General features: G+C 36.9%; 2 protein-coding genes across 7 annotated transcripts in view; both read right to left on the reverse strand.

Annotated features, from left to right (window-relative positions):
* Nucleotides 1–15076: 15076 nt before the first annotated feature.
* On the reverse strand, nt 15077–57271 carry uggt1 (UDP-glucose glycoprotein glucosyltransferase 1). Of its 6 annotated transcripts, XM_067452471.1 has the most exons (41): nt 57209–57271; nt 56252–56390; nt 56093–56172; nt 54928–55058; nt 54732–54844; nt 53376–53550; nt 53173–53269; nt 53004–53082; nt 52808–52908; nt 52087–52186; nt 49983–50043; nt 49052–49143; nt 45943–46093; nt 45737–45856; nt 45525–45610; nt 45075–45210; nt 44231–44362; nt 43841–44005; nt 41878–41998; nt 41268–41366; nt 37860–37883; nt 36825–36919; nt 34927–35130; nt 34639–34770; nt 34420–34550; nt 32807–32902; nt 32617–32719; nt 31397–31476; nt 30986–31175; nt 27629–27787; nt 27453–27538; nt 27275–27359; nt 26244–26332; nt 26052–26156; nt 24148–24232; nt 23595–23777; nt 23041–23201; nt 20792–20906; nt 20571–20687; nt 17424–17589; nt 15077–16152 (listed from the first exon to the last, which is right to left on the reverse strand). In XM_067452471.1, exons 1-41 carry the CDS (start codon nt 57267–57269, stop codon nt 16127–16129), a joined length of 4671 nt encoding a protein of 1556 aa, XP_067308572.1. In that variant the 5' UTR covers nt 57270–57271; the 3' UTR covers nt 15077–16126. The 6 variants fall into 6 exon arrangements, with proteins under 6 accessions (XP_067308572.1, XP_067308573.1, XP_067308568.1 ...); XM_067452472.1 differs by lacking the exon at nt 37860–37883; XM_067452467.1 differs by having other exon boundaries at nt 26052–26332.
* An 8038-nt stretch (nt 57272–65309) lies between these two features.
* hs6st1a (heparan sulfate 6-O-sulfotransferase 1a) overlaps nt 65310–72089 on the reverse strand; it is a 203799-nt gene continuing 197019 nt past the window's right edge. Inside the window, exon 2 of the mRNA XM_067452473.1 lies at nt 65310–68875. Within this exon, the coding sequence (XP_067308574.1) occupies nt 68152–68875 (724 nt within the window). The 3' untranslated portion in view covers nt 65310–68151. The remainder of the gene's footprint in view (nt 68876–72089) is intronic.

Genomic DNA, 72089 nt, shown 5'->3' on the forward strand with positions numbered 1-72089 from the left:
TGGCCACTCCATAACATTAATTTTGTTGGTTTGGAACCAAGACTTTGCCCGTTTACTAGTGTGTTTTGGGTCATTGTCTTGTTGAAACAACCGTTTCAAGGGCATGTCCTCTTCAGCATAGGGCAACATGACCTCTTCAAGTATTTTAACATATGCAAACTGATCCATGATCCCTGGTATGCGATAAATAGGCCCAACACCATAGTAGGAGAAACATGCCCATATCATGATGCTTGCACCTCCATGCTTCACTGTCTTCACTGTGTACTGTGGCTTGAATTCAGAGTTTGGGGGTCGTCTCACAAACTGCCTGTGGCCCTTGGACCCAAAAAGAACAATTTTACTCTCATCAGTCCACAAAATGTTCCTCCATTTCTCTTTAGGCCAGTTGATGTGTTCTTTGGCAAATTGTAACCTCTTCTGCACCTGCCTTTTTGTTAACAGAGGGACTTTGCGGGGGATTCTTGAAAATAGATTAGCTTCACACAGACGTCTTCTAACTGTCACAGTACTTACAGGTAACTCCAGACTGTCTTTGATCATCCTGGAGGTGATCATTGGCTGAGCCTTTGCCATTCTGGTTATTCTTCTATCCATTTTGATGGTTGTCTTCCGTTTTCTTCCATGTCTCTCTGGTTTTGCTCTCCATTTTAAGGCATTGGAGATCATTTTAGCTGAACAGCCTATCATTTTTTGCACCTCTTTATAGGTTTTCCCCTCTCTAATCAACTTTTTAATCAAAGTACGCTGTTCTTCTGAACAATGTCTTGAACAACCCATTTTCCTCAGCTTTCAAATGCATGTTCAACAAGTGTTGGCTTCATCTTTAAATAGGGGCCACCTGATTCACACCTGTTTCTTCAAAAAATTGATGACCTCAGTTATTGAATGCCACACTGCTATTTTTTTGAACACACCCCTTTCAACTAATTCAACTAATTGCCCAATTGCACAGCCTTAAGAGCGTGCATATCATGAATGCTGGGTCTCATTTGTTTTCTGAGAATCTACTGAACCTACTGGTAACTTGTTTGCCACGTAGCAATAAAAAATATACTAAAAACCTTGATTATTCTGGTGAGTCACATTGTACTGCTATTATTTTGAACAAGACTGTATATATATATATATATATATATATATATATATATATATATATATATATATATATATATATATATATATATATATATATGGGATTATATATAATTCCTACAGTATGTGATTTTCAAACTAAACAAAATATTGTTTTTTTCTTTGCTAGAGTCAGGCCCATGGAAACCTGTTTACACCTCAGAGTAAAAATAAATAATTGTGAGATAAAGTTCAAATGAGTAAATAAAGGTACATTGTGATATAGCAATGTCAAAATCAAATTTGAGAAAATTATGAGAAATAGAATTATAATGACAATTAACAACAAAATAATACATTTGATATAAAATCACATTGTGAGATATGAAGTTATGATAATAAGAAACAAACGCACAATTGGGATATATAAACAGGGCTTGACATTAAGCTTTTTGCTCACCAGCCAATATGGCTAGTGTTTTTCCAAAGTTACAAGCCACTTTTTACTGTCATTTTTTTTCAATTTTTACTAGCCAAAATTTTGACATCAATACCATATGGGAAAACTGCCATATAAACATTTTTATATTATCTCTCAATTTGGAAGCAGTTAACTCACAATCCCTAACTCACTCACAATCCCACGTACACCAACAACATTCATCCGGAGCAAATTAATTAATAAGTGAGTGTGGAGAGGCGGGTTTGTGTGTCAACTCGCTGTTGAAGAGATAAGGGAGCAAGAAAGCACAGCTGATATTGTATAACTATACTGCAGAAAATGTGCAGGTCCTATTGGAAGAGTTTCAGATATTACATTACTGACAACACTACACTGCACTTAATTTATTATTACAGATGCATTTTTAAATGACTACAATTGAGAAATCTAGCCAAAGTGGCTAGTAGGAGTGACTGCGTTACACGCCACAGCTGAAATCTTTTGGTTGGCGGGTGTTAATATTAAGCTCTGGAAATAAGGTCACACTCTGATGCAGAACAGGTTTCAAAACATGCTTGTGTGGGAATGCTGGACTGAATCTCTGTGTAGCTGCTTTCACAGTTTCTGTCGAGTGCGAGTATGGATAACCGCATTGATTGGTTGGCGCTTGTGGACATCTCTTAGCATGATGAAGAAAGAGGTGTTACTGCTAGGGAACACTCCTCTAATCACATTTTCATTTTGTTTTACCTAATGGATATTTCCAGCGCACGCTTTTTTTGGTGCGGCATTACGATGATTTAAGCGTTTTCTCTCCACTTCAAAGTGTCTGCTTAGCATTTGCTTTCACCACTGGATTTATTTATCTCCCTGTTTTCAAAAGTAATTTCAAGTCTTAATGAAATGCATTGGGTTGTCTAAATCCCTTTTTAAAGGGGAGTGATGGATGGATTGATGGGCGCTTGAAAGAGTGTGGCCATACGGAGGGGTGTCAATAACTCTATTAGCCTGATCACGTTGCACTGGCCAACGTCTGCACGCATATAGTAATAAATCCTTCTCTAATGCATAAAAGCAACCCTAAAGTGCCAATGACTCTGTTAAAAGGCATTGCGAAAGGCGTCTCCACCTTGACAAGAGCCATGACGAAATATCCATATGCTCATTTCCATTTCAAAACGATTCTTTGCGCTGGCAAGGACAGAGTGTTAGTCCTCTTAACAGGGATTTTAGATTTATGTTTTGCGAAAAAACACTGGTATTATTATTGTCATCATTGCAACATAAATCATAAGTGGACCAGCACTGAACTAAAGGCTTTTTGTACACTAAATCCTATAAAAATGGCCTTTTAATCCATCAAGCTTGTGAAGTTATTAGCAGTACAACCTGTGACAGAAGAAATTGAGAGATTTCAGAGGGAGGAATAAACCGTCGGCTTCACAGAACAGATGGAACAGTCCCGTCTTCACAGCCTCCCACAACTTTCAGCCTCACCTCCACCTTCTGATTCCTGTGCTCCTTCCAAAGAATTTCTCAAAGCTGCGATGGACATTAAAGCTGGAAGTGTGTCTGTGGAGGTAGCGGACCCCCCTCTGATAGCCATAGATTGTGTCTGGTTGATCTAAGGGACGGCTGAGGTCTTCTGACATGTCTTGTCCTCTGTGAGAAGGGGGAACAGCATTAGATTCATACCTGAATTCAACCTGGTAAATAATACTGAGATAAATAATACTGTAAATAACATTTAAGTGCCTGATGTTCCAGATATATTTACATAATGTTTAGTACAACATACAAAAGGCATTGTGATGCTATAAGCTTTAGAAATGACTATCATACGGACTATCATATGCAATAACAATGGTTGTGCATGGCAGCAACTGTTCTCTTTTTATGACTGAAACACAGTCTCATGCCTGGAATGACTTACAGACAAATGCAGGCTGAGAAAAACCTGTGAAATAAGCCATTAGTACTGATTTTCCATCTTTATATGAGTCGTGTGCTTTCATTTAGCATCTAAGGGTAGGCAAGAAATGCATGTTTCATGCCCTCTTACACTTCCTCCTCTGTCTGCCACTGCATCACCAGTCTGATTCCCTTTTCCTTTTCATGTCTTGCCAAGTTTCACTTTTTCCCTCCACACACCTGTCAACCGGCAGCTCTTCAGCAGAAGCCCTTTATGATTCTGAGTTAAGTTAAGAGGACACAAATGATCTCAATTGTGGTGATATCTCAGTTAAGAATAAATGGAGACATTAAAAAAACTTGCCCCTCAGGTGCGCTGCAATACAAGTTTTAGATGAGATCTCAATGTCTCAAACTGCGCTCAGATATTTTCCTACTCAAATATCAAAACCTTAAAATAAAAAAATAAAAACTTACAAACTAAGGCCACTACAAATAATGCCTACTTAAAATAATCCACAAAATACTTTGAGTCTTGCTACAAGTTACACAAGTCATATCTTACTTTAAATCAATGACTCCAATCCAATTTTGTCCCTCCTAAGAAATTTAAGGTGAAATTAATAGCTTCTGTCCATAAACTTTTCTGGTAAAAAAACAAAAACAAAAAACATGTCCACAATCTCTTTTTAATCATGTAGTACATAACCAGGCAGTGTTCAAAACTATTTCCTTACCTTAGTCCGATTCACAATGGTAAGTTTGTTATAATGTGTTATAATTAAAGTGGTACTGATAATTTTCCGCACAAAATTTAAGCATATCGCATTCGTCTTTGCGTCATTACATCACGCCTGTAGAAGGAGTCCTGCTGCAGGTGGCGGATCATTTATAGCCTTTTCTCACCTCACAGCAGCTGGAATAATTAAACATATCATTTTAATGGCGGATTGTAATCCAGAAAGGCCTGAACGACAATCATCAGTGACAACTGGAGATTCACCCGTAGTCAAAAGCAAAGGATTATAGAGAAATGTAAGGTGACGCGAATACACACTAAATACACGTGGTAACCAAGCAGCAACCTCCCGCGATCTCTCGAAGCCAATACGGAAGTAATGTAAACTGCAATTCCTCAACTGGCTCCAGAAGGGAGTAGAATCTAATTGAGCCCCATGTTAAAATTCCCAACTTTACAGCAGAAAAAAAACATAATTACAGTCTGGTACAAATTGTGGTTTTGGCCTATACGGCTAATTTTGCCCTTCATGACAACTGTGAGGGGGGTGAATTTTTTTATAACTCATTCGTTTACATTATATAAAGCCTTTAAGTTCTGCATAATTAAGGGCGTGATTACTTTAAATGACAGGTGGATAGCCATTTATCCGCCGTCTATAGCCATTGCGTCACCTAAGCTCCGCCCACATCCCGCCGTTTTGCCCATTTTCGCTGGCAAGATGGCAACGCCCAGCTCGCCCCTACTTTAAGCTTCAGAACGGGTTATCGGAATCCTATGGGTGACGTCACGGACGCTACGTCCATATTTTTTTAGTCTATGGTAGTAACGAAATGCTGATGTTGTAAACATTAAAAGGTTAGTTCACCTAAAAATGAAAATTCTGTCAATAATTACTTACCTTTCTGTCATCCGACAACCCGTAAGACCTCCGTTCATCTTCGGAACACGGTTAAGGATATTTTATATTTAGACTGAGAGCTTTCTGTTCCTCCATTGAATGTATGTATGGTATACGGTCCCTTTCCAGAAAAGGAATAAAAACATAATCAAAGTAGTCCATATTTGACATCAGTTAGTTAGTTAGAATCTCTTGAAGCATCGGAAATACATTTTGGTCCAAAAATAACAAAAACTACGACTTTATTCAGCATTGTCTTCTCTTCCGTGTTTGTTTTCAATCTGCAAACAAATATTCTAATGGTTATGAATCAGCATATCGATTCAGAATTCGGATTGCCAATGTCGCGTGATTTGACACGCTATCCGAATCATGACTAAAATGTGTTTAAACTGTTTTAGCTGAAATCAACTTGCACTGACATATCTTAAAATATGTCAGTGCCATTGTTTTGTCTCAAGATGCACACCAGTAATGTTATTTCATGTTTATATGTTTGGTCATGTTTATAAAAGCTATAAAAAACCTAAACCTGGCTTAATCTAAATGCTGTCTGTAAAACAAGGCCAAATATACTTAACATCCTTTCCTCAGCCTAATTCAGTGCTTTTTTTATTTCACAACATTGCACTGACCAGAACCACCTTTCCACAAGATACTGATAATACGATTTTCATTGCAGACATGATTAATTCATCCAAACCTCCTGTTTAACCCTCTCTGCACAGTGGTGGGGAAATAAAAGATATTTCAATTCAACTCTCCTCAGAGTTGGGATGTCATCCAACATAAAAAAAAAAATCCATATTTCATTTGAGTACTTAAAAAGCTGTTGTGCCGACAAGGCTAGATGGAGTCATTAGGCCTCTGGTTCCTTCGTTCTAGAGAAAGAGCAGGACAGCTAGTACACACACCAGGGAGGACACAGGGGATCAAGGGCAGGGAAAGCGTGCAAACACAAGCTCAGGGCTGAGTTATCAGTATTGACTGTGCTTCAAGCAGGACGCCGGAGGATAGAGGAGGCTGTGTGTGTGTGTGGTAGACGTGTTCGTGAAAACCTCTTTATTCTTTCAACACCTGCTGAAGGTCAGTCGGATGCAGTGTTGCCAATCACCTGCTGGGCGTGAGGTTGCAAAACACATCCCACGCCACAGCCTCCTTACCCACTGTTAATTGACGGTTGTCACTTCTTAGAGGATGTCAATCAATGTTAATCAGATTTTCTCTCTAATTTTAATCTGGTTTTTACGGAAGATGCATTTACAATGTCCTTTTGTGTACCTTCATAACAGATTGACAAAAGGAATCACGCCGAGGAACCCCGCCATGCCTTCGATTTTTCTGAATATACTGTGAACACACACACACACACACACACACACACACACACACACACAAAATACACACTTATTGAATGAAAGTGACATGTATCATTTCAAATGATCAATATTTAATTGTACCTTTTTTTGTTTGTAGACTTTGTATTCATTAAATAAATTGTTCTCCTGGGTAGCCTGAAATGAGCTCATATTCAGTCATATTATGATTCTTATTTCATACACGTTTGATTACATCTGATCAGGCCTAAAATATTTATATAGTGGCCCTCAACTTAATTTACACTAGTTCACCCAAAAAGCACTTTAGTTCAAAGGTTTTAGATCATCTTAGAAAAATAAATTACGATATTCTGTTATGAAACCCAAGAGATTTCAGTCGCTTTAAAAAGTGCATAAAGATATATTAAAAGAAATCCATAATGCCTATTAATTGCGCATTTTAATCCAAGTCTTCTGAAGAAACATGATCACTTTATATGATAAACAGGTTTAATTGAGGCTTTTATTAACATGTGAACTATATTCTTGCATACACACTGATATATTAATAAATCATTGAATCAAACTGCAAACAGTTGATGCTCCGAATTTTTGAACCATTATTTTCCCCTTGAAAATTGTATTTGTGCTATCTTTCGTAAAATAAATGCCATTTGTTTTGACATTTTGTTATCGAATGCAAAGACATGAAAACATTGTAAATACTTTTTGGAGCCACTGTATGGCAAATAACAGAGGAGTTATATAATATCTAGTAAATCTTATTGAGCAAGGACGAAATAGGGTGCCTTACCTTTGAGTCTGTGGAACCGGTCTGTGTATTTTCTCAATGTTACTTCAGTGAAACATCACATGCAGGCTCTGAATAAAAAAGTAATTTAAGGTCATTTACGATAATGCATAACAACTGAACTTACTGGCTTTGCAGGAAAATGTGAACATGCATGGCAGTTATGGTGAGCAAACAAGTAATCATCTCTTAACAATATGCCCGGATTATCAATGAGGAAGATCTAGATTTCTGGAAGGGTTCACAGACCTGGTTAATCAGCAGAGAGATCCTGAAGTCATCAGTCGAGTTGTGTTCTAACTTCTGACGGCGAATGCTTCATGATGATCATAATGAGACCTCTGGCACCAAAACCTATTCGTCTTGGCTAATCAAGTGAAAACTCATGGACTATATGGCCTATCTAATCAACTGTGAGCACATATATTTACTGGCTGACACACGCATCACTAACTAAAAGTGTGAACCAAGGAAACAGGGTTTGGCTGTTATCCGCTACTGGAAAATGTGGTTATAAAAAAACATCTTTCTCTGACATTCAAATTAGCCATTGTCATATATTGACAACTTTTACAAGCAACACACAAATAGTTGAAATTTAAGTATAGATGGGAATGCTAACAGGTAGATTTAAAGACTATTTATAGGTTTTCTCGGTGTGAACACATTTTCACTGACCTCAGGCTAATGATCCAAACATAGAACAGAGTGTGTGCTGGTTAATAGCCAAAGGCTAATTCAGACTCCTACAATGCCCACTAACCTTTTAGGTTTTGTCAGATTGTGTTTGTTATGCATGTAAAAATTATTTTTAAAAAGGTAAAAAATGTTAGCGTTTGCTAGTGCATGTGCGTGTTAACCACTCACAAACCAAAAAGAGATGTCAGTGTACAGCAGTGAACTCCTAAAAGCCATTGAATGGATGTTCTCAGAATAAAAGTACACTAAAACAATAGCTTTGTTCCCTCCGCCGTCATCTTTATATCTGAGTCACTTCGAACAATTAACTATTAAAACCTGGCATGCTCTTTATGTTCACATGCTAATGGCTTGTTTGCTGTCTGTCAGTGGCTCATAGAGTAAGAGCGCCACCCAATGGCTCACCACATTACTGCAGCATGAACATGGTTGCATGCTAAACTAGCAAAACAAATGTCTGAGGATGTTGTTTGTTCACCCACTATACAAAAATGCCACTATAAACCCAAATAAGATGCCCAAAAAAAGTTACAATATTTTAAGTTTAAGCAGAACGTGCATATTTTTATTTTGTAATCATAGGTTTTAAATGTTCTGAACTTGAAGTATTTAAATAAGCTAATTTAAATTTGGCTTAAAACTATAGTGTAATCTCAAACAGTGGAAACTTGACTAGCATCAACTAGCTAATTCAATAAATGTCACCTTGTTAATTGGTTACACAATGATTCAGCACAGTATAGCACTTCCTAAATGAGAATAGTAATGTAGAACATTTAAGATAGGTCTACCTGTTCACAAACTAAGCTCGTGCTCCACTTGTCACCATATGATTGTCACCGAAAAACCAACATAACAGAACATCTTCTAAACTAGAAAAACAAAACATTAAAGACTACAATATCTGCACATTAATTTTGTGTGCACACACACACGTTAGGCATAATGAATTTTACACTGTACAAACTGCACATTATATCCCCCTTACACTGCCCCTGCCCCTAAACCGACCCATCACAGGAAACATGCTGCATTTTTACATTTAAAAAAAAAAAAAAAAAAAAAAACATAATTTAGCAAGTTTATGAATCCGTTTACATTATAGGGACTGCTGTCCTGGTCCCCATAATGTAGGTGATTTCAGGTTAATATTACATTGTGGGGTCCCCACAATGTAATATAAACCCGTACACACAAACATAATATAAATCATTTTGGCATTTACGGTGTCATGGCAAGCATATGTTGTACAAATCCTAGCACAATTTTAGTTACATTTAAGTTAGCCTTACTTAAAAGAAACAAGTTCATAAAAGTCAAAACTCTGAAACAAATTCATATAACTTAAAATGTGTCAGTTGAGAACTAAAAAGAAAAAAAGTTCTAAATACTCAATATAAATTAATTAGTTTGAACTGATTTGAGTTAGCACAAACCAATTAATTATTTTTTAGTTATTTGAGCGCTAGGGTTTAATAGTGAATCAATTTTGAGACAGGTATATATGAATATTTCAGAATGAAGGGATAAAACAACTTTAACAGTTTTTAGGCCACTACAGAGAAAATTGACCAGCACATAATGTCTATAGAAAAGACAATAGGACACACAGAGCCAAACTGTGAAGTCAGAATGACAGAAAGGTTGTGGAGGAGTACAGCAAGGACGTACCATCACCCGCTGACCCAACCAGGTAGAAGATGAAGGCTAGAAACAGAGGTCAAGGCACCTGTATGGATGAGAGACTTAACAGAAAGGCTGGGTCAGAACAGTCATGACATGAAAGGCAATCAGAGGAGACATTTTGCTCCTCAACATTTACCACAATGGACAGTCATCAGCTCAGAACAGCTCTTTATATTAGCATGACAACTCATCGACTTAATGGATGTGTCTGAAACCTGAAAAACAGTGCCTTCCCATGCAGTACTAAGAGGTAGAAAGATATCAAGTAAATTCAACATTTACACATCCTTTCTAGTGAACAGTTTTGTTACTAAATAACAATACAATAAACAAAATATTATACAATAAAGAAATATTACACACACACACACACACACAAAATATACAGGTGCTGGTCATATAATTAGAATTTAATCAAAAAGTTGATTTATTTCACTAATTCCATTACAAAAAAGTGAAACCTTATGCTGTTCACAGAGCTCTTTGTCCAAGCACGTTAATAGAGAGGTCAAGGAAAGGAAAAGATGTGGTAGAAAAAAGTGTACAAGCAATAGGTCTGGAGAGTATTGTGAAACAAAACCCATTCGAAAATGGGAGGGGGGAGTTCCCACAAAGAGTGGACTGCAGCTAAAGCCAGGGTTCCAAGAACCACTATGCACAGACGCATGCAAGACATGGGCTTTAGCTGTCGCATTCCTTATGTCAAGCCACTCTTGAACAACAGACACCGTCAGAAGCATGTCGCCTGGGCTAAAGACAAAAACGACTGGACTGTTGCTGAGTGGTCCAAAATTATGTTCTCTGATGAAAGTAAGTTTTGCATTTCCTTTGAAAATCAGGGTCTCCAAGAGTCTGGAGGAAGAGAGGAGAGGCACACAATCCACGTTGCTTGAGGTCCAGTGTAAAGTTTCCACATTCAGTGATGGTTTGGGGTGCCATGTCATCTGCTGGTGTTGGTCCACTGTGTTTTCTGAGGTCCAAGGTCAGTGCAGCCGTATACCAGGACTTTATGCTTCCATGTTCCTGCTGCTGAACAACTTTATGGAGATGCAGATTTCATTTTCCAACAGGACTTGGCACCGGAACAGTGCCAAAGCAACAAGTACCTGGTTTAAGGACCATGGCATCCCTGTTCTTAATTGGCCATTAAATTCGCCTGACCTTAACCCCATAGAAAATGTATGGGGCATTGTGAAGAGGAAGATGCAATATGCAGTAATTCAGGCAAAAGTAGCCCCAGCTAAGTATTGAGTGCTGTACATGCTCATACTTTTCATGTTCATACTTTTCAGTTGGCCAAGATTTCTACAAATTCTTTCTTTGTAATGGTCTTAAGTAATATTCTAATTTTCTGAGATGCTGAATTTAGGATTTTCCTTAGTTGTCAGTTATAATCATCAAAATTAAAAGAAACAAACATTTGAAATATATCAGTCTGTTTGCAATGAATAAATATACAAGTTTCACTTTTTGAATGAATTGGTGAAATAAATTAACTTTTTCATGATATTCTAATTATATGACCAGCATCTGTTCATATTAGATAAAAACTTAAGACCGAAACATTTTTTAAACATTTTTTTTAGAAATGCTATCTTGCTATCTCAGATGTTGAAGTGATAAAATGACAAACTAAAAATAAAGTATTTAAATATTTAAATAAAAAAATAAAAATAAAATGTTTGGGAGGGAGCATGAAGAATAATTTTCACACATGAAATGGCACCTCTGAGTCCAGACCTTAAATTCATTAAAAGTCTTTGGGGTGTGCTGGAGGAGACTTTACGGAGTGCTCGACGCTTGCATTGTCAAAATGAAATCCTGACCTCTTTGATGGAAATATAATTGATTTTTGGTCAAGATCTCGACAATTACATTGACAATGCAAGAGTCAAGTACTCTGGGCAGTGTATTTTATTTCAGCTGGAACTTTTTAATATCATAGTGTAAGGAAGACAAAACCAACTGGTTCAGTTATTGTTAACCAAAACTATGACAGATCAAATCTGCACAATGGCATAAAACCTGCCAATCAGATCTTGCAATTTGTCCAAATCTCTTTCCATGTGTGCGTGCCACATGAGCTCAGCAGACTACTTGGCTGTTGAACATTTATCAATAAACTCTGAATTCACGGCAGCAAACGAGATAAAGCCCAATCCTTAGTAAAAGCTGGCAAAAGGCTACTAAAACTGTTCTCCTGCTGGGCTGGGGATGACATGGGTACAGGCGGCACACGGACAGCCTCCTGGCCCAGACCGACAGCCGTTAGCAAGATCAAAGTGTAGCCGGCACCGAGGGCAGAAGGCATCAAGATGCCTGTATACCCAGACAAGGGACGTGGCTTAACAGATGTGGGTGTTGGTCATTACTATCAGTGATCCGTTTTAATGTGCCCGCTGAGTAGGGACGGCTGACCAGTGCCATCTGGATAGAGACGGAGAGACACTGTCTCCCTCCCTCTGTCTCGGCTCTGGAGCCACGGAGTCTCCCCCAGCAACAGGAGGGCTGCCCATTTTCTGTCCTTTTCCGTCTCTATCGTCCAATATGACGCCTCTCTCTCTCTCTCTCTAGGCCTGAGATCACCATGACCAGCGAGCAGAGAGGAACGAGGCAGCAGTGAGACTCGACTAACCGACAGAGTAAAGGCCACAAAAGAAGGGAAGACAGACAGGAAATATAAAACCATGGAGGGAGGGAGGGAGGGAGAGAGAGAGAGAGAGAGAGAGAGAGAGAGAGAGAGAGAGAGAGAGAGAGAGAGAGAGAGAGAGAGAGAGAGAGAGAGAGAGAGAGAGAGAGAGAGAGAGAGAGAGAGAGAGAGAGAGAGAGAGAGAGAGAGAGAGAGAGAGAGAGGAGAGAGGGAGAGAGGAGGAGGGAGAGAGAGGGAGTGGGTAAGGGCAGACAGCACAAACTCATCTAGATGCAAATTCATCCTCCTAAAAAGAGGTCTGGAGAAAAAAGCGGCCAAAGCAGAGGACGAGCAGTCTGCGCCTAATGTACAGAAATAAATGGCATGCGCGTTGTCATGGTAACTATGAACTGACAGAGAGAAAGAGTGGATCCAGGCTAAAACTATCATCTACATGTAAATGATCCTCTTTCTGGCTCCACTGCTCCGCTCTCAATTGATATTGACAGACTTTTGGGTTTTTTCTTCGTCTGTAAATAGAAACAGTAACTCTTTATGCTCCTTGTCAGATTTCACAATCGAAATGACTGAAAACTTCTCACACACTTCCAAAACAGAATGACGCGATAATAGAAGATCACTGGCATTATAATTAAACCCACTGAAAAAAAAATACAGTACAGTTCACACGTTTGGTTCTTTGATTTTTGATTTGATCAAAAAATATATACATATACATTGCGCAATATTATTACAATTTAAAATAACAGTTTTCTATTTTAATATATATTTATAACCATTCTAATATGCTGGTTTTCTGGTCAATTCTTCTTCTTATTATTATCAATTGTGCTGCTTAATATTTTTGTGTAAGCCGAGATTCTTTACAAACTTACAATTTCACTATTTATGAACATTTATACATGTTTGTACTGTCACTTCTGATTTAATGAATCATTCCCGAATAAAACCTTTAAGAGAACTTTTAACTTTTTTTTTCTTTAAATCTTATGAACCTTAAACTTTGGACTACTTGTATAACATGGTACTAATAATAACATGACTATACACTAGCATTTTTACTGTACATGATTCTTCAAAAGTATTTCAAAACAATATCATGCACATTTCCCAAAAACATGGTATTACTATGTCCAAACAATCCAAATAACAGCAATGCCGTGTTACTTCTTGAATGCGTCAGAGCTGAAAATCTACCCATCTGCACCATTCACAAGTCATTAAACAATTGAATGGAGTCAATGATACTTTTGTAGTGCAATAACAAGGGTTTGAGGAGTTTAACTGACTTCATCACTCAGGAGAAATGAGCTCTTATTTGCCTACATATCTGCGTTGTTAAAGATCATTTGTGAGTTTATTATAATGTCAAAACATGTAAAAATGTTCTGAAAAAAACATTAATGATCAAGGATAGATCACTGCCCTTCAGATGTGAGACATAATGTCTAAATTAGACAACACATCGCATCACAAACAGGAAAAATCCACAAGAGTAAGAAAAGTAAAGATTTAAATATGAACAGTTTGGTATGAACTTTTCAAAAGTTTCCGTGGCATATTTGACACCGAATGCGAAATAAGATGTTGAGAAGGCACAGATGGGAACAATCTTCCATTTCTTTAAATCCAAGCAAAGGCTGAAAAAAATGGTTTTGCTTGTGCTTAAAGGTTTTATACCAGTTCCATAACATACAGTTCCATAAAACTTAGGATATGTTTAGTCATTTACTCACCCTCAGTTTGTTCTAAACTGGCATGAAGTTTATTCTTCTGTTGAACATAATGGAAGATATTTTTTAAGAATGCTGAAAATCAAACAGTCGCTGGTCCCCAGCTGACATCCATAGCATAGACAAAAACACTACAGAATGGGGAGCAGAAACTGTTTAGTTATCATTCTTGAAAATATACTTTGTGTTTAGCAGATTTATATAGGTTTACAACAACTCTCTCTCTCTCTCTCTCTCTCTCTCTCTCTCTCTCTCTCTCTCTCTCTCTCTCTCTCTCTCTCTCTCTCTCTCTCTCTCTCTCTCTCTCTCTCTCTCTCTCTCTCTCTCTCTCTCTCAGTTTTAATACTGGACTGTGCTGCCATCACTTGGTAGAATAATGCATTGCAATGATTGGATTTGTTCTCTCTTTCTAAGAGTTCAAAAGTGGAAAGAAAAAATATATATATATTTTATATAATATTTTTTTCTTTCATTCATATATATATATATATATATATATATATATATATATATATATATATATATATATATATATATATATATATATATATATATATATATATATATATATATATATAATATTATATTTGAAATAACTGAATTAATAGCAACAGACTGTATCCATTTGGTAAATCTTTTATTACAAAACATTGTCATCCCACGATTAATCTTACAGTAATTCCAAAGGATCATAGTTTCGACTGAATCAGTCCCTTTCCCCCATATTGAGTGTACTCAGTAAAAGAACAGTAGATAAACCACAAGACACTGTAATGTACCTCTCAAACAGAACGAAGCACAAGGCACTGTACAAGCCCTGTATTTCACTTTAAAATCTGTCAGACTATGGTATCTAATGGCGATTTCCAGGTAATAACCGGAGATGAAAAAGTCTGCACACATCTATATTACCTAAATGCAGGAGAGAGACAAAAATCGCAGCCCATGGATTATGATCAAATGTATGAATCTAGTGGTCATTTCCAAACCTACAAGACCATTCCCACAGAAAAAGATGTACCCCCCCCCCCCCCCCCAAAAAAAAAAGAAAAAAAAGAAAAGCTAACCGCATCAATAACAGAGATATTGAAATCCAGTGATATTTAAAAAAAAAAAAAAAAAAAAAAAATCACATCAGCCTGTAATTACCGGCTAGCAGCGTCTCTAGAGCAAGTTGGTGTTGCTTTGCCCTCTCGTGATCTTCTAAAAACATCAGTTTAATCCAGTAGGGCTAAAAGGACCATTGACTGACTTTCATTAACAGAATGACATTATGAATCATTTTAATGTGGAGTAACCATGAACAAACATTACGCTGTGGCAACACTACTGGAGCTTTTCAATGCCCACAGAGATTTATCAGTAAATTAACATTTCCTTCCGCAGAACAGAAAACAGAAAAAAAATTCTTTAGCTGTGATTAAATCGACGGAATAGCTTGTTCCTGAGTTAAAAGGTCTTTTTATGCGTCTCTTTAAAGACTGATGCGATTTTAACATGGAAAGGCCAGAATCACAAAAACAGGGCAGAGATGGCTTGTTTAGCAAAAGATGAATCTGGATTTTTTTTACATAGTCTCAAACTGAACTGTGATGTGTCGCAAATGTGCTGTGCTTTAAAGTCTAACTATTATGACACCGCTTTGTTGCCGTGGCATTCCGACACCATGGGTGGCTTTTAAATGAACAGTCTGCATTTCATATTTCATGATTTAATAATCATTTTCACGAGATCGAGTCAGTGCCTGATATTACAGCTAAGAGGGACGTTTATCAAATCTGTTTTAATGTTAAAATTGCACACATGCAGTTTCTTGTTCAATTAAGTTATTCCCTATGGTACTTACTTTAACCAATCAGAGACTGTGTTGGTTTTTTTCTTTTGCTCTAGTGGAACTGGTATTGTTTATGACAATTGCAAGGGTTTCAGGCCCAGAGGGGGGTTAAACATCAAAAGTGCCTGGAGAGGGGAGATGTCCTCGGTTTGTGTCGTTTACCCAAAACATTCAGGTACAAAAGAGAGAATTTTGCATTAATTCTGTTCAAGTCAAGTTCAGCACGAATGTCAACCCATTCCTGGAGGATAGGCTTGGTTTAAAAAGGATGAAGAAAAGACGACTCTTTGAACAGAGTCCCCTCTTCTTCGGTCGCAGAGCATCAGCTCAAAGCTCTGTGTGTGTGTCATCACCTGACAGGGAGGAAGAACAGAAAGAGGGAAAAAGTATGCAAATTATTAGAAGGTATTTGGCATTTTCCACAATTAGGCTACATTTTGTTCTATTACATTTTTAAAGAGAAAACTAGATATCTGTTTATATTTATACACTAGATAACCTATTAATATTTTTACAATATCGTTCAAAAGTTTGGGTGGTCAATGAGATGTCTTTTTTTTAAATAAATGAATACTTTTATTATTGAAGGTAAAGACATTTATGATAAAAAAAAAAAACATGTCTATGTCAAATAAATGCTGTTCTTTTGAACTTTCTACTTATCAAAGAATGCTGAAAAAATATATCACAGTTTCCACAAAAATGAAATATTTCTTGAGCACAAAATCAGCATAGAATGATTTCTGAAGGATCATGTGACACTGAAGACTGGAAAAATACTGTTGAAAATACAACTGTGCCATCACAGGAATAAAATCGTAAAAAAAAAAAAAAAAAAAAAATATATATATATATATATATATATATATATATATATATATATATATATATATATATATATATATATATATATATATATATATATATATATATATATATATATTTTTTTTTTATATATATAGAAAGTTATTTAAAATTGTAAAATTTCATAATATTATTGTTTTACTGTATTTTTATAAAATAAATGCAGCTTTAGTGAGGCAAACCTTCTTTTAAACTTAAACATTGAAAAACCTTACAGACTCCAAACTTTTAAACAGTAGTGAATAATAATGTCATAATGTTGATTAGATATTTATTCTAAGGAAAAACTGGATTGAATTACTGAATTGAATTCATTTTCATTTTTCAAAACAAACCAACATTATTTTTAATTGTGACACCCATAACACAATGTAGACCCCGAAACTCATAAAATAATGAAAATAAAAAAAACGAAGCAATGCATTTAAGTATATTTACATATGTAATGTTTAAATTTGATATATTTTATTTAATTTTGCTATTCATTTCATGTTTATTGTAAAAACACAATCACACATTTTAAATTGTGTATAGACACGCTGCAAACTTTGGTAACAGGGTTGCATAAAAAAATAATTAATTGAAAAAAAAAGCTTGTACTGTACAATTTGTTTCCTCTCTTGAAGTTGACCAACATTTATAACACTTTTAAATTCCTATTTTGTACCATAATCTTGGAAAGTGCTGTTCAACAGATTAAAACATCTCAGTGACAATCACTTCCACATGACAGAAAAAGGAAAAGACAGATTGGTCTCACCTGGGTGTGTTCTGTCTGTTTGCTGAGAGCTGTCTGTGGTACCTCTCTCTTTCTCCCCCAGGAAGTTGTTGTAGATTCTCTTTAACTCCTGGTCATAGTCGCTCCACTCGGCTACTATCCGCACTGCAGCGTGCAGCTTTGGCTCTTTTGTCTGCGGGTTGTTGCACTAAGACAGACAAATACAAAGTGTTAATGTCGACAAACATAACAGACAACAAAACAAGTCATGTCGTGGTTGCTTTTTGTGACAGAAATGTACCATTTACCATTATCATTGGGTCTCATTCACTAAGCATGTGTACGCAACAAATTTTGTGCATGAACTCTGCGTTAGAGGTTTTGATCGGGCTCAAAAAATCAAGCCCGACCCAACCCGAGCCCGTGCACATTGGCCCTCATTTATCAATCTTGCGTAGAAACTGGTGTATATGTTGGCGTAAGATTATGCTTACACTCTTCTCACCGCCTGATTTATGAAGCTGTGCGTACCTCTGCAATCCAGGTGTACGCAATACTTGCCCTTGATAAATGCGGCGGCTGAAAACGATCGTCATTAGAATAACACGCCCCTATATATTCAAGTCTCCGCCTCCCCCACGCCCTCATTTTACGCCATGGACAAACAGAAGACGGCAAAGAAGCGAAACTTCTCCGACGTGGAGATCGGGCACGTCTCAATCATCTCACTAGTCCACTAGTCAGGGCACTGATTAGGGCATAAGTCAATGGGCTGACTCCCTGATCAGTGCTCTGACTACTAAACTATTGAGATGATTGAGACGCGCCCATCGATATCACCAGGGAAGTGGAAAACCCCCCCGAAATTGTTTTATTTGGGAGTTTAAAGAGTGGAATTTAAGGCACCTACAAAAACAAAATATGGACACAAATAACGAGTACTGTTAATAGTGTGGAGGTTGAGAAGCGCACTCCAGCAGTTTAAATAGCTGTTTGGATGATAAATTACCATCACTGCATTATTTTACAGCACGTTTTGAAAAAAATTAGCATTTAATTTCGTATCAAGGCACATGTATTGGGGTGTACAATAGTGATGATGATGTGATGTGGAGTAAGATTCATTCACATTAATAATTACATGACGATTTGTAAGATTCTTCTTCTTATTATTATGATTATTATTCTTAATGACGCTTGTTATTTAGAAGAAGAATGTCGTTTTTATTGATTTTATTATTATTGAAAAGAAGAAGGTTATTTTTATTATTTTGTCAGTCTGAATTATTTTAGTCCCAGTCCGTGCGCAGCTGCCGGGCCAGGCGGGCCTGAAACGTCAGATACAGCGCACAGGCTCGCGACTGGAGGAATACATATGCCTACAAATCAAACGCTTTGGTAAAGTCACAAAAATTAAACTTTGACGTTCATGTTGCACAAAAATAAACACTGAATGTTGTTGTTGTGGTTTTTAACAGTGGGTCATATAGCATATCTTGTCAGTGCGTTTTGTGGTGTTAGGAATTGCTTTTCTGCGCATTTTCCCACTAACTCAAACCGTGCGTACACCACCTCCTGAGCTGGCGTAGGATTTGAGCGTGCTGTACGCCCACGTCCATATTGATAAATCTCAAAGTCACGGTGGGTTTGGGTGTACGCAAGGTGTACGCAAATTTTGTTGCAGTATTGTCCTGTTTAACACTTTGAAGCTGCTTTGAAACAATCGTCATTGTAAAAGCGCTATATAAATAAAGTTGACTTAACTCCGCTCAATAATCTGCAGGTGCGCGCTCATGAACCGCTCACCGCTAAACTGATGTCTGCTCAAATCCAGCTCAGACATTTATCTGTAGCTTACTTTGTTGTAGCCATTAAACAATGTGTTTTTTCCTTCATATTTATGTTTAAATATTATAATATTATTTTTACATTTCATCTGATTATGATAAGTGAAAAGATGCGAGTGTGGGTCAGAAATGATTTTGGTGGTTATATTTAGTTTAATATTAAGTTTTGTTTTGTAGAAAGCATTTCTTTCGTTTTGTTTAAATTGTTTAAATCTTAATTTTAAAAAAGGTTTCTTCGGCCAATTGCCTGAATTTAATAAAAGCAAATAGCAGACTATAATTGTGACATGAAGTCATGGGAGTCATCGCTTTCATTGCTCATGAACTGTAGCGCGCGTCTCATAAATAAACCGAAACTCAGCAGGCTCCATCACTGCACGAGCTGTGAGTTTAACGCGCATTTTTACACTAATCCTGACTTGTGCAACTTTGTAGCCTACACATTTGTTTCTTAGTTGTTGTATTAGTTCTTACATTGTTAAAAATATATATAATTTCTGATTATAACATAGCTTTCTGCCCACCTAATTAGACTAGTAAAGTAGGCTAATGATTAAAAAAACGAACGCAATTGATCAAGGGCCCGGCCCTACCCGGACCGAGGATAGTGCCGGGAAATCTCGGCCCAACCCGGCCCGCGGGTCGGTTAGGGTCAGGTTCGGGCTTGGGCTCGGGCAGAGAATCTAAACTCTACTCTGTGTACGAACATTTTCAATAACATTCGTTCTAAAATATTATTCTATAATAAAGTATTCTAAATGTACGAGAAAATGTAGGAACAACTGAAACCAATAAAGATGTTGAGATGAAACAGATAGATATAGATCTATACTATAGACTGCATATAGTATAGTAAGAAAAGTATAGTAAGAAAAGGTGAAGTTAGATCAAGCGGTGAGGTAGCTCTGCATAAAGATGCAGATACGTGTATGTAAACTGGCTAAACAGAGGTCTGTAATGTCTGTATAAAAGGTGTCTATTGCATTTGAACTTGTTTTGAGGGTGACACTCTTGGCATTGCTCGATGATCTTTCTGCGAGAATGCGTCTGTAGAGAGTCATGTTTGCTGAGACTGATGAAAGGGTGTGCGGAATGCCCTTATAACGACATGGTTTGGGCATGTTTTATGTAAATGACTTACCAGGGGCACACGGTCACTCATTTAGAATACCACATATTAATCAACATTAGAACAAGGTTACGAACAAATTAATGTACATACGCACATGTTGTAAATTAAGCAGAAGGTTTTTGTGAGAAGTTCAAATGTGTGTAAAAATACAAATATTGTACACAATTATTAGTGAATGAGACTCATTGTGTGGAGAAAGCATGGACCTACCAAATCTATCGTCTTGGCTTTCTTTTTCGATGAATCATCACACCAGGTCTCACACCAAAGCCACTCCTGAGGAAGTGACTTGATTGGCACCTGGTGGATCATGTTATTGGGCAGATCCTGAAATAGAAGGAAGGGCACACATGATTGCACTCTCCACATTGATAAAGCCTTTTCTATGTGGGAACTGATACAGGAGAACGATCTAAGGAAAAATTTCCCACCTGGTCCAGGTTGGACAGGCTGTTGGGGTCTTGACTCAGACCCTGGTACTGGCCTCTCAATCTGTCTCCAGCTGCGATCTTCCTGAACTTTTTCAGATCCACCACATATAGAGCACTGAGGAGCACACAAAAAACTAATCAAGCCACAATTATTTATATAGCACTTTATACAATACAGATTGCTTCAAAGCAGCTTCAAAGTAATAAACAGGCAAATAACAGTACTGAAGGGTTAGTTCACCCTAAAATAAAAATTAAAGGAACATGCCAACTTTTAGATAAGTCCATATACCATTCTCATCTCGGTGCATGACATAACTGCCTGGCTCACCCACTGCTAGCCTAGCTTAGCACAAAGACTGGAGGTAAACGTCTCCATCTAGCCTACTGCTCAATAAGTGACAAAATAATGGCAACATGTTCTTATTTACATGCTGGGATGTGTATAGTCACATTGTGTATTAAGACTGACGGAAAATGAAAAGTTTCCGTTATTTCCGTTATATTTGTCACTTATTGAGTAGCAAGCTAGATGAAGCCATTTAGCTCCGGTCTTTATGCTAAGCTAAGCCAGCGGTGGGTGCGTCAGACAGAGTTATGGCATGCACTGAGATAAAGAATGGTATGTATGGTCTTCTCTAACTCTGGGGGATATGGTGAACAAGCTAAAGTCCCAAAAAGTCAGCATGTTCCTTTAAATGACATTTACTCACCCTGGTGTTGTTCTAATGCCATTATGCTCTTCCTCTTTTATGGACCAAAAAAGGAGGATAAAAAAAATGTCCTACTCATGCCCGTCCCTAGCCTGACAAGCCAGACCCACATCAAGATGTTTGGTCTGGAAACTCACCATAGACAGGGCTCAATCCGAGGGGCGGGATAAACGGTTGTCTTTCAAACTCCCTCTGCACGCGATAGGATAGCACTACACCAACCAGAGCAACGAAGGTGAAACAGAGCTTGTTGACAGATTAAACATTCACCGTATCCGGTCGGCTAAACTCCGAACACATCTTCCCTTCTTAAGAATGACTTCAGTGCCGTTCTTTGTTCTTTTCTCAGAGAAAAGCTTAACTCCAAGTCTTCCAGAGTCGCGGTCAAAGCTGATTCGAAAGACCGCCGCCGTTCGCCAGTTTCTGTGTTTACTAGAAGCACGCAAACGCAACTAGGCCGTTGTCATTATGGCCCCGCCCGCCGACTCTATACACGATGTGATTGGCCCATCCAGATTGTGAGGAATACAGCTCAGAAGGGTATTGAGAGTTCCTAGACGACACTTGCGGGCAGATTAAATTTGCTGCCGCTAGGGTGCTTCTAGATTTCTAGGCTAGCCCGTCCCTATAATGGCAGTGAATAGCGACCAGCATGAATTTAAAAAAAGATGTAAAAGTATCACAGATTGATCACATGAGATATGTGCCATATATTCCAAGCGTTCTGAACTACACCTAAATTGAATGTATCATTTAACGAAAATCTCAAACTTCTGTGAACAACAGCATGTTTATGAGACTCTATTAGAACCGAAGTTCACTCTCACTCACCCAGAAAGAGTTGTGAGAAATCAAGATTAATAACAATGTGACATGAAATACAATCCATGTACTTTCTTCTCTGAGTTGAAAATTGCAACAAGAAGTTAGAGCTCACATCTGTCATTTTGACTGTCATCAGACTACCGTAGTTCCATTCCGGAGATATTCAACCCAGTGATGAAAGTGCACAGATACCTTTTCAGGGATTTCCAGGCCTTTTATTCCATCATGTTTTTATTAATCTTGATGTCTTCTTTCTCGATTGATTGTCGCTAATAAGAGTCTGATGAATACACAGTCGAGGTTAGGATTTCCGTGGGAAAAAAAACAAACAAACATAAAATTTCATATCATATATCGTGTTGCATGGGACCATTTTGTGATACATGTGCATATTTTTTAAAAGCTTAATGCTGTTTGCTATTCACTGAAATTATATGAAAAAAATTAATTTCTTCCCCCAACCCCCCATTCCCCATACTGCATAACACCAGGGTGAGAAAATGTTCTTCATTTAAATTTTTTGGGTGAACTATCCCTTTATTGTTGCAAAATTCTTCCATTATGAAACAAATTCCATTTCAGCTGTAAAGTCACGCTATAGAAGACAAATCAATGGAGGCACGAGACAGAGCTATCATGAGTGAGCCATTTTAAACTGCCAAAGTGAGTATCATCATTTAAAATTAAGGTAGATGAAAAAGCCCTTCTTACCTGATGTGATATTTACGTCCTGCCAAGTGACTGGCCCAGTAGCCAGACTTCCAGAAACGGTATCCATCCATCTCTCTTCGGCTCTCACAGAAAGGCGTGTAACCGTACGGCGCCCCTTCTAAATCAAAGTCCCGCAGCTCCTTCAGGTCTGTTCGAACTATCTGTAGGACAAAATACAAAAACACGCATCAATCCTAGACTGACAGACAGAATAAAAAGGTTGATGAAAATGAAGGGGCAAATAGAATCAGGATACGATGCGTTATGACTTAAACGTTTCACAAGAAACTCAGTATTAAAAAGTAATATTTTTTATTTATTGTTGTTTTTGCTTATATTTAAACCCCAACTGTATTTTTCTTTACCCAAAGGTGGCAGCAGTGCATCATCCACTGTTTAATGGGCAATGTGCTCTCTACATTTTGCATTTTGTATAATAAACCCCCTGGATTTTGTCTGTACATAAACGTGTGAAAACAATCTCATAAGGGCAGACTGGTGCTCTCTAGAGATGGGAGGTCATGCTGCACAACTGCATTGCTCTATTTCTGTACCTGATCCGCATCTACAAAGAGGAACTTGTCCACAGCCAGGGGGAAGAGCACATCAAGAAACAGGATCTTATATCCCCAGATGATCCTTTGTTTTTCCGTCTGCTGGTGAAGCCAACGTGGCCATTTATACTGCACCAACTCGTACTGGAAACCATACTTCTCTGCCATATATGGAATGAACTCCTGCAAGAGACACACACATAATGTATATAGAAATGAATACTCTTATTCAGCAAGGATGCATTAAATTGATCAAAAGTGAGAGTAACAAAAGACGTTTATAATGTTAAAACAAATTTCTATTTCATAATCGCAAAACAGTTTTTAAGCACCAAATTAGCATATTAGTATATCAGCATAATATTGAGGGATGGCTACTGAAAAATCAGCTTTGAAATAAATCACAGATATAAATTATATTATATAAAATAACACTTGTATTTAAATATATTATATATATATATAAAATTATGTATATTGTTTGTACTGTATTTGACAAATAAATGCAAACTTGTAGCCGGCATGCCGGCATGCTAAATCTTAAATCTAGTACCTTAAAAGTTGGAGACAGGTAGTTTTTGAGGAACCAGAACTTGACGGGTGTCTTGGTGTGTTTGAGCACAGACAACATCATTATCCTGCAGAGACAGAGAGAGGTCAAAGCTCAACACAGTGTGCCTGCAGTGACAAGCCGCAAAAGAGTTATGCGAGTGACCTTCTAAACTCAACTGCATTACACAACCAATAACATTGGCGCTAATAAGACACAGCAAGTCTAGAGATCAGCATTTCAAAAGAGGCCTATTCCCTTAAAAAAATATAAAAATAAATAAATAAATAAATAAATAAATAAATGTGTGTGTGTGTATATGTATATATATATATATATATATATATATATATATATATATATATATATATATATATATATATATATATATATATATATGTATATATTATATATATACATATATATATATATATATATATATATATATATATATATATATATATATATATATATATATATATATATATATATATATATATATATATATATATATATTATATTATATTATATTGTATTATATTATTATATTATATTATGTGAAAAGGAAAATGTCACAAAAAGTCAAGATGTGACCCAAGCCAAGCGGGTCACAAAGTTATTGCATTTTCTAAATGTGAAATTACAAGATGCGTGTCATTTTTCAGTATCACATAAGGATATACACAAGAGGATGTGTCTGTATTACATGTCAAAGCTATAGCAATACTACAGCATAAGAATTTAATTAAAGTCATATATTTGTCATAACACAAATGTCAAGATCCATTTGAGAACATGAACAGGGCTCTAACACTAACATCGTTGGTCTATGCAAACAACGGCAGCCATGAGAGATCTCTTTATGAACATTTGATAAAACTAAAATATATTGGCAACGCTGAGCAGGCCGGTAGTTCAGGAACATAAAAATATATGCATCAACCTTTAATAACTATGACATTAATAACTATTTGAATATATTTCCATGAAATATATCTAAGCCATTAAGCCATTATGGGACAGATTTACTAACAGCTTGGGCCAGCGCAAACCCTCTTCTGGTGTTAAAAAACAACTGTCAGGATTAACTAAAAAATATTGAGCTAAAAAGGTGCGGACAGTTCTTTTTTCAGCTGAACTTAATGCATAAGCATTTGTAGGAGCTTCCCTTTCAGACGCACTATTTATAGGAGGAGAGTATTTAAATGAATCATGCAATGCAATTTACTACGCTTGTTTGTGCTCGTCAATTTTGATGGTATTTGTGGGACATTATTTACAACCCAAAAAAGCATCTTGGTAATTTGTGTTGGTCATTATGGAAATGATCCGGCTACATCTGTGTTTCTTAAATTGCGTGTCATCAGTAGATCATGCCAGTTCGCCCTGTTTAATAAATCTGGCCCTATATGTTTATAATGTTATTGATTGAATAATTTTACTGGATAGGTCTGATAACTTACAGATTGAAATATAGATGTTTAGTGTGCACTACTCAACAGACAAATTCACAAATCCTACATTAGCAAAGAAACAGTGAATACTTCCACATACCTTGACTGGATGTTCCCAGAAGGTTACTAAGCAACGGTTGCATGACCCAATTAATATTCAAGCAGAATACCTTAGTTTCACATTAGGGTGTATATTCAATAGTTTTTTTTTTTCTTTTTGCTTTACAAATAGCAAGATTTCCCGTAATTAAGTAAGAAATCCATTCATGTGGACACAATGGAATTAAAATGTGAATGGCCCAATACACAGAAGCAAATATTCACAAAACCGGGGGAAATTTTACTCTGATGCCATGTATAAATCCACTATTAAGTATACTGCAGATGTGACCAAATATTGTTTTCCTACAATGCTGGCACTGTGAAAATCCTACTGAAAAACAGTTGTTTTACCTGAGGAACCTCTCATACAAGTGACCAGAGGCCACAGAGAAAATGTTGATGACATCGTCTTTCTCCTGTTTAGGTTCTTCTGGCTTTGAAGCACCAGTAAAACCTCTAAAAGAGAGAAAGACAGAACAATTAAATATACAAATATTGTAAGTAAGTAGAACTGGATAGGCAACAGAGCTGCTGGGTTTATACCTGGTTAGAGATGTCCAGAATCCAGAGTCGTTCTCATGGGTGCCATCACTAAGAAGCTCTTCATTCATCATATCAGGCTTTTTCTGCACCTGCGAACATGATATAGGGCAACAGAATACATGCATTAAATCCCATTGCACTAATGTGGAGCACATGTAATTGCAACACTCTGTGAGCCATTTGCAGTTTAAGGCAGTTTAATATGGCTATTCTGATCAAGAAATTAAAGCTTCATTCAGAGTTTTGGATGAGATAAGGATGTCAGGCAGGTTCCTAAAAAAGATATTAGTAAAAAGTTACTAGCTAGCTTGGAATTGCATAATAATGCTAACCAATTCCACATTTTTAAACAGTAGTGTTAATTTGATAAATTCTATCTCCGGTAGATGTTCAAGCTAGGAAGCTAAAATTGTGTCCTGTACATTTCAGAACTCCATGCGATGACATTCTGAAATAATAAGGCTAAATTCTTTGTTATAATGAGAAACCAATTTTTATGCAAATGCAAAATGTTTTCCAACCATTAGGATAAATCAGGGACCTTAAACGTATTTCTCAATGTACCATTCACTGGCAAGTGAGGTTAATTTTGACATGTAGTGAACATCACTGCCAACTTTTGATGAGGAACCAATAATCCAAACCCTGAGACAAGCACTGCTGCATAAACAAACACATTCCCTACGGCCCATGCTGTATACTTAAAGCGACAATGTGTCAAAAATGCAGATATATATAAACACACACTCATCCCAGTCCACATTCTTAATCCACCCACAGCCCCACAGGAAGCAGCAGACCTTACATTGGACACACACCCACACACCTGCTGACATGTGACAGCTTGTCAGATATTAGAGTATATACTGGAAAAGTGAAGACAATCTCGATCTCCATCTCTCCAGTTGAGCAGAAATGGAAGGAATCTCTCACACGCTCTTGTCTAAAGCCGCCCAAGAACATTCATCTCCGCTAATACCTTCAAACTATGTGACCTCACCCCGACACCTCATTCAGACACCATTACTTACTTTCACTTTAATGATCTTGCTCTTGAAGTTGTTGAGGACGACGATTAAATCATCAGCTTCTGCTGGAGAGTCTGTGCCATCGTGACTGTGACAGGGGAATTAAAATAGTGAACCGACAAATCAAGTGAGACAGAAATAATTAAGACAGACAGATGTCTGACACGCCATAATAGGGTACCTGTAGATTTTGTAGATATCATCCGACCTGCCTTTCCGCAGTCTGAGCATCCAGGCTCCAGGGTTTGCTTTCAGCTGGAAATAACCCTGTTAAATACGATCACAGAAAGGGACAGTGATGTATCATACTCATTTGGGAAATACTTTCCTCAATGATTGTCTATGATGTCAACTCACTAGGTTGGCCATGACGATGGTGTCGACTATGACAGGGTCAGAGGCAGTGCCCAGAGTGAACTGCAGCCCACGAGGTGGCTGACCCGTTGTTACGTCAAAACAATGACCCTCCAATAATAAATATTCCAACTCGTACTCAGCGGCCACAACACTGTCAACCTGCACAGAAGATGTCATTATTAATGAATACAATAATGAATATTTGCCTATAGTTTATAATGTGTTATATTATATAAAATGTATATGGTAGTGTACAGGAAAATAACTGTTTGTTATAATACAATAACTGTGCTTTAAAGTAATCTACTCAAAGAAGTGGCAGCTGATATACACATGATATACATAAACACACATACAGTGTGTGTATGTATGTACAGTGCCTTGCGAAAGTATTCGGTCCCTTGAACTTTGCGACCTTTTGCCACATTTCAGGCTTCAAATATAATGAAATAAAACTGTAATTTTTTGTGAAGAATCAACAAAAAGTGGGACACAATCATGAAGTGAAATTAAATTTATTGTATATTTCAAACTTTTTTAACAAATCAAAAACTGAAAAATTGGGCGTGCAAAATTATTCAGCCCCCTTAAGTTATTACTTTGTAGCGCCACCTTTTTCTATGATTACAGCTGTAAGTCGCTTGGGGTATGTCTCTATCAGTTTTGCACATCGAGAGACTGAAATGTTTGCCCATTCCTCCTTGCAGAACAGCTCGTTTGTGAACAGCAGTTTTCAGTTCTTTCCACAGATTCTCGACTGGATTCAGGACTGGACTTTGACTTGGCCATTCTAACACCTGGATATGTTTATTGTTGAACCATTCCATTGTAGATTTTGCTTCATGTTTTGGATCATTGTCTTGTTGGAAGACAAATCTCCGTCCCAGTCTCAGGTCTTTTGCAGACTTCGTCAGATTTTCTTCCAGAATGGTCCTGTATTTGGCTCCATCCATCTTCCCATCAATTTTAACCTTCTTCCCTGTCCCTGCTGAAGAAAAGCAGGCCCAAACCATGATGCTGCCACCACCATGTTTGACAGTGGGGATGGTGTGTTCAGGGTGATGAGCTGTGTTGCTTTTGCGCCAAACATAACGTTTTGCATTGTTGCCAAAAAGTTCAATTTTGGTTTCATCTGACCAGAGCACCTTCTTCCACATGTTTGGTGTGTCTCCCAGGTGGCGTGTGGCAAACTTTAAACGACACTTTTTATGGATATCTTTAAGAAATGGCTTTCTTCTTGCCACTCTTCCATAAAGGCCAGATTTGTGCAGTACAGACTGATTGTTGTCCTATGGACAGAGTCTCCCACCTCAGCTACAGATCTCTGCAGTTCATCCAGAGTGATCATTGGCTGCATCTCTGATCAGTCTTCTCCTTGTATGAGCTGAAAGTTTAGAGGGACGGCCAGGTCTTGGTAGATTTGCAGTGGTCTGATACTCCTTCCATTTCAATATTATCGCTTGCACAGTGCTCCTTGGGATGTTTAAAGCTTGGGAAATCTTTTTGTATTTAAATCCGGCTTTAAACTTCTCCACAACAGTATCTCGGACCTGCCTGGTGTGTTCCTTGTTCTTCATGATGCTCTCTGTGCTTTAAACGGACCTCTGAGACTATCACAGTAAAGGTGCATTTATACGGAGACTTGATTACACACAGGTGGATTCTATTTATCATCATTAGTCATTTAGGTCAACATTGGATCATTCAGAGAGCCTCACTGAACTTCTGGAGAGAGTTTGCTGCACTGAAAGGAAAGGGGCCGAATAATTTTGCACACCAAATTTTTCAGTTTTTGATTTGTTAAAAAAGTTTAATATATCCAATCTATTTCATTCCACTTCATGATTGTGTCCCACTTGTTGTTGATTCTTCACAAAAAATTACAGTTTTATATCTTTATGTTTGAAGCCTGAAATGTGGCACAAAAAAAATAAATAATAATAATAATTCGCAAAGTTCAAGGGGGCCGAACACTTTCACAAGGCACTGTATATGTATATGTATATGTATATGTATATGTATATATATATATATATATATATATATATATATATATATATATATATATATATATATATATATATATATATATATATATATATATATATATATATATATAAGGGGTGACCCCTAATAGTCGAAGATTCGATGCATCGATATGCAGGACCGGATTCGACCACTGATCTCATGGTCGAATCTTTGCAGGTGTTATGAAACGAGGATCATACCACTTTGGCAATATGGGGGTGCTCAATATTAGTGTTATAAAGACGTGTCGCGGGATTCGCGGCGCTGAGCGATCGCCCCTTTTAAGGGCACTGAGCTTCGCACCGGATGCGCCGCGCCTTTAAAATTCAAACACATTTACACACCTACGCCGGCATTTGACGCCTGTCGGTGGCGATTAAATGTAAATTTTACTCAAATCATGAATGTACATACTGATTTCACCCTGTGATACAAGATACACTCATCGTGCAGCTCTTCTGTCAGAAGTCAATTCAAAATTGAGCTCGCGCGTATATAATGTTCGCGTCTGCCTGGTGTGAGATACCTGAGATGGCGATGAGCTTCAGTCCGGTGTGCGACCCCCTATAGGCACAATCGGCTTAAGAACGTGCATATAAACGCACTCAAAGTGTTCTTTTCCTCTCTAGGCAGGTATTTTTTTTAGGTTTATTTATCAAAATGTTCTTTTATATATTTGTGTGATGTTCTGTGTTTCGATCGCGGCTTTTAAATGTTATGAGAGAACGGTTAATTTAGGAATGTGTAGTGACGCCTAGTTTTGATCATTTCTTAAAAAGTGGTGGCCATGTGATTCGTAAATTCTGATTCGAATGTGTAAATCCTTAGTCGGGGACACCCCTTTATATATATATATATATATATATCCCATGTGTGCATGAGAACAAAATCTTGCACAGACAAAATGCAATAAAAACTCTTTTCTTAATGTTATTTTGTGATTCCTGGAGTTTGGGAATGCAGTCATGTGAGACACTTCAGGGGCAACATTATACCAAATAATTCTGATGACAGACTTCAGCTCAGGCATTTCAGAATGATCAAACCAAAATTTGAGATGCTATGCAATGAAACTGGTCCGCTGGTTAGTCCAGTTATCCAATCACATCCTTTTGCGCATCAAAGGATTTATTAGATAAATGTGTTTCTATCGTAGTTTATGTGCAGGTCATATATCCTCAATTGAGAGCATATGTTTTTAATGCACATTTTTAGAATTAATGCACATTTAGCTGTTTCCATACAGCGTTTTTTTAATGTGATACCCGAAAATGCCCATAAAAATAGGTGGATGGATCAATGGCAAATGAGAGGGATGAGGATTCTTACCTCTTCAAGATAGATGTTGTCCAGATCGTAGCGTGTGTGGACTGACTCAACCATCCAGCTCTCGGGAGTGTTCAGATTGAGAGTAAACAATGGCGACTGAGGCATATCCAAGAACCTTGCCATCGGACCAGGAGCAAAGCTGCTATCTGTTAAAAATGAAATCTCTGGCTCCAAGACGTATCTATAAAAACTGAGGAAGGAACAAAATCATGGTGTTGTTTTCTCATAAATATTATACTATACAAAACAGCAAAGGCTACTCAAAAAGACACATTTTGAAATATTAACTGGAAGGTTTAGTGCCTCAGAGTGAATTATACCATGTCACTGTAGCCTGTAAATTAAATTCAAGTAAACAGTGAAATGTGAAGGTGACTGTGTTGTCACAGAGAGCGTTTTCTCCCCTCTAACCTTTTCAGTGGGAGGTCAGAGAGCTTGGACTGGCAGTTCATGAATACACGCAGGTTGACGTTGACCAGCTGCTTTAATACCTGAGTGGGCAAACAGGAAGTGGCACAAGTTAAGGTACAAACAGCCAAATGAACCCACTCTCACCGACAGATGGTCTTAGATGCAGAGCCAATGCAGACTGACTGCTGATTGACTGTACCTGTGAAATGTCACAGAAGGGGACCAGATGTCCTGTATGATGGTATATACACAACATGTAGGACAAGCAGGACATGATGCTGGATCATCATCCTTTGGTCAAAATTCCTGTCAAATAATAATGGCTCTAGCATAACCATGGGGTGAAGGTTGGGCTAGTTAGAATGGTCCAATCCAGCCCCTGCAGGTAGATTCGGTAACTCAACCATCTGGATATACAAATAGCTACATGTGCTATTTGTCTAAATCATATTAAAGGGTAATTCACTCGAAAAATTTTAAATTCTGTCAAGTACTCTGTCATGTTTTACAAAACCCATAAACAGACTCAAAACACGAATGACTGATACTTTAAATGAAATCTGAGAGAATTCTGTCCCTCCATTGAAAGTCTATTCACCAAAAACTTGATGCTTCAAAACGTTCATAAAGAGATTGCTAAAGAAATCCATATTAATCTATCCATATTGCAGTGCTCTATGCATGGTCGCTGATCAATGTTTATATGTAAATAAATGCCTAAATTAAATCTGAATTATTTTATGATCTCTTTATGAACTCTACACTGTAAAACATTTTTGTTGGTTTAACTTAAAAAAGTAAGTAAGTAACCTGGTTGCCTTAAAATTTTGAGTTTATTGAAATAAAAATAAAAATTAGCTGATACAATGAAGGAAATTGTTTTAATTCATAGAAACTCAAAATATGATTGTATCTGAACCACATACAAAAATTTGATAAATCATGAAAATAGCACAATTTAACATGTTTCACTGCATCATCATAAACAAAACACACACAATTCCCAATATGCTTACAAAATCTTTTTTCAAGATTCTCAAACATGTTCATTGTAACTCAAAATTAAGGCAACCAGGTAATTTTTTTTTTTACACAATGTATGAACTCCATAGAGATTTCATTAAAAATCTTCATTAAGTAATTCAATAATTTTATCTTCATTAAGAATATTTATTTTGGGTAAACAAGGCTTTTAAGTGAAGGTGTGCCCATGTTCTCACCAGGAGGAGGGGTGCCAGTTTCTGAGCATCTCTGGTCACTGGATCCACAACAGCTACAACTTCGAAGTACACCTCCTCTTCCTTTGGTCTAATCTTCACGGCACTGTAAAAAAATAATTGAGAGGAAAAAGTTGACATGAAATAATTCTGAAGATTTAAAGGTAGTCCTGGTATGAGAAGAGTGACGCACCTGTATCTGTCTTCGGCAAAAGTGTGCTCGATCCTTGCCTCACCTTTGGGCTGGGAGGACAGCAGGGAGTCCACCTTCATCACCAGATCACTAGCTCTAAATCACAACACATACAAAACAATACTAATAAACACAACGAATTGAGGCTACGGCCCAAAATCTACTTTACACAATAATTAATGCAAATATGATGTCCTATGTCGTCACAACCAGAAATGTCAGAACATAGATCAATTTGAAAAGTTATTTTTTTATTAATATGTGGAAATGTGCATAGCTAGAAAGCTGAATAAAATCAATAATTTTGTTGGCACAAACATTTGATCACACCTTTTCGCCCGACTGAGCAGAGGTGTGAATGTATTCTCTGATTCGATTAATATTCTTTACCTTCTGATTTTGACGCAGTTTAATAACATTCAATTAATTTGGAACAAATAAAACACTGTGGAAGAGAAGAATACACAATCAGGAAGTAGAAATCAGAAGTATTTGGGCTGGTGTTTAAGAACTAATCGCTGGGATTGATCACTCCTAATCATATGTTATTATTGGTTTTCTACAGTAAAAATGATCAAAAATAGTTCAGACTTGCTTTTAGACTCTGTCACACGCATTTAAATGTTGGAGTTGTTCGAAATATCCTGCAAAACATTGTCAATCCTTTAGTCTACACATCCATGTGCAAAATTAACATCAAGTGCCAGGAAGGAAAAAATCCTAATATGCATAGTAAAAAAAATACCTGAAAAAAGCTGTGCTGAAATGAGTCTCAAAATATATCATTCCAATTACATTTAAATACATTATATCATTTTAATAATTACATTAACAATCTAAATATTGTATTGAGATTTAATGTTCCATTGTGTAAATATATATTCAGATTAGATTCACAAACAAGGGTAGTAACAAAATGAAATTAGAAATTAACTTGATCAGACATCAGTGACATTGCAGCAGTGGAAAAATGTTAATTTTGTTTACCCTGTATGATGGTTTTATTTTTTCTGGCTAATATTGACAGATCTCAAATCAGATTTTTTTTAAATTAAAATCACACTACTACTTTAATTCAAGTGTTTGAATGCATTCTGTTATTTATTTTTGTCACTTTTATTGACATAAAATATAAAGAATAAGCAACCAGATTCAAACTAATATTGCCCACATAAGCGCGATGGCTAACCAATGCTAACAAAAAGGGAAAGTCTAAGGCATAGTGCCAGATTCAAGTGCTGATAAAGACAATGACTGCCTCCTCGATTATAGCCAACACTTCAATAATCAGCCCTTTAAAAGTTTACTGAGAGGATAATGAACATGATGTCACTGTCTCAGTCTGCTGTTCCAGTAAATATGCATAAAACGCAACACTTATTGCATCTCTGTCTTCAATGCAGACCGACACACTTCATTAAGAGGAAGAAGATACTGCAGAGAGTACATGTGTTGGTAATGTGTAATGCATCGTAATCCTTTCACAGTTCTGCCATGACGACGTTCTGTACTGAAAGAGGTCTGGAGCTCTGCTATTGGTTATACATCAAACGGCAACCATTTGAATACATCGATGAACCTATCTCGTTTAGCACCGGATTGGTTTAGCATACCTGTCCTCCACCATCCCTATTTGTTGAATTTTGCCCTTGATGCGCTCTCCTGATGTCTTTAGGATAATGTTCTCCAGAAGCAGAAAATCATCCTGATTAAAGACCTCCCCTTCTTCCAATGGACCAATGATCTGGAGGAAAAAAAACAGGAAACAAAATAAGAAGAGCTTTCACAGTAGCAGAAGTCTTGCTATAAAGTCGGCCAGTTGTCTAACTTACTCTTCCATTACTGATCACAGCTCGCTGGCCCTTTTTCAGTTTGAGGACATCCTGGCAGTAGGCAGAGTGAGCCAATAGGAAGTTCACATTAGGGGACTCATATGCACTCTTAAACAGAGGAACATCCATGCCCTGTAGTGCAGAAAAATGCAGAAGGATCTGGTAAAATTGGATCTATATTAAATTCAGCAGTTTAAAAGTGACATTCGCAGCAGCAACAGTGAAATAACCCAGAGCAAATAATCCATCACAACTGTAAATGAATTAAAGGAGAGCTTTTTTTTTTACCCCAACAGCAAACTCCGCAATGTCACTCCCTCCATAAAGAGCCTGTGCTGTGTCTTCTTTAGCCATTTTGGTGATGAAGTTTTTGGCATTGTTGGAGGTTTGGGTCTGCATAGCTGACCATATAGCTCGAGCAATCAGGCTCTTCTCAGACTGGTTCTCGCTGGGATTATTGATCACTCCTAATCGTACATTATTACTGGTTTTCTAAATGGAAAAAAGGAAAACACTTTATGATTAGTTCAGACTTGTTTTTCCACTTTGACACACACACAGTTGTTCAATAAATGTAAACAATGAATGGTTATCATTTAAATAAGCTGAAACTAAACAAATTAGAGCTAAACAGAACTATAAAAAAATAATAATAAACAAAAAAAATGATCCTGTAAAACATGTCAATCCTTGAGTCTACGCTACATTTACAAGCCCAAAATGAACATTCACCAAATGCCAAAAGAAAAATCAGTATGCAGCATGTCTTTAAAAATATGTATCATAATTAATTGCATCCAAAATAACAGTATGTTTACATAATATGTGCGTGTAGTGTGTATAGTTATTTTATATTATATATATATATATATATATATATATATATATATATATATATATATATATATATATATATATATATATATATATATATATATATATATATATATATATATATACACATACATATACTAACGCTGTGCTAGCCATGAACTGTGACTTGGAATCTCATATGGGACACCTTTACATGCATATATTTATATATAGAATTATATCTGTTTATTAAAATATATGGTTGACAACTACAAGGGAAGAAGGTGTCCCATATGAGATTCCAAGTCACAGTTCATCGCTAGCACAGCGTTAGTGGCTCGACTGGTCAAGACTGTTTTCCAAGATGGCGCATATCTTTAAACATGTAATGTACTGTGTTTATAAAGTATCTTCTTATTAAACTGTTTGTACACTTAGAAAGTTCTCAACGATTCTGTTTGCATGTAGGGACCCTCATTATGCTACTGTTTTAATGGTATTAACTAGCGATTTAATTTGACTTATTCTATGCCTCATACACTCACGTTATAAGATAATCTGTTTTTGGAGATGAAACTCTTTACAGTCGATTTTCATGAAAACGCATCCCAGAGAATGATCTGCTCAGTAACCATGTGTTAATTTCCCCTAGGTTAATTTTTTTTACCTGAGTTTTCCTTTTACAGTAAGGGTGTCCTAACTTGGTCACCCATGACTCATTTTGGCTTATTTTTGCTAAAGTGTGATATGACATGTGTTGTTGTTCATCTGAGGTTTTATTTTCCAAATTAAGACCTGCCAGGACCAGATGATTTTTTTTTTGTATGTCCTGATACAGAAAACCATGGAATTCATGGAATGTCCTAACATTTTTACATGACTGTATATCCATACAAATATTTTACAAGTAAATATATATATATTTTCTTAAATATATGCATGTATGTGTGTGTGATATTATGTGTGTGTGATATGATATTATGTGTGTATTAAAATACACATAATAAATATACACAGCATGTTACAACAGTACAACATATATTATGTAAACACACTTATTTTGGATGCGAGTGATGTGAGTAATTGTTTGACAGCCCTAAATAAAGATATATATATATATATATATATATATATATATATATATATATATATATATATATATATATATATATATATATATATATATATATATATATATATATATATATATATATATATATATATATGTATATATATATATATGTATATATAAATTGCAATAATATTAAAATAAAGCTACTGGCAGCAGTGATAAAACGTTAAAACCTGTAACTTTCAAAAATGTTTTTATCTTTTACAGCTAACATTAATAGAACTCAGTTACATTGGCCTACCATGTGACGTATAGCATCATAGAGCAGCTGTCGTCCCGAGGGCTGGTCAAAGTCTCCTACTACCCAGAAAGTCACTGGACGGATGATGCCATCATCTGCAAGTCAGTGAAGAACAGACACATGGGCAAAAGGAAATTACACAGCCGATACATGCGCTTCCTCATGCAATCTAAAATGGTGAGTGAAAATGACGTGAAGAATTGAAAGGACTCTCGCTTTTCTTGGGTTCTAACAATCAAAAAGGTGTATCTGAAGTGCCTGAGCGGCACACAAAGACAGACAGGCAATTTCAACCTAGATATAAACCTGTAAAGGTTTGTAAAAGAAAGATATTACAGGGGACCACAGGATAGAAAGAAATCTCTTTCATCCATCACACAGTGACAGTTCGGACAGATGACAAATGCACAGCTGTGCGTAAATCAATAGCAAGCTTCGGAAAACTTCTACACTTGGTTAAAAGAAAAGAAAAAACATAAAAATAAGATGGTAATCTGAAAACTTGCAGACACACTTAAAAAGGAATATTCTGGGACATTTACATCAGTGGCATGCTGTCAATAATTTAGACTCGTCCTCAGTATATTTTGAAAAACAAAAACAATAAAGTTATTTACAGGAATGCTCTTATAATGGAAGTCAAGCAGACACCACTACTAGACTTTCACTGGGTCATCTATATATTGTCAAAACAGCGTGATAGTAAAATAGATGTTTTAAATATTTATAGTTGTTTTTTCCAATGTTGTTGCACACTTGTCTGCTAGGCTTCCGCTGCAAGTGTATTTCCCATACACAAACTGAGACAGAGTCAAAATGATTTCCTGTAGTAATCGGCAGCATGCCGCAGATGTGGTACACAGACATTAAGTTTTAAATAACCCGGAATATTCCTTCAAGCAACAGAGTGTTATGTTAATGACGGTAATGTAGGCGTTTTCTAACAATATTTGCACTCCAGCACAACATGTTTAGATGAGATCTATGGGAAGGTTTGCTGTCAGTTAAGTGACTATAACAGCTCAATGCAATTACCAGAAGCATCCCTGGTTGACATCCCTGAAAACAGTATTCAAGAAAAAAGAAATTAAGAAACAAATAAAGACAGACAGATATATTTAGTGGTACACAGATAGTTTGTGGTGTCTAAAGCTAGGTGTACGCTACATTTTTTTTCTTTTCTCCTGTCAGATTATACAATGAGGCCTGGTGAAACCTTGGTTAAAAGCCATAGCAGATTGTATGACATTAAAGGGTACATTACACACACACAGTTTCTTCCAATCTTATGTCAATCTTGAGTACCTATAGAGTATCCTTCAGATCTCAAAGAGTCTTCAGTTGGTAACACTTCAGAATAATGGTCATTAGTTAACATTAGTTAACTAACATGAGCAGTTCATTTGTTACTGTAATTGTTCATCTTTGTTAACGTTAGTTAATAAAAATACAGCTGTTTCATGGTTTGTTCATGTTAGTTCACAGTGCATTAACTATTGTTGACAAGATTTTAATAATGTATTCGTAAAAGTTGAAATTAACATTTAAAAAAAGATAAATAAATGCTTTATAAGTGCAGTTCATTATTATTTCATGTTAACTAATGTAGTAATCTAATGTTAACTAATGACCATTATTCTAAAGTGTTACCCATTAGTTTTATCATATTCATAAAAGACAAATGCAGCTGATTCTTTCCGAAAACATCCAAGCTCACGAAGTCTAAAGAGTCTTGCTAAAGGCTAAAAAGTCTCACATATGCACAAGCCTTATATCCCTGGATAACTTTTGATTCACTATACGTTCATGTTGTTTACGCACTTATGTAAACTGATAACTCACAAACATCGGCTTATTGAAATAACCAGTTTTCCCCGTTTACATGCACATCAGTAACCTGACAAAGCAAATAACACACGTCTACATGACTTTATTACTAAATCAGATTATAGTGACTTCAAAACATGATCATTTGTGTATCTGACTGAGTATTCCATTGGTTATGTCAGTTATAATGTTAAATAAATCTTGCAACATGTCAGCGGGAACTTCCAGCTCATATGCTCCTCTCGTGCATCTATAGATTCACAAATACATCGGCTAAACTTCTCTGTGGACAAATCAGCATGATAAAAAAAAACATTGGTGATCTTAGTTTTCCTTCAGATAATAAGTCTAGAGAGTCAACAATGTTCACTATTTAAAATAGCCCGTCAAGATGTGCCGTGACACGTTTTGGTTGCCCGGCTGAAAGATGCCACAGCCCCGGGACGTTTGCGATTTTGCGAGCCCTGGCACTCCAATAAGCCCACAGAAAACAGGTTAAAGGGTTCACCCAAAAATGAAAATTCTGTCATTAATTACCTATCCTAATGTCGTTCGACAACCGTAAGACCTCCGTTCATCTTCGGAACATAAGTTAAGATATTTTTGTTGAAATCCGATGGCTCCATTGACACCAATGTCATTTCCTCTCTCAAGACCCATAAAAGGCACTAAAGACGTTGTTAAAAAGTCCATCTCACTACAGAAGTTCTACAATGATTTTATGAAGTAACGAGAATGGATTTTGCGCACAAAAAACTAAATAACGACTTATATAGTGATGGGCCGATTTCAAAACAAAGTTTCGAACCGTTATGAATCAGCGTATCGACTCAAGATTTGGATCACGTGATTTAGGCAGTTTTGCAGTTTGACATGCGATCTGAATCATGAATCGATACGCTGGTTTATAACCTTTCAAAGCTTTGTTGTGAAATCGGCTCATCACTATATAAGTCATTATAACAAAAATATAACATAAATATCTTAATTTGTGTTCTGAAGATGAACAAAGGTTTTACGGGTGTCGAACGACATTAGGGTAAGTAATTAATGACAGAATTTTCATTTTTGGGTGATCTAACCCGTTAATGTGTTTACATGTCATGGGAAATCTGGGAAAGTGGCACAAAAAAACCTAACAACAAAACTAACGTTACCCGTGTCGCCCGATTAGTGCTTAACGCAGCACTAGGTAACTTTTCAACCTTCATAATATATTTTCAAGACTCTTTTGATGATACATCGACTTACAATAGCTTGAATGACACGCCTGCCATAGCCTGACGGGGTCTGTATCGTTTTTACCTGTATCGTAACCCGAGAACAAAAAGAACTACAAAATTTGACTGCTTTATGGCATATACGTCACTTCCACCACCACCCCCACTTCCTTAAATTTGGACGTGCGAGCCCAACTATCGTTTGTTTGTCGGATGTTATAGTCATGTCCGAAGCAGCATAGAAAAATAAGAAAGCAAAGGTTTTGTTGGAGGAAAGCAATAAGAGGAAACGAAAAAGTGATCGGATTAAAGGCAGGACGAGGATCAACATTGGGCCAGCGTTTGCTCGTTGGCGTGCCTGACCGACGCCGACTTGGCTGTCTTGTTTGCTATGGTTATTACCTACCACTCAAACATTGAATTGAAGTATCATATAGATTTTGTAAAATGGTAACAAATAGACTAGGCTACTATAATGACGCTGGCTTGTAAACGTGAGCATCGCGATCATTTGGCGTTCAAAAAAAATAAAACCCATGCAATTATATTCATATGACATGCTGAAACATATGCCAATGTACCTGGGATGAAGACATTATACACGCGAACACCTGCATGTGAACTCCAGTGTTCAGGGTGGTGATGCGCGGGTCAGCTTTTTTTCCAACCCGCAGGTCCCGCTTTTATGAAATTATTTAGCCCGCCCCGCACCACTGTATATATTTTTACAACCCGCCCCGCACCCGCGACCATTAAATAGACATACGTGGTCCGCGTAGTAGAATGTAGAATGTAGTAGAAATGTGAAATTATTTTTGAATTTGGTGCCTTCTAGCCTGAGAAAGGACAGAAAATGTATTTTTGTCTCATGGGGATGAAATAATCAATCGAATATACTCCACTGTATTTCTGATGATACAAAGCCATATGCAAATCTCTGAAGTAACCATTTAAGAACATGCATGTAGACACACTCAGTGTCAAATACATGTCAGTCAAGACTGGTCACGACAGACAGTGTTGACTGGTTGATTTAAGTGACCAATCCATGTCTGTTGTCTTCAACTGCATGTCACTGTTCATTCATCAAAGCAAACTAAATTATATTTGTTGCATAATCACATAGAACAATTAATCATATCAATTACTATTTCTCAGTCGGCATGACACACAGAACAAGACTGTCAATTTCTCTTATGACAAAAATCTTTGATTTTTTTCTCAGGCAGCAAAACCACAGTGTTCACCAGGGAATTTATGTAAGATTGACAGAAGAAGCCAGGAATTACAGATTTCATTAAGGCCCCTTGGAGAAACACTCCATTGTTAATGTTTATAGAGGCCAGATTGGAGGAATAGTGTTTCACATGGAGATCAATAGCAGCAATCACCTCACCTTTCTTTGTCATGTAGTTCATGCTGTTGGCCACCGCTGCGTTCTTGTCTTTGGTGCCCAGAAAGAGGAAACGTGCATATTCGTCGATAAAATGATTGTCTGGAAAAGAAAAGTTTTTGTTTTTGGAAGTCAAGTGATGCCAAACACTCAGGGAGAAATTGAAAATAAGGTTGTACTTTGTTCTCAGTTAGAAGTACATTCACATTCATAATTGAATCCAAACAAAGTCATTTCGAATGCAGCTATTTCTGAACATCGAGTGCTATTTGAGTTCAGAGTGAAATGAGTCTTTTTCTCAGCTTCCTGAAAGACTGCAAATATACCATTCAAAAGCTATTAAAATTCAGTTTCATATTCCTCAAAAACAAAGCAGTTTATGAATATCATTGCCGTAGTCTCATTTGCACGTCTTTGCAAACAAATGGGCTTTCAAGAACAAACAAGACATTTAGCACAGAATTCCCAACAAGGTAGATATTCATTCCCGAGAGCCTGCGAGAGCATACGTGTTGTATATATCTCCACCTAGGTCATTTACAGGAAGAAAAGCTAGCAGCAGAACACTGAGGAAACACAATTTTGTTATGAACACAGTCAGAGAAGTACTCACTGGTGGCGGAGAGGTCTAGATAATTCCTGCTGGTGCTCAGAATTCTGGAATTGATTCGTGGGACCACGTTGGGTTGATTCATGATAAAATCCACCACATCATGGTCACTGTTCAGCTCACCCTGAAAAGATTATGGAAAGCATTTCAAAAGAGGACACTTATAATAAATACATAAATAATACATACACCAATAAACTACTACATATAAATGCAAAAATAAATGCATTAATTGATAAATAAACAGAGCTGAGACTCGAACGCGGGTTTGCCTTGTGCACAGCTATGGCAGACACAGTACTGCCCACAAGGCTATTGCAGCTACATAACAGCTTATTTTTATCAGTTATTTTGTCCTATGCTCGTTATAATTTTTACAGATTTGTGCTCATTCTAAATCAGCACAGTAAATATTAAAGGGTTAGTTCACCCAAAAATGAAATTGATGTCATTAATGACCCCAATGTCGTTCCACACCCGTAAGACCTGCATTCATCATTGGAACACAGTTTAAGATATTTTATATTTTAGTCCCAGAGCACAATGCAGTCAATGCCCACTTTACTGTCCATGTCCAGAAAGCTAAAAACATTATCAAAGTAGTCCGTATGTGACATCAGTGGGTTGATTAGAGTCTCTTGAAGCATCGAAAATACATTTTGGTCCAAGTATACTTGCATACGTTCTCGGACTAAATATAAAATATCTTAAACTGGGTTTCGAAGATGAATGGAGGTCTTACAGGTGTGGAATGGGTGTCATTAATGAGATCAATTGCATTTTTGGGTGACCTAACCCTTTAAGTAGAAGTATAAAAGTATTCAACATTTTTTGTACTTAAGTATTGCAAGTAGTTTATCTAAAAATGTACTACTCAAGTACTGAAAGTAAAAGTACAAGTATTGTATTATGTAGTTATTGAAGAAAGTAGTCAAAAGTTTGAATTTCATATTTCATTACTAAAAAGGTTTATTTTGACTAATAGTCTAATTTTCTACCATATTCAATTGAATAAAATTAACAGCTAGCTAACAACAGCTTGCTTTGCACTTTTTTCTGTTTTCACCTCATTCCAGTCTAAATTTTTCTACACATTGTCATATAAATAACCTGAAAATACTGTAGTTCATTACGATTAAATCTTACTAAAAACAAATAAGCACACTTATATTCTTATTTCAAGAGGTGTTCTGATTAAATGATTTGTTTGTAACACTTTACAATATGGTTTGATTTGGAGTAGTATTAATAAATATCCTGATGTTTCCAAACTTTATATTGGCAGTGAACGGGGCTCATCTTCCCTGCCAGGAGATACTTTTTTGAGTTTGATGGCATATGACAGTTCAAAAAAGTGCATCCATCCATCATAAAGTTACTCCGAACACTACAGATAGATAGATTAGATAGGATAGATAGATAGATAGATAGATAGATAGATAGATAGATAGATAGATAGATAGATAGATAGATAGATAGATAGATAGATAGATAGATAGATAGATAGATAGATAGATAGATAGAACGATAGAACGATAGATAGATAGAACGATAGATAGATAGATAGATAGGTAGATAGATAGATAGAACGATAGAACGATAGAACGATAGAACGATAGAAGGATAGAAGGATAGAAGGATAGAAGGATAGAACGATAGATAGATAGATAGATAGATAGATAGAACGATAGAACGATAGAACGATAGAACGATAGAACGATAGAACGATAGAACGATAGAACGATAGAACGATAGAACGATAGATAGAACGATAGATAGAACGATAGAACGATAGATAGATAGATAGATAGATAGATAGATAGATAGATAGATAGATAGATAGATAGATAGATAGATAGATAGATAGATAGATAGATAGATAGATAGATAGATAGATAGATAGATAGATCAGACAGACAGACAGACAGACAGACAGACTTCCCTAAAATGGTCTCTCCATTCTCACCAGATAGACAGTGCGCTGAAAAAAGCTGGTGGTCTCCAGGATCTTGTGCATGACGACGGTCTCAAGTTCATCAGGGTCTAACTGCTCACGTTGTAAAGGCATTCCATTATACAACACTATGGGCAGCGGGCCAACACCAGTCTGTTCATAATATGCCTTTCCCTCCTGTGGAGATAACATATTACCTCAATAAGGTTTATAGTTACTGGTAGACACAAAGAGTTATTAGCACAGGAACCACCTCTGGCTATAAGTTCCATGCAGAATCTCTACATCTCTACCAAACATGATCACATCTACTTATTCTGTCTCTTTCGGCATGAATATGATATCAGAGATGGGGTGCTGCTAAAATATTCAAAGCACACACTAGAAAAACAAATCCCTCACTTTTCTGTTGTTGTCGTAGGCAGAGTCAGGCCCCAGGATGCTGCTGATCTCTACATAGGGATATCTCTTCTCTAGCACACCCACCACATGCTCCACCTTCAGTTTGCCTCCACTTGGAATTCTGTTCAACATCTGAAAGACAGAAGATAAATCACAAAACATCCCCTGTTGGACAGACATTACGGCTCTCTTCAATAAAATCTAAATGTTCACATCTTTTAGATTTTTGAGGCTAACCTATATGCTAGTGTGCTCCTAAGCAAAGATACAATTCACTTGTAGCTGATATACATTTAAAATGTATAGTCTTTCTCATTTGGAAAAACAGACCCGAAATTCTGATAACTGCACTCACTAATTCAGTCCAATCAAATACAATCTAGAATGAAATCGTCCCTCCCCCCAAAATACCACCTACTTCTGACTAGCAATTTCTCAAAATCACTAACTGGAACTGTTATAGGATTATGTTGTTTCTTAAATGGTCTGATTGAGACAAGTTTTGACGGATCCCTAAAATATTTTCTTTAATATTTTCTTCATATATTTAAAATAAGTTTTCTTTATAATGTGACAGGTGGTCCAATACATTTGTTAAGCACTGCATATATTAAATACACATATGTATGTCTGGACTTTGACTTGGCCAACTGTGACTATAGGGCTTACATACACTGGTGAATTTACCATAACAGAAACATAAAAAGCAGCTGTGGCACAAACTTGGTGGTAGTGGTCTAATAGATTTGTTAAACACTGTATAAATACACACAAATACACACACACATAAACAATGGAAAACTCTTATCTGTTTACCATTAAATTGTTGTTGATGTTGACTTACAGATATAACGGCGTCAAAGGCCATTTGGCTGTCCACGTCATCAGCGATGTAGTTGAAAGCTCGAAGTAGAGCCACACCAGCATCCTGCATCCCATCGACATCATCAGAATCATTCACCACAAACACCACTCCAATCCTGCAGACAGAAAGAGAAATTACCAGAGAACTCCACTGACAGGTTACAGAGTTGACCAACCACTTCAAGTCTGCAATAAGAGTTTATTTACAATAAAAAAAGGCTTTTATGCCTTTATTATATATTAAGAGACAGAAAATTGTTAAACAAAGGGGCGAGAATGACATCTGAAAATGATGAGGGAATTCCTGAGGGAATTCCATGGCTCCTATGTCAGCATGTGCATTACCACTGTGCCATAGATCTGACATTATTACAAGAACATGATTGATGTTTCAGTTGTGAATTAATCTTCGGCCTATTTTCAGACTGACCTGAGTGGAATGTTGTTGCTGTAAAACATCTCAGCCACGCTGACCAGCTCAGCCGTGTTCTCGTGGGTCGGATCCAGAATCAACACCTGTCAGAACAAGCACATGCTGTAAAATGATTTGCAGAATTCATGTGGAACTTACATTGTGAATTATTAATGTCTGAAGAAAACTGTGACACAAAGCAGTGTTTACACAGCACCTGCGATACTCACCAGATTATGGAAATTCTTCCGGATCTGTCGAATGACTCCAGGAAAGGTGGGCCGCAGTAGCTCCTGCACATTAGACGGCCAGGATGCATACCTGCCATCTGTCTCAAGGTTATTAATCCACTGGAGAAAGAGAGAACGTGGGGTTAACTCTACTATCTCTAAAAACAGGTTAACAAAAAAAAAACAAAAAAAACCACGTGGCTCACGTTAACAGCAGGGCTGCGGATGTCCACGGCATAGTCAGAGTCTGAGGGCTGGACGTTGAGTTTGAGGATGTCGTGGATGTAGGGTGTGTCAATGAGCAGACTACGTAGACCCTCCATGACCCTTGCCTCATTTCTCAATACATCAAAAATGCTACAAAAACACATGATAAACATCAACAAACAGATCTCACTTTGTGGTAGGTAAAAAAAAGGAGAAATGAATCCTTTAATTTAGTAAGGATGTATTAAATGGATCAAAAGTGACAAACATTCATAGTAAAAACATTTATGTTATTAAAAAACAAATCCAAAAGAAAAAGAAAAAAAAAAGAAACACGGGTTCCACAAAAATATTAAACAACATAATGGTTTTTAACACTGATAATAATGCTTTAGCAGTATATCAGCATGTTGTAATTATTTCTGAAGAATCATGTGACACTGAACACTGGAGTAATGCTGAAAATTCCACTTTGCCATCACAGAAATATATTGTATTTTAAAATATATTCAAATAGGACACAGCTATTTTTAATTGTAATAGTATTTCATAATACTGCATTTTTGATCAAATAAATGCTTCAGTGGTGAGCATAAAACAAAATCGTACAGATAACTTTTGAGCCTTAATGCATATGATATTATAGTCAAACATTAAAGGCACAACATAAGTAAAATGTTGGTATTAAAATACCCAACAACCACTAAAACAATGTTATATATTTTGTTGATTTATATACTTACATTAGCTCAAATGTTTTCAATAATTTTTAAATCAGAGAAATCAGAAAAATAAGCCACTTTAACCAGTACACAGTCCATGTCCGTACATCACCTTTGACATCATCAGTGTTGGGCAAGTTACTGAAAATTATTTACAGTTACTTCTTTTAAAAGTAATTAGTTACTAGGGAAAGTAACGTTTATGTCTGCTTTTTAAATGTAAATATGAAAAGTACTGAACAGTCAAACACATTAACATAATTTTAGACCTATTTATTATCATTAACAGGGCAACAGGACTTCAAATTAAGCAGTAGTGTGGTGTTTAGTGTCCACCAGCAGACGCAGTGGAGCTGGGAGAGTTACGGCCTTTTTACTCCTGGTCACTTCATTCGTTTTCTCTGACCATATATCTATCCGATTGTCAAAAGACCAGAAGTATCTGGTTGTTTAAACCACATATGTAAATTTTACTCCTGGCAAATTGTTAAAAAAATAAACGTGTGTGAGCATGTTACCTATATATATTGTAGTCAGATATGACGTGCTACTGCAACGTCGCCGCAAGTGAGTTAAGCAAGCCAACACAACAACCAAAAGGAAACCTGAAAGTAAGTCTTAGATGCTCAAAAACACAGTCTGATGGGCTGATGGTAAGATGCAGCTCGAATCTTTTGCTTTATGTCGTTGATGTGAACTCATTTATGTTAATTTTGCGGAGAGGTATAAGGTAAGACAACTGGCATTGTTTATTTTTATTTGTTTAGATTGTGTAGCGGGTTTTGTTTGCGAGCTATAAGTTATCAGTCTAACCTCAATTTATCAAAAATGTCTTTTTACTGTGGTGATGATAGACTAAACATTTAAAATAAATGTGTGATGCTCTAAGTGTTTAACTTTTTTTTTAATATATATATATTTTTATTATAGGCAAGTGTTGATTAGAGAGGCTAAAGCACTGGGATAACTCACAGTTGCCTGCTTGGTTGTCACGTAAAAAAATATAATAATAATAATAATAATTTAACAAACAAACAAAAAAATGTAAAACATTTTTCTAAATTAAATGAATAAAGAAATTAAACGAAATATAACTACTTTGACATTAAAAATGAACTGAACTATTTTAATGCCCCCAACATTTGCATATGTCCAAACATGTTCATTGTCAGGCAGAACTGCAGCCGAATCATCAGGAAAACAAGCGTCACGCGAGGATAGGGAAAACGGCAGCTCTCCAAATGTCATGTTCCAGGCTGTGCAGGGGGCGTGCAGACTTTTCATACCCTTCCCATAAATAAAAAATGTCAACAGTTTATTATGTTTATTATAATCGGATACCGCAACAATTCATGCTTGCGGTTGCCAGATTTAGTTATTTAAATCCCCCAATCAGAGCTTTTCTGTGAAAAGAACAAGTATACTATCTGGTGTTTTACCTAAACATGTTTAATCTAGCAACCATATGCACGCAAGCCCTTTCTCGCGCACGGATGATCTGAAAACACCAATAAACAAGTAGGCTGCATTTTTTCAATCTCCATTTGAGATGTTCTGCTTAAAGTGTCATTCAGTCAGTGTGTGTTCTGTCAGGACGTTCAGGACTCACGAGCCGCTTCGCTGAACAACTGAAGGGCAGTGTACTTTGAGCTGCTGAAATAAGCCAATCAGAGCAGAGCTCAACATTAATATTAATGACGCTTCCAAATAAGGCGAAAACAGAGCATTACATCCTAAAGACAATTTCTAAGGTTGTAAATGGACTTGTAAAACTGTATCTGGAAAAATTTTGCCCTTAAATAAGCCACATACCCTATGTAGATATCAGAGAACAATTTAACATATTGTTTCAACTCATTCTAGGGCACCTTTAAATCTAATTTTCTTGATTTACTGCAAGTACCATGTTTTGCCATGCCTAATATTGATCTAGCTTACTGCAGTGTGCAACAAGTGTCTCATAGTCACCATAGAGGGAACGCACAGAGTAGCATTATAACAACTTTCAACTGTATGTAATATGATAAAACAGCACTGCGTTACCCTATATATGCATGAACAGAAACAGAAATGCATGTCTGCTCCATATTATAAAATAATATAATAATATATTGTGTGTTTATAATAATATAATTAATTGTATATATATATATATATATATATATATATATATATATATATATATATATATATATATATATATATATATAAATACTTCAGTTACATTTCCAAATACGTTATCAATAGATTTGTTAAATAAATAAATGTGTATTTTAAAAATGTATCTATATAATAATAATATAATAATAATAATAAATAATTAGATAAAATAATAAAAAATAAAATAAAATAAAATAAAATAAAATAAAATAAAATAGCTGCTTACCTGAAAATATCCTGCACATCCAGGTCAATATGGAGTCCATTGATGAACAGAGCTGAGTCTCCTGGCTGGAGACCCAATGTTCCCTTAAAATACTAGAGAGACATGAGAACATGGGACATTAGGTATGACAAACTCATAATTGGCTTTAATATAACTTCCCAAGCCCTGTGGGTTGCTATTCCCTGGATGAAACATACGTTTCTGTCACTTCATAGAGCAGAACAGAAGTTGAAAGTGATGCTCAATATGATCTATAATTCAAACAGACTCTTTTGAGCCTCAGGCCATTTCCACTCTATATATTCATGCTTTTATCCGTGGCACTCATGTTTGTTATTCACTAAAGGCACATGCATTAGGATGAGGGAGCTCGTTAGAGAAACTTAAAGAGCCTCTATTCGTCATGTTTCCCAGCATGCAATTACAGTGAGGAATGAGGAGCAGGTCCGTTACACGTCCTCATTACGAGAGGCAAGAAACAGCTTTAATCACAGAAAGGAAATGACCGAAAAACAATGAACGAAGCCACGTATAAACCGCATTTGCCGCAAGTACTTCATTCATTTCCTTTTCGCCGACAAAACAAAAGCATTTACACACGTTCCGATACAGGAACGGGAAGAAAACAAGCAGAGAGGTGTAGAGGAATGAGTCTCCATTCCATTACCTCCATACAACCAAAAGACTTTGTAGCTGACGTCCTTTCATTTTAAACACCGGTTTTAATATATGGGAAGAGAGAATCATCGTAAAGACTTTTCTTGGTGAATTATGAGGGAAAAACAAAGACTTGACTCGGCTGCTTCTTTGAATCCATTATCTCAGCAGTGCAGACGAAAAAAAAATATTGAATGAAAATACCTGCTGACACCACCACTTTGACAAAAGGACTCAAAGAAAATGGGGGGGGGGGTACAATGGTGGCCCTCACCTTTTGATTTTCCTCAATCTCCTTACGGATCTCAGAATGAACCACTGTTTTTGTTAAGGACCTGAAAGAGGAGAGAGAAATGGGAGCCGTTATACTGAAAATGATTAATTAGTTCATCATGGTGATTCATTATAATCAAACTTTGAAAGCACGCCTTGCATAATCTGCATAAAAATTTCTGTGCTGACTGTTTTAATCAATGCTGTTTAACTAGATACAGATGAGATCCCTTTCACTGACGTCATGCAAGTCTGCATTCAGAGTGCTTTGAATAAAAATAAAAAATAAAAACTATTTCTTTAGAGTCAATGAGTCAGAGCTGCAGTTAATTGCTTTGGGCGAAACATAACTGCATATTATACTCCAGGATGTCAAGGATCACTTAAACAAAATTGCATTTTAGTGTGGGCGGCACATTTAAAATACATTAAAAAAAAACATCTGTGGCTGTGCTGTCTGGGCCAAATAAAGCATATTATTTTCATCATAACTGCTGACGGGGTCTTTTTTTCTCCTTAAAGTGTTAATTAAACCTTGGAAGGCAGTTAAGTCTCTTTTCCTTTCAAAATTTCCAGCTCAGAGTAAACTTTCTGATGACTTGAGCGGTCTGCTGCCAGAATTTATGAACTGAATACACTTACAAATACACAGCTAATGGGGAATTAAAGAATAAACATGAAAAGTGGCTTTTAAAGTGAAATATAAACTTCATGCCACACATAAACATGTTATGTCACACCTGGTTAGTTTACTGATTTTGCTGAAAGTGAAATGCTGTGCGATAACACCTTAATGTTAAAGGTGCGTTCACGCCATGTCGTAATTACGACTCGTAAAAATGCTCATGACCTCTTAGAATTGATAAATGGCGATTTACAACAAACTGCGGATTTTCTGAGAGTTCCGACTTGTACAACATGACCACTATAACACCTGACCGCTGCTAATTCATATTGGTGTTGATAGTGTTGCTCATGGTTTTGGCATAGAAACACAATTCAGAGTGCATGTCACTTGTTGTAATCTCGTAAGCACAGTAATTATGACATGGAGTGAACGCAGCAAAAATATACCGCTAAGTGGAGTAGATTATGGACCAATCTTACACTACATTGCCAAAAGTTGTGACGCCTGCCTTTACATGCACATTCAATTTTATAACATCCCATTGTTAATCCATAGGATTTATTATGGAGTGTTTCATGCACTGATGTGCTGTAATGTAGGAACAGGAAGGGGCCAATCCTCAAATTGTTCCCACAAAATTGGGAGCATGAAATTATCCAAAATGTCTTGGTATGCTGAAGAATACGTTCCAGTGAAAGGAACAGTTAAGGGGCAAAGCCCAACCCCTGAAAAACACCCCACACTATAATCCACCCTCCACCAAACTTTACACCTGGTACAATGCAGTCAGGGAAGTACCGTCCTCCTGACAATTGTCAAAGACTCGTTCATCGGATTGCCAGACGGAGAAGTGTGATTTGTCAATTAAGAGAACAAGTTCGGTTAGTTTGGTTCATTTGGTCTGGATCAAAAAACAAAAACAAAACATATAGTCCTGGTCCGCTTAGCATTCACACTGGTATTTTTAACAGTGAACCTAAAGTTACTGAACCAAAGGCATAGGAAGACGGTCACAACAAAAAAGACGAGGAAGAGAACTCATTATTGTGCACTATTCACTATGAGAAGCCGTTCTGTGCGCACATGTTTGTGTGTGTGTCTGTGTGTGTTTTAGCTTGAGTGGTTTAAATTACATTAAAATGTCCCAATACTTTTGGCAATATAGTGTTAATAGTGTATTTCAAAACCAAATTTCAAATTGAGGAAGCAAACAAAAACCGAGAGGAAAGGAAACAGTATTTTTGTAGATTAGATTAGATAAGGGATGGATGGATGGATGGATGGATGGATGGATGGATGGATGGATGGATGGATGGATGGATGGATGGATGGATGGATGGATGGATGGATGGATGGATGGATGGATGGATGGATGGATGGATGAGATGGATGAGATGGATGAGATGGATGAGATGGATGAGATGGATGGATGAGATGGATGAGATGGATGAGATGGATGGATGAGATGGATGTTTACCTGGCTTTGGTAGGGAAGTTCTGGCTCAGATCCCTCATGACATTGAGAGCGTCCACAGAGGGAGCTGCCAGGATACGGGCAGCAGTCTGAAAGCTGAGATCTTGAGGAGGAGGATGAAAAGCAAATGTTATTCAAACTTTCATTTCTGCTCTTGAAATATTCAAGATCTCATTTTAAATAGCCCTGACCTGTATTACAGTTTGTCAATTTCTCAAATTCTACATAAAATGAATTTAATGTGCCAAAGCACTTTTACAGTACTGTTGGGAATATTGCGTTCAACTCTGTGTGTGTGTGTTGGCTCAGAGGTTTTGCTAAATGTGACTAGTCTCTGATGAGTTTACCTTGATAGAGCAGTAATGAGCTCTGGAATAGAGGGAGTTGTGTTTGACAACTGCACAAGGCCAGCAGAACCCCAGCTAATTAACAATGCGGAAATGACCCGTTAGTATACTGTCAGAATGACTATTGAGCTACCCGAGTGCTCCTTTAGTCAGAGGTAATATAATAATTGTGTTTGAAAGGCCTTGATGTAGTGGCATTATTACTTATAAGTATGCCAAGTATGCATTTATGCAATAGCTATAGAGGCTCTGCTACCTTAAAAACACAGTAAGACTGCTCAAGGCCCCCACTCTAATACAAACACTTGTATCCAACAAGCAGGCATTAAATGAAAAAGGCATAGATGGCAGCAGTTCCATCAGTTCAGGAAACCCACCCTGCATCTGCCAAACTTTAAGTGGAGCCATCTCATTGGTGCTCTCAACCAAATGCTTCCGGAGCTCCTTCAGCTGTTCCTTAAGTTCAGGATAAATGGTCCTGACAAATACAACAATATGTGCCATCAAGATATATAGATAGTTATGTAATCTCAAACATGAATTAGCATTTTAGTCAACGAAACGTTCATTTACTTGAGTTTGCCAAACAGAAAGCCTTGGACTTCATCCACAGGATCGTTTTCGCCTATTACGGTGGCATTTGCATCAGCTCCTAATTAAAAATAAATAAATGAGGAAAATAGCTGTCTTTAAATTCTATAAATATTCTTTCAAAACCACAATATAAAGACTGCTTTCATACCCTGAACTTGTGTGTCATCTTTGGCTTTGTACTCTTGGTTTTTGATGGCCAGTTCCACTCCAAATCCAGAGAGATGCACTTTACTCTTGCTGGGGTTCTGCATGGGTGACAGAGTATGTGAAAGATGAAAAGACAACATTCATTGCGTTGGGATTTCACCTACCAGTATTTATTTTTAATGTATTAGGAGTTTTGATTCTTACAGAGAGAAAGTGCCGTAAAACATAAGTGATCAGGCCCTTGTTGGCTTTGGCCAACATCAACTGATGGAATCTGGAGAATTCTCTGGTGCCTATCTCAGCATAAAGAATCACAACCGGTGCATCAGGATTAGCTGAGGGGAATTTGTGATCACCTTTGAACAAGTATGGCTTTGGCCTAAAAAAAAAAGAGGACGTGTTATACATCGATACTGTAAAAGGTTCAATGTAATTTATTTGTTTAAGGGAAAGAGTGTGTTTGAAAATGAGACAAAACTATTTATAAAAGTAGAAATGAGCACAAAACCAGTCATAAGTCGCACAGGTATATTTGTGTCATAAGCCAACAATACATTGTATGGGTCAAAATTAGAGATTTTGCATTTATGCTAAAAAATCATTATGAAATTATGTAAAGATCATGTTCCATGAAGATATTTTGTACATTTCCTACTGTAAGTAAATAATTATATATATATATATATATATATATATATATATATATATATATATATATATTATTAGAAGTAAAATGCCAAAATAACCAAATGTTGTCCTATCCTAACAAACCATACATAAATGGAAAGCTTTATTTATTCAGCTTTCAAATGTATAAAATGGTCCAGGGTCACAAATATTAATTGTACATAGTCTCTCAATTAATGAGGACATGAAAAACATACACAATAGCTGAATGGAATTTAGCATGTCCAGCATTTATAATCTCATTTGCTAGCATCTATACATATAAATATGGCTTTAACTTATTTTATGTTTATTAACTATAATTTTAATCTAATCTAATGCATCTATTATGTGCCATTGTTTTGCAGTAGAGGCCTAATGGCTAGAGTGTCAGACTGGTAACCCGATAGTTGTGGGTTCGAATCTCAATACTGACAAAAAATGACTGAGGTTTGCAAGGCACCTAAACCCCAATCACTCCCTGAGCAAAATGGCTGGCCACTGCTCCGCATGTGTGTGTGTTTACAGTTTGCAGTGTGTGTGTGTGTGTGTGTGTGTGTTCACTACTTACTACTCCTAATGCGTGTGCACTAACTTGAATAGGTTAAATGCAGAAGACAAATTCAGAGTATGGGTTACCATAGTTGGCCTTCACATGTCCCTTTCACTTTTAAAATGTAATTACTAAAATCTGAAAGTGCATTATTTACATCATGTCCTAATTAACAACATTTTGAAGCATCGCAAAGATATTGTCCATTTAAAAATGGATTTTTAAAATTCAAATTTTCCAAGTCGCTCCACCAGACTAACAAAGATTTTGCTGGAAATGTGTGAATTCATTTAATATTTTTTCAGTCCTTTTTACTTGGAGCAGGTCTTGCTGTTACTCACCGTTCTAAGGCATTATCTAGCATGACTTTAAGTCTCTCTGTATCGCAAGATGTCTGTCCATGTACATTGAAGAACGCTTTACAGCCAGATGGAGGAGGCTCATTAGATGCGATCTACATGGACAAACAGCACATGTGAGAAAATAACCGGTTTTCTTTTAGTTTACATTAAACAGCAGTGGAGAGGCACCACTCACCTGCTGGAAGGAATGGATGGTGGATGAGTAGGCCCTTAAAGATAAGGCGAATTTCAGCAGGTTAAGCTGCACTGGGCTCAGCAGCGCACTGGCTCTTTTCAGGATCAGATCGTAGTAAGCCAGATCCGTGTCTGAAATATAGACAACAGTCCTGTAATCTAATTGGCCGGCTGCATTTCAAGAGCAACCACACAAAAATAAGTGGTTCAAATGGAACTATTTTAATCAACTGTAAGACATTAAAATGAAAATTATGACATAAAAACTCACCCTCATCTCAATCTAAACCCATAAGACTTAATGTTTAATGAAATCTGAAAGATTTCTGTTCCTCCATTGAAAGCATATTGACACAAATCTCTGAAGGTTCAAAATGTTCATGATGAGATCAAGTCTTCGGAAAAGACATGATCCCTATTTATGCTTGATACATACTTGCTTTATACATCAAGGAAATAGAGCTAAGATTCTGTTTACGATATTTGAGTGCTCTATATATGTTTACTAAACAATATGAGAATAAAAGCATAAATTACATCTGTTCATCAAATAAAGCAATAGCAGAAAACTTTTCTTTTATGCCAAAAATCATTACGATGTTATGTAAAGATCATGTTTCATGAAGATATTTTGTAAATTTCCTACTGTAAATATATATATATTTTAAATGTATTAGTAATATGCATTGCTAAGGACTTTTATTTGGGCAACTTTAAAGGCTTAATATATATATATATATATATATATATATATATATATATATATATATATATATATATTTCCCTCCAGCTTTTCAAAAAGTCGTATCTCGGCCAAATCCTGGAACTTTTACCATTATTATTTATTTTTCTTTATTTCCTTACGTAATTTAATAATACTTTTCAAAATCGAATTCCTTTAAATAAAACAATAAGACCAAAACCCCCAATGCCAGAATTTTCATTTTTGGGTGAACTAACCCTTAGACTTTTGGTATAGCAAACAACTGCATAAAAAAGTATGCAATATTTTAATGTATGATATTCAAAACAGCAGCACACTTGCACATGCTTAAATGCCAAATATGAGATCTCAAAGGCTTTATAACAAATAGCAAAACAGGCTTGAAAATCCTTTTCATGTCTAAGAAGTAAAGGGAATAGATGAGATTCAGATCAAACATTACCATCATGATCATTCTCAATATTTTGATTAGCTTCTACAAATTCCCAGAACTTGTCCTGACTCTCTTCAGCAAGGAACTCACTGTAAAAAATAATGTCATTAGTAAACTGTAGCATTAAACTGCATAGCATATTAAAAATATTGTTATGATCAAGCTAACCTGGCCTCCAGCAGGAGTGGTGTAGAGGGCCATTTAGCGGTCAGTGTTGTTGTAACAGCTTTTGAGTCCCCATTTACAGAACTGACTGAGCCCAGAGCCAGCAGTGCAGCACACATCATCCACATCTTCCCACAAAAGCCTGCGTTTCAAAAAAATAATAATAATAATTTCAAAGAGGACACCGATTAGTATCTGCTTGAAGAGAGGTCTAACACAGGTAATAGCACGCTAATAATGCTCCAGAAGCTGTAGTTCTAATGTGTCCTCTTTTTAAAAGAAAAAAAGAAAGTGAAACTGTTTCTTTTAACTACATTGCAATAATTACATCAAACTGACACACGATGAACTAAAAGACTTACAAACTATCACCATAAAACGCATATTCAAGCATAGCATTCATAGATTTCTACTTTGTTTTGTATTTCACTTCATTTGACAGCGTGATCTGACTCTCAGCCAATCAGAGGACTCAGCGTGGACATTAAGATTAGCGACATCCAATCAGCGTTCTCATCGAGCAGGAGTTCCGGGTTCTCATTAACTTCCTGCATTAAACAATTTTTTTCAAATCATATTTTACAGGGATTATTTTTTTAATATATCGTCCACCTAACACCCAGTCCAAATGAAAGCACACAAACAACTGGTATCATATGACGTATATAACCACAATGCGAACTAATGTTAATGTATTTTACAGAATACGTGAATGAGGTTCGATTTAATTGAAACACCATAAGAAAATAATACAAGAAATTAACCTAACAAGAAAAATCCAGCGTTTAAATGAGCTTTGCTTTGTAACGCACTCCCAGTATACCTGTGCAAGCATTACTAATGACATACATTAGCTTCGATCCAGTCGCAAAATGCATGGTGTGATGTATTCATACACACTATTATTGCAATTAATGAAATGCGACAGAATTCTGCTGAGGTTAAAGTGAACATTCATACCAGCACCGGCTTCTAAATCAGCTTCGTGAGTTGCCATGTTTGGACGGTGTAAGTGGTCCATTCTACGACGCATGTGTGTGTCCTGCTCTCTGTGCCTTTACAGAAAAATAGCTTTAAGCAAATGCAAAATCGCAAATTATATTATAAATGTCACATTAACAACTGTAGTAATAAAATATAATATAATATTGGTAAACAAATATCATTAATTTGATTAAGGAGAACAACATACTCCAATATTTTATGCTGGCTATACGCTAGACAGCTTATTTGTCATAGGCGCCATTTTGGCTCAACAAGAGCTTGCAGGAGCCTTTAACACTGATTTAAACGTGCAAAAATGGAAACAGGATTTTTCAAAAAACAATGGGATGAAGAAATTAAAGGACGCAATTTGTGTAAGATAAAACAAGTAATAGATAACATGAAATCACCAGAAGAAAAAATGTAATCACCTTTTAAACCTCAGTAGCTACTGTAGCCTACTTCACTGAAACAAATGGCCAAATTTTACATTTAATCATTTAGCAGCGACTTACAAATGAGGAGAACAATGGAAGAAAGTGCTGTGACAGTTAGTTTAGCACTGTACACACATTAGAGTTTTTATTTTTATTAAAAAATATATATAAATAGGGCCTAGTAGTGTTAACTGGTCAAGCTTTTCTATACATCATCTAATCCATAAGGTTGGATATGAAATGTCAAGCCATAGCATGCTTCATTTGTGTAAAAGTAGCCTATTTAAAAAATAAATAAATAAATAAATAAATAATAAATAAAAAAAAAATATATATATATATATATATATATATATATATATATATACTGTAAATTGTAAACAAAACAAAAAAAAATGAAATTATGTTTTTATTTGCTAACTTGTAAATTGTAACGCAAGCCTTATTGATCGCAATGCATTGAAAACTGACAGGAAATTTACATACCCCTTTGATATGCTTATCCATTAAACTATAGACAATCAATAGAAGCGCAAATGTAATCTAAATTGAATCTGAATTGACATTAGATCTGATCTTACACAAATGTTTTAGTCACAGTGTCAAAGTGTGATCAATTAGCATGACAACCTTTTATGTTCCCTTGTACACTTAAAGATTTGTAATGTACCTCATGAACTGAAATGTTAATGCAGTAACCTTTGGGTAAATTCAGTCTTAAAACTGATGTTGAATGAGTTGGTTCCACCTAACTGTACCAGTTGATTTCCCGTGGGTTTAGTGACCCCTGCATGGCACTAAAGAGGACGAACAATTTAAACAATGATGCTTAACTGTTAATTAAGCAAACTTGAATTGAGCTGGATGATGACACCACTGTTTTCTGCAGAGCTGCTTTATCTGATTCGATTCCATCTTTTAATTGATGATTAAGTACAACATTGTCTTCTGTAGAGTTGATTTACAGTGGAATTTGATGATGTTTGCATCACCGATCATTATATCTTGTTTATCACTGTGAAGCTGCGCTGAAACAATCTATAAAGTGCTTAAATTAAAGGGAACATATTATGCTAATTCACTTTTTTGTCTGTTTGAACACAGATGAGTGCATCCACAGTGTGTGTAAACAACCAGGCTATAATGGTAAAAATCCACCCAATACTTATTTTTTCATAATCCCATCAGTCATTATCAATAATGTTTCATATTTCCCCCTACTACGTAAGAGTAGGGAAACCCCGCCCCTGACTGTAGATGATCTGGCCTTTTAGCATAGACACACCCCTGTAAGAGAAGCACAGAGACCGCCATTTCTGTTAACTCTATGATCAGCTAGCTAGAGAAGGCTATTACAATGTCTGCACCAAAAACATTACAAATGTTGAATTTTTATTTTTGAAAGAAATGTGCCGAAGAAAGTTGGTAAAAAGCTATATATTTGCGTAAATCATTTTACACATGACTGCTTCACCAACGAGGGTCAGTGCAACGCTGGATTTGTGCAAAAGTTGTTTCTGAAGGATAGGTCAATCCAACGCTTCGTGATCTTACTTCATATCCAGAATAGGTAGGAAGTGGGAAAAGGGGCGGGGAGCAGCAGCTCATTTGCATCTAAAGGGACACGAAAACTGCATTTTTTTGCTCACACAATGCTAATTTGACAAGCTATGATCCTAATGAACCTGGGCGTATTTTGAGCTGAAACTTTATAGACACATCCTGGGAACACCAGAGATTTAAATTAAATTTTGTGAAAAGGGGCATAATATGTCCCCTTTAAATAAAGCTGAAAAGTATTTACTTCAAAAAAGCTTTATATGCTCAATTCAGTAGCAATCTTTTTAGAATTGACGGCTGACTTTATGAAGTCTCTCATATTTGATTCTCAATCATCTTGTCAAGGGACATACCCATCTAGATTGCAATATGATACATATCCCTTTTGGGATTCATAAAATTCCATTTTGCATGTTTATCTTGTATTACAGATGATCTAAATGCTTTCAGGATGTTAGCAAAGATCGGAAAACTTCAACTGGGATGAGTTTTTATTAACAGAATTCTACATCAAACAAAAGACTAATTGCACAGCGTCTTGAATCTCGGCTTCCAGGCCTTAGGCGATTCTTACATTTGCCAATTCTTCCTGCTACGACCCAGCATGAGAATTAAATAGCCTGTAGAGATGCTCTGATGCTCATAAACAGTTCAATGCCACTGATGGGTCAAATGCCATAATGCATGCTCTTTTTTTTATCAATATCCGACATGATTGGACACCCTGGATCTGCTTGGCTATTACCTCCCAAGCTCGATCTGACAAGGGCATGCTTGATATTTCAGCCGGATATTTATACATGCTTCCATTGGCCTTTCTTGGGGTAGAGCAACACACACTGTGATATTGTGGCAGAAATTGCATGGTCCGGCATCAAATTAAACTGTAGATCAAGTGTGACAGGTCGGCGTACGCTTCTAAAGGGGACAGAGAGCCCTGGGTGCTTTATGGGGTCAAGGTGGCTCCATTATGCATTAGCCCATGGACAGAAAAGAGAAAAGTATAGGCAAAGCCGCTCTTCTCTTGCCGCAGTGGCTGTTAACCTTTCCGCTGGATCGCCCACCTTTCATCTCCGAGGGGGGCTGTAAAACCAGCAGCCTGCTGCGAAAGGGGTCTGCTCATAAAATCAACTACCCTGATTAGGAGGCAATTTGCAGAAGTCCTTCAAAGCCAACAATGAGATTCAGAACGAAGTTTAATATTCTGTAAGACTGTAACATTTCAGAGAACAATCCCGAAAATTAATGTCGACTCCCGCCACTAAATTCCTCAAGAAGTGCTGTGGGGAAACAGTTTTCGAGGGGAATAACAGTCGAGTCTGGAAGCTTTTCGAGGATGTGACATCATGTTTCCATGGCACTGACTTATATTCCCCGGTGCTAAATTATACGTCTCACCTTTAAAAGCCAAGTAAGGACCGCCCGCAATAAATGTGAAATGGCCACATCAGTTCCACATCATCCTCTTTGTGTTTTCAAATCAAAGCTCAGCATTGATGCTGATTAAAGATTGGTGCCGCTAAAATCAAATTTACTGTTAAGAGTTTTAAACAAAGCTATTTGAGGAGAATTTTGTGATACGATCAGGAAAGAGTTCCCATGTCAATCATTATCTCTCCCTTAAGCCCTGAATTCTCCTCTGTTCTTTGTCTCGTGTCCCTGTTCATTGTGTTTTTTGTTTCGCCCTTCCTGGATTATCAAATACTGTGTTTATTGTTCATTCTGCATCATGCATTTCTCCTTTTTGGATTTACTATAACAACACCTCACTAAAACTAAAGACATAACAATGGCATTACTTGAAATAAAATGATCATTAACATAAAATAAAGGATAGTAAAAACGTCTTTTTTTTAACATTTTCAGTTTGTTTTTTTACATTTTATTTCAGCTAGTTGCCAATGATACATTTGTCATTTTCTTATCTAAATTAACTAAAAAAAACTATATTAAATCAAAAGTATGTAATCTAATACAAGTGACAAAACAAACAAAATAAATACAATTTACCAAACAAAAATTAAAACAGAAAAAAATATAAAAAGTAACTCGAAATATTAACAAAAACTATAATAGTATATCAATGATATTAAAATAACACTGCAACTGAAATTGGTTTTTAAATGTATGATCCTTAAAGTTTTGCCAACATTCACACCTTTGTGACTTTCTTTCCTTAGTAAAATAACACACACACACACACACACACACACACACACACACACACACACACACACACACACACGTTTGTTTTTATGACATATGGGGACATTCCATAGGCGTAATGGTTTTTATACCGTACAAACTGTATATTCTATCCCCCACTAAACTCCTAAACCTACCCATCCCACAAAACTTTCTGCATTTTTACATGTTTAACAAAACGTTGTTTAGCATGTTTTAAGCCATTTTAATTGCAAGGACCCAGGAAATGTCCTCATATGATGTAATACCAGTGTAATAATACCCATGTCGTTATACAAATTTGTGTCCTCATTAATCATATAAACAAGCAATTTACCGTCAGCTTTTGCCGCTTCTTTGGCATCGGGTTGGTGTGTCCCGGCTTTTACACAAACCCTACCCCTAAACCTACCCACTCGTGTACCCTTCAAGTCCTCATTGGGATAAAAAAAAGACATGAACACACACACACACACACACACACACACACACACACACACACACACACACACACACACACACACACACACACACACACACACACACACACACACACACACACACACACACATTTTTTTCCTATTCTGTGTTCAATTAAAGAAATAAAATCATACAGGTTTGAAACGACATGGAGTAAATGTAATTTTTGGGTGTTACTATCCCTTTAAAACTTGTCCCACTCTGATACTGAATGGATACCTGCTTGGATAATTTTCACCTCTTCTTGTTTTAATGAATTCAAAGAGCTGCTGAGGCCATGCTAATTGTTGAGCTCAAAACAAAAGTGTGTTGTAGGCCTTCATCGTCTAGGTTCAATACTTATTGTGCAGAGCTATAGAAATTCTCCTAATTCTTTTCCCAGCCACTTCATCTTCTCTCTATATACTGTATTTGTAATACTGGAAATTCTTATTATATCCTGGCAGAACAATGGTCTGGGTGCAAGTGATTCTCGGTGTGGCTCTTGTCCAAGAGACACAGCGTGGCAATTCATTACCTCTGCAGAACTCAGAGGAGCCGGAGTGATTACCCCCATCCATTTCAGACAATAATGGCTGCTGATACGGTGCTTCTCCGCCGTTCAATTCAACAGGACAAAGAAGCGTGTCTTGATACCCGTGCCAGGAGATATTTTGTAATTACCAGGGAGAGCGCTCTTGTCTGAGTCAGCTGCTTCTGTAGCGTAGCCTCGGCTTCAGCGGTGTGTGTGTGTGGCGATGCTGCCTGTCAGCTCTGTGTTTGAGCTCCGAAGGCCGAAGGGTCATTCCTGCAGTGCATTTTCATTTCCATCACTTTTGAGCTGGATAAAATATTACACTGTCAATATTTCAAAATGGAAATAAGAGTCATTTTTTATTATAACAATATCAGAATTCCATTCAAAAGTAAGGGGTTGGTAAGAATGTTTTTTTAAAGTCTCATATGCTCAACAAGACTGCATGCATTTGAATGCAATAAAAACAGTAATATTGTGGAATATTGTTACAATTTAAAGTAACTGTTTTATATGTTTAAATATTTTATAATGTAATTTATTCCTGTGAAGTCAACGCTGAATTTGCAGCATCATTACTCTTCTTCTGTGTCACATGATCCTTCAGAAACCATTCTAATATGCTGAAATGATGCTCAGAGAGAGAGAGAAAAAATTATATATATATCATTTTGAAAACAGTTGTGATGCATGCTTAATATATTTGTGGTAACATGATATTTTTTTCCCCATAATAATTTGATGAATAGAACATTTAAAAGATCAGCTTTTCATTGAACTATAAATATTTTATTATGACTTCACTGTAAATTTTTTTTTTAAATTAATGTAATTAATTTCTTACTGACTCCAAACATTTTAATCTAGTTTTTACAGTGGGTACGAAAAGTATTCAGACCCCCTTAAATGGTTTACTCTTTGCTATATTGCAGCCATTTGCTAAAATCATTTAAGTATTTTTTTTCTCTTTAATGTACACACAGCACCCCATATTGACAGAAAAACACATAATTTTTTTTTTTACATTTTTGCAGATTTAAAAAAAATGAAACACTGAAATATCAATATCACATGGTCTTAAATATTCAGACCCTTTGCTCAGTATTTAGTAGAAGCACCCTTTTGATCGAATACAACCATGAGTCTTTTTGGGAAAGATGCAAGTTTTTTACACCTGGGTTAGGGGATCCTCAGCCATTCCTCCTTTCACATCCTCTTCAGATCTGTCAGGTTGGATGGTAAACGTTGGGGGACAGCCATTTTCAGGTCTCTCCAGAGATGCTCAATTGGGTTTAAGTCAGGGCTCTGGCTGGGCCATTCAAAACAGTCATGGAGTTGTTGTGACGCCTCTCCTTCCTTATTTTAGCTGTGTGCTTATGGTCATTGTCTTGTTGGAAGGTAAACCTTCGGCCCAGTCTGAGGTCTTGAGCATTCTGGAGAAGGTTTTCTTCCAGGATATCCCTGTACTTGGCTGCATTCATATTTCCCTCGATTGCAACCAGTCATCCTGTCCCTGCAGCTGAAAAACACCCCCACAGCATGATGCTGCCACCACCATGCTTCACGGTTGGGACTGTATTGGACAGGTGATGAGCAGTGCCTGGTTTTCTCCACACAAACCGCTTAGAATTAAGGCCACAGTTCTATCTTCGTCTAATCAGACCAAATAATATTATTTCTCACCATCTTGGAGTCCTTCAGGTGTTTTTTTTTTAGCAAACTTTCATAAGTCTTGCACTGAGGAGAGGCTTCCGTTGGGCCACTCTGCAGCAGATTTTTTTTTTGTAACCTCGGCCAGATCAGTGGCTTGCCAAAATTCTGTCTCTGAGCTCTTCAGGCAGTTCCTTTGACCTCATAATTCTCAGTTGCTCTGACATGTACTGGTCTTATATAGACAGGTGTGTGGCTTTCATAATAAAGTCCAATACGTATAATCAAACACAGCTGGACTCAAATGAAGGTGTAGAACCATCTCAAGGATAATCAGTAGAAATGGACAGCACCTGAGATAAATATTTCACAATGTCACATCAAATGGACCATGTGATATTTCAGTTTTTCTTTCTTAATACATCTGCAAAAATGTCAACAATTCTGTGTTTTTCTGTGAATATGGGGTATTGTTTGTACATTAATGAGAAGAAAAAAAATACTTAAATGGCTACAATTTATAACAAAGAGTGAAAAATTGAATGGTGTTTGAATACTTTTCTGTACCAACTGTATATATATATGTGAACTTTGCCAGTTTTACCTTGTCAAACTAGAAAAAAAACCTGGCAATTAATTAGAAAGAATATATTACATAATATACTTTTTTCATTTTTGTAATCAAAATATGTCAAACAAAATGTATTCTTGTTACTGCTTCATAACTGTTCTACAGGTTTTTCCGGTCCTCAATATATCCTTTTGCATCCTGTAATACGTTTTTAACAAACAAAACCTCAGACCTTATGACATGATTCTCCAGCAAGTCACATTTCTGATGAGTGTAAGCTATGAATTTGATATGAAAATAAATCTGAGAAGATATGTGACCCGTCACGGAAACCAGGGACACAAGTGGGCAGCTTTACTTTCTAGATTTCCATGTGTTACACATCCTTGGAAAGCTTGGAGACTACACTTTCAGAATCTGTGAATAACTCAAAATGCCCCAGAACTGACTTGTGCCCCTACTTTCCGTGACTGGTCACATATGTTAATATATTCCATTGAAGTGCATTACTTTAAACACGTCTTCATTCATTTCCACAAACTGATTGAAGAGTCAAATAGATTGTCTATCTATTTTAATGTCCACAGATGTTAAAATTAAAATAACCTATATCCCTTAATTTGTGTGACACTTTCCCAGAACACCTCTGCAATAAATGAAAATGAAGACAGGAAGCATTGACATGTTTATATAAAAATGATTTTTTTAATGGTGTAATTGACGATCCATTGTTGAAATAAGAAAAATACCCAGAGCGGAATAATTGGATGTGATGTATAAATGCACCCGCGAGCAGAGCTCAGGGATTCGCTAGTGCTGCTCTCGCACTCTTACAAACACACACATTCTTTCAAAAAGAGTTGCTTTGCTAGACTCACATAAGGTCGGAAACATACTCTGCAATAGTAGGTGAAGGCAAACACATCTAGCTTCATTTTAAAACTGTCTGAAAACAGTCTGAATGCAAATCATTCAAATGTGTGGCATTCTCAGCCTTACCACAAGGGGTGCTACAGCATAAACTGTCATTCATGGCTGAGCAATACTTTGAAGGGAATCTAGCTGAGCAAGTAAGTAAAAGTTAAACCGTTTACATGTTTATACAGTAGTTAGTTACCTGAATAACACATCCGGTATGATGGCATTGACATTTGATGTTCTAGCTTTGAGTACTGAGGTACCACCGTAGAGTATGTTTCTGACCTAACATTTGAAAGTGACCAATTTGAAAGCACAACAATTCTCTACTCGGATTAGCTGTACGTCGTTGTTGAATTAAGACTGAGAAACATTTGGTCACCAAACTATTTTGCAATGAGACCAACATTACTACAACCCACAGAGGGTTTCCATTAAGAGCATATCAGCTGAAGGGAATGACAGCATCACATTAAGATATTAATTAAAAAGGGCTTCATCATTCATGAAATATGCAGATTGTTCATGATAAGTCGGTTTATAATTGTTCCTGTATAACATAACAACACTCTAGGTTTGGTTAAATATGCAGTACGTGAAGAGTAGTCTGTCTTTATGGTTACTTAGAAAATAAATCCCATTGCAGAGCAGTAAGTAAAGTAAAATGTCCCTCATAACACCGTACGAGTCAGTTAATGAGGAAGGACACATTTCCAGTGGGGTAAGTCTTCCTGATACCTTATTCGCATACTGTTTACTCTGACCTTGTTGTGTTGTCATCAACTTAAAGGGACAGTTCGCACAGAGAAATGACAGTTCTGTCGTTATTTGCTCTCTCGGGTTGTTTCAAATCTCTGAGACTTTCTTTTTTCAGTGGAACATAAAAGGAGACGCTTTGCAGGATGTTCACGCTGCTCTTTTATATACAATAAAGCGAATGAGGACGGGAGCTGTCAAGCTCCAAAAGTGACAAAAACAGTCAATGTGGAATACACTCAAAAACTTTAAATATAGTGCACAAGTCTAAATGTCGTTCTTTATACTTTTCTGGTTATTCTTTATTCAGTTATTGAGCTTAAGTCTCCATTTAGCTTTATTGTATGGAAAAGAGCTCAATTTTGGGTCACACAGGTTGGGACCCAAGTAATTTATATGACATAATTGTCATTTCTCAGGGTGAATTATTCCTTTAACAACAAACAACTCTAAGCTAACAAAGATTTGCATAAGGGGAGACATGTGACATCATTCTTCTCCCCTTACCGGCAACAGCTTCAGTCCCTGAGGACCATGGCAAGAGATTGGTCATGAAACACACTTTCACACATTCACAAAGAAAAAAAAGTAACACCCAAACATGCTTGCACACATAAAACATTCATCCTCAAAAGAATGCTTGACATCTAAAACACACACAGTCATCCTCCATCTACCCGCATACTAAATAATGAGTAGTCTCTGGGAATTGTCTCTGTGACATTTATAAAGGCTGCGTTTGCTGCTTCTTCCTTCTGCTTGCGTTTCACAAGCTCTTTCTTTCACAAACGCATACACACAAACTCTACGACACTCCTGTTATTGACTGACACAGGCGTCATTATCGAGTCAATCGCGTTTAGAGAGCACGACTTCGCTCGGAAACACAGAGCCTATCCTTACTAAGTGTAAAATAAGACACAGTTTCCTCTTTGGATCTCCACCAGTTTCCCAACTCGGCTACCGAGAAATGGCCTGGATTGGGTGCTGAAGACAACCTAGAACCTAAACATCCGTCTGATCGGACAAACGAAAGACCTCTCACATTCTGCAAGTTTATATTAGTACACTCAGCTCACAGGGGTTTACTCGTACAGTATGCTGAAAGCTTAAATAATGGCTATGGTCCACATGTTGTCCGTCTGTCCATCGACATTTGCAACCGACGTGCAAATACACACACACACACAAAAAAGGACAATAGAACAGACCTTTTCAAGTCATCACTGATTATGAAAAGCTAATAAATTGCATCCAATAAGTGTTAGGCAGCTCTGTTGGTCTCAGTGCTGTGAGTTTTACCTCTTTGAGGGACGAAAAAAATCCCTTTTAAAAAGAATTCAAAGAAATCCGACCATAATAAACAAAAAAATAAAGAGACAGACCGTTATCGTCACAAGTTCATGGCTGAAATGGCAGCAGACATTTAAGCAAATACCTCTATACAATTTCATTCGGTTCATTCTTTTTAAAATCTGCAGTGTATATAATTTCGACAATTTTTACGTATGTCTTTTCTTTTCTTCTGCGGGCGATTGTGCCTGTAGAAGTCTTCACCTCTTATTTTTAAGTTCAGGCTCAGTGCTTTAAGTTAGTCAGTCATATTTCTGACCTGGCACGCAAAGTCTTTGCGGCACCAGTTGTCCTGCAATCGGAGTCCTCCCTCTCCGAGACCACCGAAGGATATCCTGGAGCACAAAAGAAGGGGGGAGGGCTGTATTTGACGCTGACGCTAAAGTTCTATCTCTTTCTCGTTCGCCGTTTTCCTCTCCCTCTTGATTGGACTTGGGGATCGCATTCTTTCCCTCCTCGTCAACCTGTATTTTCCGTCCCCCTCCCCCCAGCACTGCTACCAGCGGTTAATGATGTGATTCATGTAGTCCTCTGTGGGCAATCGGGACGCTTCAGACTCTGGCGTGTCATCCCTGAAATTAGGATCAGAGTTGGACGTCCGGCGGAAAGGGAAGAGGGCGGGCTGGTTCTTTAGGCGCTGCTCTCTTCGCTCCAGTTGTCGCTTGTACATGTAGCGCTGCTGAAAAAGATCCCTGGCGTAGTCGTACAACTGCATGTCCAGGTCGTTCAGCTCCTCGATCCGCTGCACCGTGTCGTTGTCCAGATCCACGCCCGCGGCCCGCGTGCTGTTGTACTGCATGAAGGGGCGGATGAACTTGAGGCGGAAGGTCCGTTCGAACAAGTACTGCGTTTTGCGCTGGAACTCAGTCAAGCCGAAGAAGGCCATGTCTCGCAGGTTCTTCTTGGCCGACTCGAGCAGCACCTGCGCACGCTTCTTTTCCGGGATGAAAGACATGTTGTAGCAGCCCACCAGGCTGAGGTCGGCCAGCATGCGCACCTGTCGGTTATTCGCCAGGTTATACGGACAGTCCATGAACTGCTGTAATGTGCAGCCCGACCAGTCGGTGCCTTCGTAGCAGGGGGGCAGCTCTTCCGGTGTGGGCGTACGCCCGTCACACATGTGCAGGGACGTTTTCCACGTGGCTCCGCGCTGGACATGTCTCCATTCGCTCAGGTAGCGAGACACGGGGTCCCGTAACAGGGTGATGTAGTAGAACTTCCTGTAGAGTGATAAGGGATAGGGAAATAATTAGGACACAGGTAAAGAGGAACACATTTCATCTGAATGCCTGAAACAAAACAAACTAAGTGTATATATAGGATTTCACATGTGTCTACAGTATTTTTCTGCCATTTAAATGTTTTAAATGGAAACTTTAACAGCAAAAATGTATCAAAAAATGTTGATTCATCAAGTTGTTTGTAAAGTTTGTTGTTTGTTTTTTGTAAAGGCTCACTAGGGACGGACATTGAGAATTAGCTTCGGCTAAAATGTTGTAGTATGTAACGTGTTTATGTGACATACTTGTGCCTATTCAAACAAACCAAATTAAAAACAAAAAAAACAAAAAACACATTAGCTAATTCATTATTTTTGGGGTGTGGTCTATAATTAAAATTTATCGTGGAAAGCATAACAAAACTTAATAAACATAGCCAATATAGCTATGTAGAAGTGCTAGCATGTCCTAATGCCAACTTCCCCTTCCCGCAATGCATGTTTTTTCTTGTTCCAGAAGTCGTTTAACTCGGATATACATTACAACATAGAAGAATTAACAATTCTTGATTACTGTTTCACAAATTCAGATATTAATCCCCTGTGGTCGGCAAACGAACAGGAGTGCTTTGGTGGATTTTTTTCTACATGGCAGCTAAATTGACTTAAAATAGTCTTGAAACTTTTATGTACACTCACAATACTGAAACAAACTTTGGTTTTCTGTAAAAAAAAGAAAAGAAAAAGAAAATAAACAGTGTGCACTTTCTGCTGTCTCAGTCTCTGTGAACTTCTTTCTGAAACGCGCCAAACAATGGACCGAAACTCAGCAAATACTTGCCACATAGATATGAGATATGTCTTTAGAAAGCTTTTCTACTTTTAAATGAATTCATATTGAAAAAACTAATATTCAATCAACCAACCAACCAACCAATCAATCAATCAATCAATCAATCAATCAATCAATCAATCAATCAACCAATCAATCAATCAATCAATCAATCAATCAATCAATCAATCAATCAATCAATCAATCAACCAACCAACCAACTTTATTTATATAGCGCTTTTACAATGACGATTGTTTCAAAGCAGCTTCACAGTGTTAAACAGGACAATATTGCAACACAATTTGATTTGGCTAGTTTGATTTAGATATTTTATAGAATTAAATATGACCTAATTAATTAATTTTATTTGTATATTTAGTTGAATAACTTTGATCATAATTTTAGTGTCCCCAACTGAGCAAGCCAAGCCAAAGGCGACAGTGGCAAGGAACCAAAACTCCATCAGGGCATGATGGAGAAAAATAAACCTTGGGAGAAACCAGACTCAGTCGGGATGCCAGTTCTGTCAGGTCTATTAAGTCAAGAACAAAATAGAAATGATTTAGGAATTTTTGAATAAATTGCAATTTAAGTTGATAATTCTGAATGAATGTTTTGGCGGTATGGCTCTGTTCAGGGAGTCCTCTGACCTTTCATGAGCACCATGAAACATGGACAGCAGCAGCATTAGGGAACGCTCGCACAGTTTAGGGCTTTGAGAGCTGAACTATTCCCCCTATGAACAGAGCAGCAACGATAACAAAGTAAAATGCCACGTTATACACGACATGGAGGAGCTGGGGAGGTGGTGGGCAGCAAAGAGCTAGCAACAGCAGTTTAGGAGCGAGCTGAATCTGTTTGAAGATGCGCGCTGTTATATCATGGCCATTAGCAGCGAGGGGATTAGCGTTAGCAGCGTCTTGACTACCTAGCCTGCCAGAACTGACGCTTACGCTTAATTTCTCCTCTGGCCTATTATTAAACAGTGTATAATTATTATTCTGGCAACCTTGCAGGTCATAAATCATATTAGTTTTATTAGTCATAAATTAATTTTGTGGAGGATTCACTGTTTATGTAATCCACATAAAACCAATGAGAGGTATAATCTTTAGTGTCTAAGCTCATTATTTTTAATGTGGCCACACCCACGTGCAGCGCAGCCTATTCGTGCGGTAATCATCCACTTGAGCCACGCGAACCTGTAAACGCCTCGATAAGCAAAGCATCAAGCTTAATCAGATTCATATGCTTTTTATCAAGTTTGGAAGAAGACACACTGTGAGGAATAAGTCTTGAATTTAAGTCTTAAAGAACGCAAAGCGCGACTTCACCCAACAGGGGATAGGTAAGTAATTTATTCTTACATTAGTTAACGGATTAGTGTTACATAAACGTGTAAACATTTTACTAGATGAACATTTGCCGGACTAAAATGTGTGAAATCGACTGAAATATGTTGAAATATGAAATAGGATATATATATAGGAAGGTAAGGAAGGCAGCATTTCATTGTTAAATCTCTAAATAATTGCAACGACACAAGGAAGTTTTTATGGTCTATAATATAAAACACAATATGATATAAAAGTAATATGAGTGTGTACACTGTAAAAAGGAATATTAGAGTATCATATCAATATCAGAGCGGCTTGTTCGGTTTAGGCCTGTCACGATAACTACTTTTTGTTTCGAGATATATTGACCCAGAAATAATTGTGATAAACTATATTATTGTCATTTTAAGACTATTTAATGCCACTGAATATATAATCCTAATATAACAGCGTAATAATGCAAGTAGACCTATATACTTTCAAATGACCTTTTAATTCTTTAGATCATGGAAATTAGGGGTAAGAATAGGCTATATAATCCTAAATAAAAATAAATAAAAACAATTGAATAAATAGTAAATAAACATTTCCCCCTGTGAAACGGCTTTAACACTCGTCCTTCTGCGTTGACATTTATATGTGCACCGTAACAGGGGATTGCGGCTTTGATATCGAGTAAATTTGGCCTTATTCTTCCAAACTGTCAGAAGTTGTCGGGAAAACACTATAACGCCTCAAATTAATCTTTTTTTGGATGAAGTAACTGCCCGAGAACCACTTTCGCTTCCTTCATGGAAAACATACAAGATGACAGCACAATCGAGTAAAATGTTGGTGACATTCAGAACATAATCGGCAATATATTACATCACAAAAAAATGTTGAGGTAATGTACATATATTGTGCGATATATCGATATATTGATTATTGCAAAAGGCCTAGATCAGTTCAGTAAATGGTCTCTGCAAGTGGTACAAATGTGCATTTCAAAAGCAAAATGTGCCATACTGTAATTTATGTCTAATATCAGAGGCAAGTGATAGGT

The sequence above is a fragment of the Pseudorasbora parva genome, chromosome 9 (assembly GCF_024679245.1).
Source record: "Pseudorasbora parva isolate DD20220531a chromosome 9, ASM2467924v1, whole genome shotgun sequence".
In the NCBI taxonomy this organism is placed as follows: Eukaryota; Metazoa; Chordata; class Actinopteri; order Cypriniformes; family Gobionidae; genus Pseudorasbora; species Pseudorasbora parva.

Excerpts from the sequence above, each read along its gene's own strand:
- uggt1 (XM_067452467.1), bottom strand. The coding sequence starts at position 57,269 with ATGGACCACTTACACCGTCCAAACATGGCAACTCACGAAGCTGATTTA. Across the intron at positions 56,173-56,251 it reads CCACTCCTGCTGGAGGCCAG|TGAGTTCCTTGCTGAAGAGA; the intron begins GTTAGCTTGATC and ends TATTTTTTACAG. Across the intron at positions 20,688-20,791 it reads GCCTGTCCAACCTGGACCAG|GATCTGCCCAATAACATGAT; the intron begins GTGGGAAATTTT and ends CTTCTATTTCAG.